The sequence below is a fragment of the Amborella trichopoda genome, chromosome 3 (assembly GCF_054954075.1).
Source record: "Amborella trichopoda isolate Santa Cruz 75 chromosome 3, AtrichopodaSantaCruz75HAP2 v2.0, whole genome shotgun sequence".
NCBI lineage: Eukaryota > Viridiplantae > Streptophyta > Magnoliopsida > Amborellales > Amborellaceae > Amborella > Amborella trichopoda.
The window spans coordinates 10,982,617-11,043,564 of NC_142338.1; the positions used below are offsets into that span (position 1 = coordinate 10,982,617).

Consider the following 60,948-nt stretch of genomic DNA (forward strand, 5'->3'; position numbering starts at 1 on the left):
ATCCCACCATCCTCTTAACCATCTAGTAAATCCACACACTATGGCTTTGGCTACTTCCTGATCATGATTGCCAACCATTTTACAGGCTGAGGCATATATTGTCATATATTTCCTAGTATCTAAGACTTGATTTTCAGACATGCCATCAATATTCCAATTAACTATTGATCTTCAAATTAAATATCAACTGGTGTGGGTCTATGATGGTAAGGTCTGGCTGTGGTTGGTTTCCAACCTTTACCATATGCTATTCTCTGGATATGTGGAGTTTTGGATTCTTTAAAAACTAATGTTTGATGTTCTATAGTATCTTCTATGACTGGTACTTCTTTTTGGAGAGTTAAAGTAGAAGATTCTGGTAATATTTTTGTTTTTCCTTTTAGATCTTTTATATCTAGATTATCTAATTTTGATATAAGTTGATCCATTAAATTCTGATCGGTTTCTCCTATATGAAATTTGTTTTTATTTAATTCAGGAGGAGGTTTAAATAATAAAGTTCTTTTAGGTTCTGGAATAGGATTTGGTCTAATCATATTTTCTATCCTCAGAGTTTGCTTTCTTATAGATCGCATACATAAATTGGTATAGTTATTCTGTTCAATAATATGAGGGATTAATTCAGTTCGATGAACTATTTCCCCAGTTGTCATTTTATAAGGAGTAGCCCTTGTTTCAGAAACAAGTGAACTTTCTCCTTCTTTGTTGGATCCCTTTAATAATAATACTTTTTTTCTGGAAGATGAATACTAGTAATACTAACACCTTCTATTGTTGTATATTGATTTTCTATTGTATTTATTTTCTTTTTTTCAAAGTTTGGAATTGCGACATTTCTTTCTTTTAAAGTATTTCTTAACCATGTAAAAAATCGTATACTACATGTTTTTGTTTTATATAACTTATTATATCATTTACGGAATAGTTCTATTAATCTGGGCTGAAACCTTTTTAAATACCATTCTCTTATATCTTTATTTTCCTCAGCAATATAATCATGTTCTATCCATTGTTTTGATACCCTTTCAGTAAGGGTTAATATATGAAAATCCATTTCTGTATCAAAAAGGTCTGGTTCATATTTTAGTGTGGGTTGATATTGTGGAATGACTATAGTCGTTGGTGCGTAATAGGCTTTGGATTTTTGGATTCATACTACTTGAGGTAGAATGTCTAGATGATTCAATAATGTTATTGGATATATTTTTTGAATATATGCATGTATCCTCCTTTATGACTTGGTTGGGAAATTGAATTTCTATTTTCCCATCTTGATGTTCTATAATTCTGTTAGGAATATTACGATTAGGTGCCTTAAACGGTGATTTTCATTTTCTATATTCCATGATTCAGGTAATTTAATATCTGACCATTGTATGGTTTTAGGAATTATCATATTTGATTTTTTAATGTTAGTTTGGAAGAAAGTAGTTTTTCTTTTAATATCCATTTGGATAGCATTTGGGCATAATGTATTCATTACTTTATAAAATATTCTGTATACAATAGCAATATTCTGGGATCCTGGTAACATGTCAAAACCTTGGGTTTTAAGATTTAATGATAATACTTTTAATATATTATGATCATTTAATGATATTGAATAATCTGGAAAACAATTAAAATAGATTGGTCCACTACATAAACTTGATTCTATCATTCTTAATAGGGAATCAGAAAACTTATTATGTCTAATATCTCTTAAACATATTAAGATGGAAATATTTAATCCTAATCTAGTTAAGGGTTCAATGGCTATTTGGATTAATCCTATATGTAGATAATTATAGTTCTTGTTTTTATGTACCTGTATTATTTTATTTGATAATAATTGGAAGTTTTCTTGATTATTAGTAACTGATAGAGTTTGTTCTACAGTTTTTATAGCATAGCCTACTTTTAATTCAAAGGTTCCTTTCCTATATATATCTGAAATAGGTAATTTAGGTATATTCCAGTTCGTTATTTTTTTTTCGATATTGTCTATTACAACTTCTTCGTTGTTTTTTATTCTTAGAGTATTATTAGTTTATGGTAGTGCTTTACTTGATAGATTCCTAATGAAATTTACCATTATTAGGTTGCGAATAAGTGCTTTTTGGACTACCTCTTATGTCTCTTTCGACCTCAGCGGCTCTCTTGGCCTTAACGGTCTTTTTTGGACTGGGTGTCTAAGCCTCAACTCTCGGCCCAGCTTTCTCTAATGGTAAATATCAGTAGTGTTTTTACCTTGTAGAGTACTATCACTTATTATTAATAATCTTTGAGTAAGAATAAACGTTCGAAGTAACTCAGTTGGAATTTTAGTTAACAGAGTTGGGTTTGATACCATTTACATAGTATTCATAATTTGATTCTCAATTTTGTACATCTTTTTCAAGAATATCTTTAGCAGCTTTGCAATCAGTTCGGATGATAAAATGAGTATTTAAAATATCACTTTGAAATTTAGTAACACAATGTACAATGGCAAGAAGTTCCTTTTTGACAGTAGAGTAATTCTGTTGCGTAGAATTCCATGCTTTAGAAGTATAACGTATTAATTGTTCAGTAGAATTAATACGTTGTTTTAATATACCACCTAGTCCTAATTCAGAGGCATCGCATTATATTATTTTTAAAGTATTAGGATGGGCTAAAGTTAGGCATGGTAATTCCCTGGCTTTTAGTTTGATATTTTTCACGGCTTGAGTATGTTCGTTTGTCCATTTAGGAAGATTCTTTTTTAGTCTATCATACAAGGGTTTAGCATCTCATGCAAGATTTTCATAAAAATCTACAATATAATTTAAGCATTCTAAGAATCTTTGTAATTCAGTTTTGTCTAATTTAATATTTGGAAATTTGTCAGCAAATTGAATATATCTTTCAATTGGAATAATTGTTCCATAATGAATATGATGTCAAAAAAATCTTATTCTAGTTTGGCATAGATTAATCTTTTTAGCAGAGACTACAAGTCCTGCATGTTTGACTGCATTGGTAAAAACATTAATATGTTTGAAGTGTTGATCTATATTTTTAGAAAATACTAAAACATCATCAATGTATACAATCATGAATTTGTAGTATGGATTGAATACTTCATTCATAATTTTTTGAAATTCTAATGGAGCATTTTTTAGTCCAAATGGCATTACATTCCACTCGTATTGTCCGAATGGGACATCGAATGCAGTTTGCTACTTGTCTTCTTCTTTAATCTGTATTTGCCAATATCCTGATTTCAAATCAAATTTAGAAAAGATAGTAGCATTGGCTAATCTATCTAATAGGTCTTTTTTATTTGGAATTGGATATCGTATCTATTGGAAGACTTTATTTAATGGTTTATAATTTATAACTAACCTTGGAACACCTCTTTCTTTTTCAGCAGTTTTATTTACATAAAATGCAGCACAACTCCAAGGAGATGTACTTGGTCTTATTAAATTTTTAGCTAATAATTCTTTTATTTCATTTTGGCAAGTTTCTAATAAAGTGGAATTCATCTGGACAGGTCTTGCCTTAGTTGGTATTTTTGTTTCTTCAAATCCAGGTTCATATGGTAATCCTACTATATGTTTTTTTTTTACCGAGAAAGCATTTGGTATTTCACTACATATTTCTTGTTCAATTTTTTGTTTCATTCTTTCAATTTGATTTGTATTTCTTCTTTTTGTAGTGTATGTTCAGTATTTTTATAGATACTTTCTTCTTTAAATGAATACAAAAATGATTCTTTATTTTTTATAATTGTTTTAATATTATTAATTTCTTTAAGTTTTGGTTTATCTATAAGCTCAAATATTATTTTATTTCCAACAATGGTGGTTTCTATTCATGTGTAAGTGATTAATATTTGATATAATAAAGTAAGGAATGGAACTCCTAATATTGCTGCTTGACTTAGTCCTTTAACCATAATAAAAGGAGTTGGAAAACAATGTCCATTATTACATACTACATCATTAGATAATTTATATTTAATGAATAATCTGCTACCGTCAGTTGTATTTAATATTTGAGTGCTTTTATCAAAGTATTTTGTTGATACTAATCATTCATTAATACAATTTAAATCGGCTCCTGAATCTATGAGCGCTATTGATTGAAAATCGTATTCTTGATTAATAATGAATTTGACAATTAAGAACCATTTCTGAGTTATTATTTTATTTAGTACGTTTACAGATGTATTAGTGTCTATTTCCTCTATTTTTATTCCTGGTGACTCAAGATCATTTTTGGGTGTATTCATTAATTGGGTAAATTCAATTTCATCTGAATCAATTATTTCTCCAGTAACCTCAGTTTGTAATTCCAATACCTTAATTCTATTTTTGAGGTGATTTATTTCTATTTTTATTTTATTGACTTCTTGTTTTAATTCTGCTATCGTTGGTTCTTTTTGGATTATTTTTTTTGACTTATTCTTTTCATTATATCAGAAAAGTTATATTCATTTGGGGGTTTTAGTAAAAGAGTAGATTTATGTTTAGATTTTGTAAGATTAATAAACTGAGTTAATATTGCTCTTTTTTCATCAGGTTCATTTATTCTGTCTATGAGATCTAAAATTAATGAATCTGCCTTCGATAAACAACACATGACTGGTAATTCTCCTAAAGTATAAGCAGCATATTTCTTCTGATAAATCAAATATAATAATTCCTAAAACAATACAATGCTCAGATATTAAATTACCTGAATCATGGAATATAGAAAATGAAAATCACCGTTTAAGAGCACCTAATCGTAATATTCCTGATAGAATTATAGAACATCAAGATCGGAAAATAGAAATTCAATTTCCCAACCAAGTCATAACGGAGGATACAGGCATATATTCAAAAAATATATCCAATAACATTATTGAATCATCTAAACATTCTACCTCAAGTAGTATGAATCCAAAAATCCAAAGCCTATTACGCACCAAAGACAATATAGTCATTCCACAATATCAACCCACACTAAAATATGAACCAGACCTTCCTGATACAGAAATGGATTTTCATATATTAACCCTTACTGAAAGGTAATCAAAACAACAGATAGCACAGGATTATATTGCTGAGGAAAATAAAGATATGAGAGAATGGTATCTAAAAAGGTTTCAGCCCAGATTAATATAACTATTCCATAAATGATATAACAAGTTATATAAAATAAAAACATGTAGTATAGGATTTTTTACATGGTTAAGAAATACTTTACAAGAAAGAAATGTCGCATTTCCAAACTTTGAAAAAAATAAAATAAATACAATAAAAAATCAATATACAACATATCAAAAAATAGAAGGTGTTAGTATTTACTAGTATTCATCCTCCAGAAAAAAGTGTTATTATTAAAGGATCCAGCAAAGAAGGAGAAAGTTCACTTGTTTTTGAAACAAGGGCTACTCTTTATAAAATGACAACCGGGGAAATAGTTCATGGAACTGAATTAATCCATCATATTATTGAACAGAATAACTATACCAATTTATGTATGCAATCAATAGGAAAGCAAACTCTGAGGATAGAAAATATGATTAAACCAAGTTCTATTCCAGAGCCTAAAAAACCATGCCTCAGAAGACCCAAATATCGTAGCCAAATACTACCTGTGCAATAATTTGAACCCCTATAACGGTATGAAAACGCGAGAATGGTTTGAAATGATTTTGCTCAAGATGGGTTCCATATATTTGACGCATTATTATCATAAGAATTCCAGAATAGTGTCATACTCGAAATTACAAATAAGAAAGATATTAAATTTCAGTGAATAGGGATCAAACCCTTCTAGATCAAGGAAATTGCAGTCCCCTGAATTCCCAAATAAGATGTTTTCTTTTCCAGACTATTAACAAGAGTCGATAGCCATCTCGATCATTGGAAAAAAAAAATTATCGTCGGTCTACCATATTTATTTGCTGAAAAAGTCAGAACTAGGTTAAAAAACAAACATGGTGGAATTATTCAATATTCTGTTTAGACTTTAAGAGAATTACCAGCAGAAATATGTGCTGAAGGATTAGCCCTTTGCACGGATATGAAATTAAAGAAACAACTAGATAAACAACACATGACTGGCAAAAAAGAATGAGGAGATTTTTGTCAACAATTCAGTTATAATATAGAACAAAGTAAAGACAAATCTCAAAAACATAAAAAATATAGACCAGATAAGAAGGAAAAAAAATTGTATAAACGGAAGAAAAATGAAAAATATATCAAAAAATTCTTACCAAAAAATCAGTATAACAAAGGAAAGAAAAAGATACCCATCTGCTATAAATGTGGTAAAGTAGGCCACTATATGATTAGACCAAATCCTCTTTCAGAACCTAAAAAAACATTATTATTTAAACCTCCTCCTGAATTAAATAAAAACAAATTTCATATAGGAGAAACCAATCAGAATTTAATGGATCAACTTATATCAAAATCAGCTGATCTAGATATAAAAGATCTAAATGGTAAAACTAAAATATTACCAGAATCTTCTACTTTAACTCTCCAAGAAGAAGTACCAGTCATAGAAGATACTATAGAACATCAAACATTAGCCTTTACAGAATCCAAAACTCCACATATCTAGAAAATAGCATATGGTAAAGGTTGGAAACCAGCCACAGCCAGACCCTACCATCATAGACCCACACCAGTTGATATTCAATTTGAAGAAGATTTAATCTCACATACAACTTCCTACTTAATAAGAGCAATAGTCAATTGGAATATTGATGGCATGTCTGAAAATCAAATCTTAGACACCATGAAACATATGACAATGTATGCCTCAACCTGTAAAATGGTTGGCAATCATGATCAAGAAGTAGCCAAAGCCATAGTGTGTGGATTTACTAGATGGTTAAGAGGATGGTGGGATATCCACCTCCCCGAAACCATTAAAAATCAAATATTAACAAATATTCGCCAATGGTCTGTAAAAAATGAACAAAATCAAGATATCTTATACACCGAAAGTGATGCTGTTAATACCCTCATTTATACGATAACGCTTCACTTTGTGGGGAGTAGAGCCTTAATGGAAGCTCGATCAGAAGATCTACTTTCCAATTTAAGATGCCCAACCTTATCTCATTATAAGTGGTATAAAGATGTTTTCTGTTCCAGACTCTTAACAAGAGAGGATAGCTATCTCGATCATTGGCAAGAAAAATTTATCGCTGGTCTACCATATTTATTTGCTGAAAAAGTCAGAACTAGGTTAAAACACAAACATGGTGGAATTATTCAATATTCTGTTTATACTTTAGGATAATTATCAGCAGAAATACGTGTCGAAGGATTAGCCCTTTACACGGATATGAAATTAAAGAAACAACTAGATAAACAGCACATGACTGGCAAAAAAGAATTAGGAGATTTTTGTCAACAATTCGATTATAATATAGAACAAAGTAAAGACAAATCTAATAAACATAAAAAATATAGACCAGATAAGAAGGAAAGAAAATTGTATAAACGGAAGAAAAAAGAAAAATATATCAAAAAATTCTTACCAAAAAATCAGTATAAAAACGAAAAAAAAAAGATACCCATATGCTATAAATGTGGTAAAGTAGGCCACTATAAAAATACATGTAAAGTTAAGAAAAAACTAGATGCAATCATATTAGATGAAAATATAAGAAATCAAATATATGATATCATCCAATTAAATAATAATGAAGAATCTACATCAAGTTCAAAAAATAATAGTAGTAGTGATATTTCTCTCATAAGACAAATTGAAGCTGAAAATTTTATAATTTCAAACTCTTCTGATATGGAGTGTTCTTGTAATATATTATCAAAAGAAGATTCATTAATTTTAGATCTCATAGACAGAATAAATGAACCTGATGAAAAAAGAGCAATATTAACTCATTTTATTAATCTTACAAAATCTAAACATAAATCTACTCCTTTACTAAAACCCCCAGATGAATATAACTTTTCTGATATAATGAAAAGAATAAGTCAAAAAGAAATAATCCAAAAAGAACCAACTATAGCATAATTAAAACAAGAAGTCAATGAAATAAAAATAGAAATAAATCACCTCAAAAATATAATTAAGGTATTGAAATTACAAAATGAGGTTACTGGAGAAATAATTGATTCAGATGAAATTGAATTTACCCAATTAATGAATACACCAAAAAATGATCCTGAGTCATCAGGAACAAAAATAGAGGAAATAGACACTAATACATCTGTAAACGTACTAAATAAAATAATAACTCGGAAATGAATCGTAATTGTCAAAATCAGTATTAATCAAGAATACGATTTTCAATCAATAGCGCTCATAGATTCAGGAGCCGATTTAAATTGTATTAATGAAGGATTAGTACCAATAAAATACTTTGATAAAACCACTCAAATATTAAATACAGTTGACGGGAGCAAATTATTCATTAAATATAAATTATCTAATGCTGTAGTACGTAATAATGGACATTGTTTTCCCACTCTTTTTATTATGGTTAAAAGGCTAAGTCAAGCAGTAATATTAGGAGTTCCATTCCTTACTTTATTATATCCAATATTAATCACTCACACAGGAATAGAAACCACCATTGCTGGAAATATAATAATATTTGAGTTTATACATAAACCAAAACTTAAAATTAATAATATAAAAACAATTATCAAAAATAAAAAATCATTTTTGTATTCATTAAAAGAAGAAACTCTCTATAAAAATACTGAACATACACTACAAAAAGAAGAAATACAAAACCAAATTGAAAAAATGAAACAAAAAAATGAACAAGAAATATGTAGTTAAATACCGAATGCTTTCTAGGTTAGAAAAAAACATATAGTAGGATTACCATATGAACCTGGATTTGAATAAACAAAAATACCAACTAAGGCAAGACCTGTCCAGATGAATTTCACTTTATTAGAAACTTGCAAAAATGAAATAAAAGAATTATTAGATAAGAATTTAATAAGACCAAGTACATCTCTTTGGAGTTGTGCTGCATTTTATGTAAATAAAACTGTTGAAAAAGAAAAAGGTATTCCAAGGTTAGTTAGAAATTATAAACCATTAAATAAAGTCTTCCAATAGATACGATATCCAATTCCATATACAAAAGACATGTTAGATAGATTAGCCAATGCTACATTCTTTTCTAAATTTGATTTGAAATCAGGATACTGGCAAATACAGATTAAAGAAGAAGACAAGTACAAAACTGCATTCAATGTCCCATTCGGACAATACGAGTGGATTGTAATGCCATTTGGACTAAAAAAAGCCCATCAGAATTTCAAAAGCTTATGAATGAAGTATTTAATCCATATTACAAATTCATGATTGTATACATTGATGATGTTTTAGTATTTTCTGAAAATATAGATCAACACTTCAAACATATTAATGTTTTTACCAATGCAGTCAAACATGCAGGACTTGTAGTCTCTGCTAAAAAGATTAATCTATGCCAAACTAGAATCAGATTTTTTGGACATCATATTCTTTATGGAACAATTATTCCAATTAAAAGATCTATTCAATTTTTTGACAAATTTTCAGATATTATATTAGACAAAACTGAATTATAAAGATTCTTATGATGCTTAAATTATATTGTAGATTTTTATGAAAATCTAGCATTAGATGCTAAACCCTTGTATGATAGACTCAAAAAGAATCCTCCTAAATGGACAAACGAACATACTCAAGCCGTAAAAAAGATCAAACTAAAACCCAAGGAATTACCTTGCGTAACTTTAGCCCATCCTAATACTTTAATAATAGAATGCAATGCCTCTGAATTAGGACTTGGTGGTATAATAAAACAACGTATTAATTCAACTGAACAATTAGTACGTTATACTTCTAAAGCATGGAATTCTACGTAACAGAATTACTCTACTGTTAAAAAGGAACTTCTTGCCATTGTACATTGTGTTACTAAATTCCAAAGTGATATTTTAAATACCCATTTTATCATCCGAACTGATCGTAAAGTTGCTAAAGATATTCTTGAAAAAGATGTGCAAAATTTGGTTTCGAAACAGATCTTTGCCCGCTGGCAGGCCATTTATCTTCTTTCGATTTCGCTATTGAACATTTACGGGGTTCTGCTAACCAGCTTCCTGATTTTCTCACCCGTGAATTTTTACAAGGAGGGCAATACTGATTACTTTGATCCACCAGTACTATCTTTGCCTTGAATATAATTCAATAAGAATAGAATTATTGAGAATCAAATTATGAATACTAATACTACACAATCCAAAAAAAAAGCTCCCATGGAGATATCTTTAGATACTGTTCCTGTACAAACTGCTCAATCTCCAAGCAGAAATCTGACCCCTTATTCTCCTAGTATCCCAAATAGTCCTCTCAACTATTCACAGTATTCTAGCCAACCACCACTTTCTCCTCAAACCCCATTATTCATCCAATCTCCAACAATTAGAAAACCCACAACTACGGATAAATCTCCATACGAAAATATCCATAATTGAAAATATCCAGGCCTCAGAAGACCCAAATACCGTAGCCAAATACTACCTGTGCAATAATTTGAACTCCTCTAACGGCATGAAAACGCGAGAATGGTTTGAAATGATTTTGCTCGAGACGGGTTCCATATATTTGACACATTATTATCATAAGAATTTCAAAATAGTGTCATACTCGAAATTACAAATAAGAAAGATATAAAATTTCAATGAATGAGATTCAGACCCTTCTAAATCAAGGAAATTGCAGTCCCCTAAATTCCCAAATAAGTATTACCGATATTCAGATTATATTGATGCCTAGTACCGAATACTTACCATTCAAAACCAATACAATTCCCATACATGGTTCCTCCAATTCAAAATGCAGTAACCGGACTTTTTTCGAACTGGTTCCAAAATTGGTTCACAATCTGGGGATCTCTTTCCCAAATAATGTCGAATACCTTACAAATATCCCAATCAAAATTTATTGAGCATAATGGAAAAGATCCCAAGATAAATCATCATTTATATTTTGTTGCTCTATATCAAATACCATGGATCCTTAAATGGTCCTTTGCAATATCTGATAATAATATGAACAATTATTAATATATTCCATGTCTTGGAAAACAGATTTCAGTAAAGTGGTGGGACGTTTTTGTCTACCACAATCTTGAACCAAATCATATTATACTTAAACAAATTCCAACTGCTTTTAAACCTTATTTTAACACAAATAATATGTCCGAATATATATCTCACATGAGGAAACAAAATCCTCAAGCCATCAGAGCCGAGCTTGAAAAACAATTATATGAAATCTTCACAGAGGAAGCAGAAACAGCCCAGAATACAGAAGAAACATTAGCAACTGACACCCAAGCTGCTACAGAAGAAGATAAGTCTGCTCATGGCATGTCCCAGAAACAATCATTGTATTAAGCCCATAAACGTAACCCGATAAGCATACACTGACATACTCTGACATGACAGAAGATGCTACCTTTATGCTGATATGACAAGAAGATGCCACCTTTATGTTGATATGACAAGAGATGCTACTTTTATTTGCTGAAATGACAGAAGCCGATAGAAGATGCCTTGCCGACATTCCTTGCCAATATAACCATGCCACCTATCTCGAAATGACAAAAACCAAAAAGCAAAAGATTCTCTTTACCTTTAGCCATCAAGCCGTCCACGAGTTGCAACAAACCTCGAGCGTCCACGTGTTGCAGCAAAGCTCGAGCGAATCTTAAAAAGAAAGTCTACGTGTCCTTGATAAAAGTCTGCTATACATTCCAGTTTATCAAGTTTTGGAGTCTGAGACCTATAAAAAGGAAGAAGCCTTTAACAGATGGGCATCCCCAAGAATCAGCAAGCGAGTAACACCCGAGAGCTCTCTCTCTTCTCCTTTAGGCAATTCCTGCCCTCTTCTCATTCTCTTGTAAAATAATTTTCTAGTATGAAGTTGTGTGATGTGTGATTGTAATTATTCTCATCTGCCAAGTTATTGTCCATCTGAGTGGAAGTCATTTTGCAGTTATTGCATCTATACTCTTAAGCCTTCTTATTTTGCTGCTTATGAATAGTTAGTTGTTATGAATTTTAGTTATTATCTTGTAAAAAGTTGTTGTTATCAGTTGTAATTATTCTGCTGTAATAAAAAATATGTTTTTACTGTAATAAAAGATCTGTTAAGTTGTTCTACTGATCATGTTCTACTATGTTAATCAGAGCTGTATTTAGTATTAAAATTTATCAAAATACGTACTCTACTTGGTTACTTATAGATATATCTCCTTTTTCATTAGTTGTATTAGTCATAATATTAATATACTTAGGATATATATGACTAGACACCCAGCCCAAAAAAGACTGTTAAGGCCAGGAGAGCCGCTGAGGTCGAAACGAGACATAAGAGGTAGTCCAAAAAACACTGATCCGCAACCTAATAATGGCAAATTTCATTAGGAATCTATCAAGTAAAGCACTACCACAAGCTAATAATACTCTAAGAATGAAAAACAAAGAAGAAGTTGTAATAGACAATATGGAAAAACAAATAACCTAAAGTACCTATTTCAGATATATATAGGAAAGGAACCTTTGAATTAAAAGTAGGCTATGCTATAAAAAATGTAGAACAAACTCTATCAGTTACTAGTAATCAAGAAAACTTCAAATTATTATCAGATAAAATAATACAGGTACATAAAAACAAGAACTATAATTATCTACATACAGGATTAATCCAAATAGCCATTAAACCCTTAACTAGATTAGGATTAAATATTTCCATCTTAATATGTTTAAGAGATATTAGACATAATAAGTTTTCTGATTCCCTATTAAGAATGATAGAATCAAGTTTATGTAGTGGACCAAACTATTTTAATTGTTTTCCATATTATTCAATATCATTAAATGATCCTAATATATTAAAAATATTATCATTAAATCTTAAAACCCAAGGTTTTGACATGTTACCAGGATCCCAGAATATTGCTATTGTATACAGAATATAGTATAAAGTAATGAATGTATTATGCCCAAATGCTATCCAAATGGATACTAAAGGAAAAACTACTTTCTTCCAAACTAACATTTAAAAATCAAATATAATAATTCCTAAAACCATACAATGGTCAGATATTAAATTACCCGAATCATGGAATATAGAAAATGAAAATCACTGTTTAAAGGCACCTAATCGTAATATTCCTATATATATATATATATATATATATATATATATATATATATATATATATATATATATATATATATATATAAACAAAATTTACAGCATGAAGCTAGGCATGATTTGCATTTATCAGAACCAAAACTTGCTGGAATAAATATAACGTTAAAACAATATAGAAGATGAAACATGTTCGCTTTGATACCCTTGTTGGTGAAATTTGATGGAACGTGTATAAGACAAAACCCAAGATCAGAGAAAGGGTGCCGTGAGGTTGGTGATCGCAGAGCCCAGATTTTTTTATCCCTTCACTTTAGAGAGAGATATACTTTTTTTTCTTGTTATGCACATCCTCTCTCTGGCTTCTCACTTTATAAGGAGAAGAAGGGTAACCGATATATTTCTCTAACGGGCTACGTTCCTTTGGATATGACTGTTGAATGAAGGGTTACATTTATATAGACATGACCGTTGGATATATGGAATTCCCACAAATGTAGACCAAGACAAGTAAGGCTTTATAGCCATAAGTGTCGACACTCCAAGGACTAGGTGGTGGAATTTAAAAAAATAGAAAAATAAACTCTTTTAGGATAAATTAGTTAAAGAAGTAAAATGAAACCCTGAATATAAGGTGAATGTTATGTAAAATGAGATGACTGACTGTATTAACAAAATGGCGAAAGAAGTTTTACGATAAACTGGAGGGAAAAGAAATTCTGATAAGAAAACTTGATAGTGGAGTGATGAGGTTCAGAAGGCAATAAACAAAAAATTATTATGTTATAAAACTGGACAATGTAATAAATATTATTAAAACTTAAAAGAAAATAAAAATACTAAGAATAACGTTAAGCAAATAGTAAGACTAAACTTAAGGAGTATGATTATCTATACAGTAAACTGAAAATAAAAAAAAAGTGAAAAAGATGTTTTCAAATTAGTAAAAATAAAAAAGTGTAGGGATCTAAACCATATTAACTATATTAATAGTGATAATCAAAGGGTCTTAGTGAAGGATGAAGTGTTCGACCAAAGGTTGAGAGTTTATTTTAAAAAATTATTGAATGACAAAGACAATGGAAACACAACCGTTTTAAAATGAAACTTGCTAACTATGTAACAAACAATAAAACGTAGATAAGGAAGATTAGAAAAAAGTTCATATAAGTGTCAGGTTCTAAACAATCAAATTAAGGTGCAACTTAATAATTGATTAAAAAATGTTGTTTCGAAGCTGAAAAACCTTCAATTTGATTATCTCAACCTCAAGATGTATGAACACGAGAAAAACAAGTTTTCAAGTATTGAAAATATTTTATCTTGTAATTTATTATCTAGACCATCGATTTTCATGATTTTCAAGTGTTCATAGATCTGCTCGATCTATGCTATTTTTTAACTTTAAATTTTATTATTAGATATAAAAATAAATTTTCAAGCCGTCATAAAGATTTGTACTATTAAAACACTATATATAGACACCATTTAAAGGTGTGCCCCATTTTGATTGTTTAGAGCTTCGGCCTTATACAAACCACAAAGACCGGAAGTAAATAAGAGGCCCTCTACTATCCTAGACATGAGGGCGTGGGGCCCATTCCTTTGGCAACAATAGTATGAGGAGCACCTAAGACAAGTAGAATTCACCTTTTCCATGTAAAGGACAATTCACCATTTTACAAAAAACAAGGAACTCGTTACTAATTATTAAAGACTAATTATAAAAAATGGGTGCGGTTTGTATAGAGCTGACGTTCTAAACAATCAAATTCGAGCCCACCTTCAAATAGTATCAAAAAATGTGGTTTCAATATTGGAAATCTTTGTGATAGTCTTAAAATATATTTTCATCTTTACTTATAAAATTTAAAGCTTAAAAAATAGTGTAGATTGAGGCGACCTATGAACACTTGAAAATCTTGAAAAATTGACGGTAAAAAAATGCGTTACACGATACACTATTTCCAAAACTCAAAATCCATTTATTTTTGTCATTTCTATGCATCTTGATGTCGAGATGATCAATTTGAGGATAATTAGGCATCAAAACAACTTCTTCTAGTAAAATTTTTGAGAGGGGCTCCAATTTGATGGTTTAGAGCCTCTATATAAACGTTTCCCATAAAAAATACCCCCATTTTTCTAAATATTTAAAAAATACGCATTCTTGAAAATGTACATCCATGACCATTTTGTCGTAGTTTTTATTTTTTCTTTTTTTGGCCTAAAATACAGTATGCTTTTATCATGGGCGTATCAGGTCTGTTAGAGTTGTAATGCGCTCTTGGTGCATCACAGCTCCTTTAGGGCAGATAGCCCAAGTGCACCACGGGAAAGTGCTCGAGAGTCATGGCTTTGTCGAGCTGTGATGGTTCTTCATGGCTCTTGAGCCTTGATGGTCTTCCTCAGTGCCTTGAAGGACCATCATGGTCTTAATGAATGAGCCCTTTGACAATTACGGTCCTCTTAGGATCGTGATTATCCTTTTACATCTCTATGCACCTAGAAAGATTGGGTTGGCATCACGGACCTATTAGGTCCATGAAGGGCATTTCAGGCTCAAAAAAAAAAAAAAACGGTAATAGAATGCCATGGACCTAGATTTTAAAAAATTGGGTGTTTTTCAAATTTATAGAAAAAAGGAGACATTTTTTATAATTACCCATTATTAAATTTTAATAAGTGCCAAATTTCTTATTTAAAGGTCCATGAGATGCATAGCATCTAGGAACTGCATGACAAAATGCTAGTCTAATGTAGCATTCATCTGCTATGGCGGGTCCTCTTATAACTCTCAAGCACTAACTCTGAATGGTAAAATCTGTTTTAGTATTCCATTCATCCTCTAAATGCCGCTCTGGTGTCGGATATGAGCCATCCACAAAAGGTTTCTTCTTCTATTTCTTAAACTGAAGTCCTTTTCTACATTAACATTTGAAGTGGGCTCTAATGTGTCCCTCATGATTTAATCAAACAAAGGACGGAGGGTTTAGTGGTCCCGCGTTCCAGATAAAGCATGTAAAAGGTTGGAAGTTTGACTCACCCGGTTCACCTCGGAATTTCCGTTGGTTTTGGACCTTTTGGTGATCAGGCCCGTATTTTAAAAACAATTATATAAAATTCAAAAAAATTAGCGATTTATTTGTATTGTATTTTTAAAAAATTTTTGTATTTTTTTGACAAAAATTGGAAAGTGTTTTGATCATGAATATTTATTTTTATATTTTTCTCAATCTTTTTAAAAATTTCAAAAATATCCTTAACCACAAATCAATTTTTTATTTTTTATTTTTTATTTTTTATTTTTACTGCTTTTTCATTTTATTTGGATGTGTTTTATTTAATCATACTTTAAATACACTTTTCATATATTTTTTTGTATTTTTTTCATTTTTTAACGTGTTTTTTACCAACCGAAACTTGTTCGGCTAGGCCAATTGAACCAGCTAGTTTACCGGTTACACATAACCGATCATTGATCGGTTTCCAAAGCTGATCCGATTTTTCAAACACTGATTTGACCTCAAGAGAGGGTAACTTTCAATGATCATGTGCGTTTGACACGAGCAAAATAGCTCTCTAGGGTCCCTTTGTTTCTCATCCCCACAAGCGAACGAAGGTAGGGCTAGAGCGCAGGCTCTCCAAATATATATTATTGCATTACAAAAAAAATGCAGTCCGAGCCCCCTATGAAGCCCCTATAACGACATATGCTACATGAAATGGCGGTCAAACTTATAAAAACGCTTGTAAGTGGGGCAAGAAATGGCCGTGCACACTTAAAAAATAAGGAAAACCATCTACAACCCTTGGCTCTTAATCTTCCCATTAAAAAACCATTGGTAAGACAAGAACTACTAGATAAGCCCCCAGTTAGATTAGACCAATGTTTCGAAATCTGAGAGTTTTTTATCTAGACGGATGGGAATCGGTTGGTATTGAATTGAATATGGGATGGTATGAGTCCAACTTGGTTTCTCCCTAAAACTCCGACTTTTATATTTTTTTCGTTTTTCTTTTCAAGCTTGTCTAGTATTTTCTCAAGTCTCTTTAAATCCCCACTCCATAAACCCATATTTTAATTTTATTATATTTTTTAGTATTTTTTGGATGGCACCCATTTAGATCGCCGATCTAGTGATTTCAATTTCAAGTGTTTATAGACAAGGCAAATTGACACCAGCTTCAAATATTTGTAATCTTTAGCATAAATAAGTTTTCAAGCCAATTCTTGATGCTACGACTACATTTTTCGGACTCAATTTTTGATGTGTGAGTTCAGTTTTAGGGCTAAGTCCTGGGATTTTTTTTATTTTTTTTTAATTTTTTTATTTTTTATTTGGGGGGGGGAGTACAAATCCCGGTCCTCACTTAAAACAAAGTGGCAACCTCCCACTTGAAAGAAAGCACTTCCAAACACAAAACTCCATATACAACACCCCTTCCAATACTTCCCGCAAAGAACCAAAACTCCTCCTCATGGGCCCTGCCCCTGCCCTCTACATATACCAAGGCCCTCCCACAAGCAAACTTGCATCCAACCATGAATCTCCACTACATACCAAATGCTCTATGCTCCCTCTCCTCTCTCATACTCCTCCTTTTCATCTCTTCTATTCCCACCTCCATTGCTCAGCCCCCACAGGTCCTGGTGTGGCCCAAGCCCAGGAACCTCACATGGACTCCCCCCTACTCCTCCATCCTCCTCTCTCCAACCTTCACCATCTCCTACTCCGGCTCCAATCCCTACCTCCAAAACGCCGTCAGCCGCTACCTCCGTCTCATCCTCGCCGAAAAATACACTCCGGTACGCCCCATCCCCTCCAACCTCACCGCCTCCACTCAGCCTCTCCAAACCCTAACCCTCTCTGTCAACGACGAGACCCCCCCGCTGCAACATGGGGTCGACGAATCTTATTCGCTCTCGATTCCCAATGGCACTGCAGTACTGTGGTCGGCCACGGTGTGGGGAGCAATGCGTGGATTGGAGACGGTCTCGCAGTTGGTTTGGGGCGATCCGGCCAGATTACCGGTGGGGCTTGAGATTTGGGATTCCCCTCTGTTTGAGCATAGAGGGGTGATGCTTGATACTTCCAGGAATTACTATGGGATGAGGGAGATATTGAGGACGATCGGGGCGATGAGTGAGAACAAGATGAATTTGTTTCACTGGCACATCACGGATTCGCATTCGTTCCCAATTGTGTTGCCGTCGGTGCCGGAGCTGGCGGAGAAAGGGTCGTATGGGGCGGGGATGCAGTATTCGGCGGAGGAAGTGAGGGGCATCGTGGAGTTTGGGATGAGCCGAGGGGTCAGAGTAGTGCCTGAGATTGACAGTCCGGGTAACCCCTCCACCCCTTTCTTTGCTTTGTGCTTTTCTTTTAAGGGCGAGGGGTTTGTATAAGGGTCGTTTCTTTGCTTTGTGCTTTCCTCTGTAGGGCCGGGGCCGGCGCCGGGGCCGGGGGTTTTTGTATAAGGTGCCCACTTCTTATTTATTTATTTATTTTTTGGGGGCGATGGGATCACTTTTTTTTTTCTTCAACTATATAGGGTTGTCCAAGAGGTTGGAGGTCATTTGGCATTTGGTCCGATGTTTAAAACACTAGACTGCCCTCAAGTTTCACAATTTAATGCCTAAGTATTAGACATCCCCATTTTGGTGGTGTTCCCTTATTTTGGGTTAGTGACGATTTATTTTTTGTTGTTTTCGTTTAAAACCATATCTAATGTTTTTGGGTCAGTGACGATTTATTTTTTGTTGTTTTCGTTTAAAACCATATCTAATGTTTTTGGGTTCGTGACGATTTATTTTTTGTTGTTTTCGTTTAAAACCATATCTAATGTTTCAAACATTAGACTGGCTTTTTTTTTCTTGTCCAATATTTCATACAAGGTTTTTGGCCACAAGAAAAAGTACGAAAAGCTATATTAGACTGTTTAAGAAGTTAAAAAATAAAAATAAAAAAATAATGCTTTATTGTGGTTCAATGTCACAAATATCGGACTGCTTAAAATGTAATAAAAATTTTGAAGTGAGGAGCTGTGCAAAATTTAAGATATCATATTGGACCATTGCAACCTTAATATATAAGTTTAAGGCAATCCGATGTTTCTAATGTCGAAGTGCGAAGATGCCCGATATTTGAGATATTTCTAAAACTCTGGATAGCTCTAAAGTATAACAAAATATAAAAAAAGTAATATGTAATTCACAACCTTCAAATTTTACAAACGTTAATCTTAGACTGAGTTGTAAAAAAGGGATTTATTAACTATATGTAATTTTTTTTTATTTTAGTTATTTTTTTATGATGTATTGCTCATCAGGTAAAAATGTTTGTGTCAATATCATTAAAAGATTTTTGTTTTTTTTTTTTTTTTTTGAGAATTGAAAAGACTAGGTATTTTTATTAAAAAAAGTTGATATAAAGTTGCAACTTTAAAATGTAGAATTAAAGATGTACCTAAAAAGCCCATCGGAAAAGGTTATTTTAATATTGAAAAACCCTCTAATTGATCATCTCGATATCAAGATGTATGATATGAAAAAAAAAAAAAAAAATATTTTGAGTCAAAAAAATAGTGCATCTTGCAATACATTATCTAGACCGCCTATTTTCAAGATTTTCATATATTATAGATCTACTAGATTTTAACTATTTTTGGAGTTTAAAATTTTATAATCAGATATAAAAATAGATTTTCAGATAATCCTAATAATTTTTTACCTCAAAATTACATGTTATGATTAAATTTGAAGGTGCGCCTTAATTGGACTGTTTAAGGTTGCAACATTATAGAAACCACACCCATTTTTATTATTTGTAGGGGTAAAGTAAACTTTTTACTAAAAGACAAGAGTACTCTACAGTTTCAAGATACTAACTTCTAAAATACCATTATACTTTTGTAAAAGTTTCAAATTTATCATTATTTAATGATTAAATTACTTATTTAAATAATTTTTAAATAAAAAATAATGATTTTTTGATAAATACACACATCATAACTCATTCTAACATCAACCTTTACATTTTGACGGATTGTTAACTCTAGAAAACTCAATACAAAAATATCCAACCTGTTCAAAATCTAAAAATATCTTCTTAATGCAAAGGTCAACATATTAAAACAAAAAGAAGTAAAATACAAAAAAAACAAAAGTTTCAGAGTGAGAGCCAGCATAAAGTGAGAGACGTCGATTGTGTCAGAAGAGATTGTTTCGATTTCCAAAAATCTTTAAATTGATTATCTCATTCTCAAGATGTATGAAAATTAGAAAAAAAGAATTTCAAGTTTAGGAAATAGTGCATCTTGTAATGCATCTTTAGGAGCGTCAATTTTCAAGATTATCAAGCGTGTATATATTTTTTTGATCTATACTATTTAAAGTTTATAATTAAAAATGAAAATAAATTTTCAGGCCATCACAAAGATTGCCAATATTGAAACATCTTTCGATGCTATTCTAAGGTATGTCATATTTTGATTGTTTAGGACCTCAGCCTTATACAAACTACATAATTCCTTTTTTGCAAATTTGTTTTAAATTTTAAAACATACAATTTAGATATCTAAATTGGCAAGTTTTAGAATTTCTCACCAAAAGATATCTAAAGTTGGATTTATGTTCTTGGTCAAGAAGTAAATAGGTAACCTCCACAAGTAAGTTTGATGCGTTAATGGTGGGAATGGACGTTAAGTTGAGCCTAGGACAGTCCCAACCCTGTTAGCAAGGGAAGGGCCTTCTAATTGAGGGATGAGCTTCAACCAAAATGCCCCTTCAACTCCATATAGGACACCTTCATCCCTATTTCTTTCACTTCTCCCACTCTCACCTGGCAGATATGCACAAGTAACTGAATTTCCTCAAGAGGGAAACTATAGTCCCCATGACTATTGAAAAGCGCAGGTCACAATTGCCATCATTGTTCACTGTTCAATTGATGGATTTGACCATCACAGGGACCATTCAGTCCTGGATCTCCACCCAAACCATCAATAGATTGTGATGACCCATCCTGACTTTATCATGACCAAGAGAAGATTGTAGAGAACACTTTAACTTAGGGAACATTCGTTTTTGTGGAAGTAATTTTGGGGCCCTGATAAAACTTTCCCCTTTCAGCCTAGGACAGTGGCGTCACACTTGAACAAGTATGAAGCCCCTTTCTCACAAAAGTATATAGAGCAGGGAAGAGCTAGGGAAATACTTTCCTAGTGAATATATTAAGTACTAATTTCCAGAAAACAAATATGGGATAATAGTAGTCCAGTGGGCTTTCGGGAAACAAATATGCCCTTAATGAATTGTCAGATCGAGGTTTCCTTAATCCAACTAAACAAACTCCTCTATGCACAATAATGCCTGACCTCACTACTCATGGACTGCAGGGCATACCGGCTCATGGGCCGCAGCATACCCTGAGATTGTGGCCTGTGCCAACATGTTCTGGTCGCCACCCGGCAAAGACCCACTCGCTGCTGAGCCTGGTACTGGACATCTTAACCCTCTCCACCCTAACACCTATCCTCTCCTCCGCAATGTTCTTCGCGACCTTGCTGCTCTCTTCCCAGACTCCTTCCTCCATGCTGGAGCTGACGAGGTCATCCCTGGCTGCTGGAAGGCTGATCCCAAAATCCAAGCTTTCTTAGCCTCTGGAGGAACTTTGAGCCAACTCCTCGAAACTCATGTTAATGCCACTCAACCTTACATCGAATCTCTCAATCGCACCGCAATTTACTGGGAGGATGTCCTTCTTGACTCCACTATCAATGTGAAGCCTGAGCTACTCTCGAAGGAGACCACAATCTTGCAGTCGTGGAACAATGGACCTAACAACACCAAGCTCATAACATCCATGGGTTATAGAGCAATAGTGTCGTCATCTGCTTTCTACTACTTGGATTGTGGGCATGGTGATTTCTTGGGCAATGACAGTAGCTATGACAAGATGGGTGATGAGGGCAATGGGGGCTCATGGTGCGGTCCTTTCAAAACATGGCAGAGGATTTACGATTATGATATAACTTATGGGTTAACGGCAGAGGAAGCAAAGCTAGTGCTTGGTGGGGAGGTGGCACTGTGGTCGGAGCAAGCTGATGGGACAGTGTTGGATCCTAGACTTTGGCCAAGGACAGCAGCCTTTGCAGAGGCAATGTGGTCAGGGAATCGGGATGAGACAGGGATCAAGAGGTATGCAGAGGCCACTGATCGTCTCAATGAGTGGCGATATCGGATGGTGGCGAGAGGGGTGGGGGCTGAGCCTATCCAGCCACTATGGTGCCTCAAAAACCCCGGGATGTGTAACTTAAGCCAATAGTTTATGGAAGGTGGTGGTGTGTATATTCTCCTTCAATTGATGGGGTGACTTTCGGAGTGTGTACACAGGGCACACCATTTGTGCTGTTTTGAGTTGATTGATGTCTTTATTTAAGATTTGGCTGTGTACGCCCAGTTGCATATAAAATTGTAATGATTTTTATAAAATACTTATATCTCGAATAAACATAAAATTTGTGTTCATTTCCCTTAACTAAACCACAAATGCTATCAGATTTGCTCAAAGGCTTCTTCCGTTTGTTTGGGAGAGAGAAATACTTCCAACATTTCAGCTGATTTATGGAAAGACTTGATTCTCGCTCAGAGAATACATTAGTGGCTGGACTGCCTGCATGCATAGCATGTTATATACTGGGCTTCAACCTACAATTGCTGCTCTTGCCGCAACATCACCCAGTACAACTATCCATGTTCATGTGATCGGTTGCATCGTCTTTCCACTAAGATATATTGCAATTCCTTGAATCAAAAGAGCCTGTAGACTCGCCCAAATTCTATTAGCTTAAGAGCTATGTCTATTCCCAAAAAGATAAATACACTGGCGTTCAGCAAGAGTCTCTTATTGCTGATTGTTGAGCTCAACAGTAACTCATCGTGGATTTTATGTGGGAACGTTGACAAATGATCTATTATTTACTTATTCGGAGACATCTCTCATGTCTGATCCACCAATCCAATATTGATGCAGTACATAATTATCCTAATGTTTATTTAATTTCGAGGGATGTATATTAAATTGTAGTTTTAATTTTTTTTTTAGGGATTAAATAATTCATTTATATTTTTATTTAGTATTAACTAGTTACTATTCATGGATATTGTTTATAGATATTGTTCATGGGTTATTATTCATAGGGGTAAATTTGTTATTATGAATTGTGTTTCCTTTTTGGTAATATCTTTGAATTTTATATTATAATATATAAGAGGTGTGTAAGGCCTTAAGGAGGTCATTCCATGTCATGACCCCGCCCCCTACTGTACTTGGTGGAGGGCGACAGAGTGCGGAATCACGACCAGAGGTCACGAACGTCACTCTAGTGGGAGTGGCTCAATGAATTAAGAAATGCAGAATCAAAGCAAACTACGAAATAAAATAAAAACTGCACAAAATAAAACCATTATATACAATTTCAAGATGTTCTTTACAGTTCTGTCAAAGGCACTACTGGCCTGACAACAAAATGTCAATATTACATCAAAATCACATTGTGGCACTGCCACCAGACCGCTACTATCAAAAGTTCCTTGCCAAATCCTGAACTTCAGCCACCTGCCCACTCTCAAGAATCGGAGGTTATCACTCTACATAGGGAAGAAAAATAAGAGGAATGAGCTAAAGCCCAGTAGATCAGTGCCCTTGCATTCCTACCTACATGCACACTTATAAAAAAATGTAGTCCGCAGATCATCACAGTTCATGCAAGTCATAGAGTAAAATCATGCATAACAATTCATTAGTAGTGTAAAACGGAATATGATTCAAATATCAAGGCAGTACATATTGTATGAGCTAACAATTATTTTACCTCTTATCACAGTAACAGGTCAATACCTAAAAAGAACACACAAAGCAAAGTCTAGAGTTGACTACTCCCGACGTAGAAGTCACATCGATCAGGCCAAGCCAATCCTAAACTTGGAACTTCTACCCTCATTCAGGAGGGAGGACAATGACAAATTGAAGCCCCATTTCGTAATGTCCTCAATCACAGACAATCCCCAACGCGCTTTGGGGTTTTCGATAGGCAGTGGCCTTGCAAGACACGACCTTCTACTTATGCCTTCAAGCGAGAGGATGTTGCACTACCATTGGAGGACCCAATGCGTAGTGCCCATAATAATATGGGGGGCGCGACCCTCCATGTTATTTACAGCCACCTCTCGACTCCATTCTTATCATTGGAGTCGAGGCACTGTCTATCCAACGACTAATGGAAGACCCATTGCGTAGTGGTCATGTCACATATATCAGTCTCAATATAACATAATCACAATATCCAACTACCAATGGAGGACCAATTGCGTAGTGGTCATGTCACATATATTAGTCTCAATATAGCAGAATCACAATATCCAACTACCAATAGAGGACCCATTGCGTAGTGGTCATGTCATGTATATCAGTCTCAATATAACAGAATCACAATATCCAACTACCATCCATTGGTAGTTGGATATTGTGATTCTGTTATATTGAGACTGATATACGTGACATGACCACTACGCAATGGGTCCTCCATTGGTAGTTGGATAGACAATGCCTCGACTCCAATGATAAGAATGGAGTCGAGAGGTGACTGTAAATAACATGGAGGGTTGCGCCCCCCACATTATTATGGGCACTATGCATTGGGTCCTCTAATGGTAGTGTAACGCCCTATCGTCTGAAGGCATAAGGAGAGGGTCGTGTCTTGCAAGGCTACCACCTATCGAAAGCCCCAAAGCGCGCTGGGGATTGTGTGTGTGAGTAAGAACATTACGAAATGGCGCATCCGTTTGTCATTATCCTCCCTCCTGAATGAGGGTAGAAGTTACAAATTCAGGACTGGCTTGGCTTGATCGATGTGACTTCTACTTCGGGAGTAGTCAACTCTAGACTTTGTTTTGTGTGTTTTTTTTAGGTACTGACCTGTTACTGTGATAAGAGGTGAAATAATTGTTAGCTCATACAATATGTACTGCCTGGATATCTGAATCATACTCCGTTTTACACTACTAATGAACTGTGATGCATGACTTTACTCTGTGACTTGCATGAACTGTGATGATCTGCGGACCACATTATTTTATAAGTGTGCATGTGTACTTACTGGGCTTTAGTTCATTCCTCTCTTTTTTTTTCCCTGTGTAGAGTGATAACCTCCGATTCTTGAGAGTGGGCAGCTGGACAATTGTGGCAGGTGGCTGAAGTTCAAGATCTGACAAGGAACTTTTGATATATGTGTATGGTGGCGGTGCCACAATATGATTTTGATGTAATATTGACATTTTATTGTCAGGCCAGTAGTGCCTTGGAAAGAACGATAAAGAACCTTTGGACTTGTATATAATGGTTTTATTTTGTGCAGTTTTTATTTTATTTTGTAGTTTGCTTTGATTCTACATTTCTTAACGCGTTGAGCCACTCCCACCTGAGTGACGTTCGCGACCTCTGGTCGTAATCCAGCACTCTGTCGCCTTTCGGCAAATACGATAGGGGTCAAGGGACGGGGTCGTGACATTCCACATGTTTTTTAGAAATTGAAAGAGAGAAAAACTTAGGCTTTTGGAACCCAAGCTTAGGGTATGGAGAAGAAACCATAGTTTTTTTTATTTGTGCTTGTATTTAGCTTGTTTCTTACTAATTTTACTGCTTCCTTCAATTTTTCATGCATCAAATATCCACAAACAAGTCATCTCCACAAACAAGTCATCTCAATGCTAGCGAACTATGCCAAAGCAGTTACATTCGTTCATAATCTAACAACACAAACTTTTGATGAACCAAATTTGAGCAGTGCCTCAAATTTATCCCATAATCAAATATCTTGAAGATTTAATGGGAATAACTATGTCTGTGGCACAATCAATTACAAGGGACCTCACTCGGTTTGCATGAATGAATACATTATGATGATCATGTCCATCACTAGCCATTCGCCTGATTTTAGAACTACATGATCCTTTGACATCCTAGTATAAAAAAATGGGAAGATTATCAAAATGCACCTAATTTGTCAACTATTTAACATTTTGTATTTTTTAAACGATTCTAACTCATTGTCGTGTGTATTTTGATTGGCATTTTGAAATTAAATCAAAATGCAAGACATTAAATAGTTCATTTGTTTAACATCCGATGATAAACTATATCCAACGATATAAACCGTCACAAGGGTGGGTAATGCATCATCCAAGATGTACCTGCCTTTACTACATCCCTAGAACTACAACATATCAATGTATACTAGTAGTCATGTTTCTCGTACATTTCATGATGTTTTGAGGAACCCTAAGTCATTGAGAACCTAATTTATACTGTCTTTATAATTTTCATCAAAAAATTAGGTTCTAGGGACCATGAGGGGTTTCTAGGGTCTCTTGGGTCCTTGCTTTACTACTCAATCCTAGCAGAAGCACCCCAAAAGAATATTGGGCATGGTATAAGGTAGTAACCTTAAACAGTCTAAGTAGCACCTTTAAACCCTAACAGAAGACGTAGTTTCAGTGTCTAAATCCCTACTATAGCTTGTAAATCTATTTTTATCCCTAATTATGAAATTTAAAGCTCCAATAGTAATGCACTATTGAAAATAGATAATTATTATAAGATGGACAAATTTAGGACTTGAGATCCCCTTTTTTATGTTTATCCATCTATACATCGAGATGATCAACTAATAAGTATGGATATTTGCATAAAGAGATGGCAGAGAATGGGAGAAATTAATAAGTGTCCAAGAACTAGGTGGGGAATTTAAAAATAGTAAAATAGACTTATTTAGGATAAATTAGTTAAAGAAGGAAAATGGAACTCTGAACATGAGGTCAATGTTGTGTGGAATGAGATAAATGACTGTATTACGAAAATGGCAAAAGAAGTTTTAACAGAAACTAGAGGGAAAAGAAATCTTGATAAGGAATTTGCTGGTGGAGTGATGAGGTTCAAAAGGGCATTAACGAAAAACGATCATGCTATAAAACTTGACAATGTAATAAAAATTATCAAAACTTAGACGAATATATAAATGCTAAGAACAATGTTAAGCAAAAAGTAAGTAAGTCGCTAAACTTAAGGTATATGATAGTCCATACGATAAATTGGGAATAAGAAAAAGTGAAAAAGGTATCATCAAATTAGTAAAAAATAAGAAAGAAAATGTAGGGATCTAGACCATATTAAATGCATTAAAAGTGAGAATCAAAGGGTCTCGGTGAAGAATGAAGATGTCAATGAAATAAATGTGGAGAGTTTATTTTAAAAATTATTAAATAACGAACACAATGGAAACACAACGGTAGAAGGAACTATTAGCATAAATGAAGGCAGAGGTCATAAATACATTCGTAGGATTAGGATATCAGAAGTGAAAGGCTTTACGACCAGATAGTATCCCAATTGATGTTTGGAAGTGCATAGGGGAGGTCAACAATGACTAACTAACTAAGATGTTCAACAAGATGTTGAGAACAAAGAAAATGTCAGACAAATGGAGGAAAAGTATTGTGATACCTATTTACAAGAACAAATGAAACATACAAAACTATGCGAACTATCAAGGGATCAAACTTATGAACCTTACGATAAAGCAATGAGAGAGAGAGTGATTGAGCAACAATTAAGGCATAAAACGAGTGTATCAGAAAATCAATTCGGTTTTGTGCTAAGAAGGTCAACAATTGAAGCTATTTTCCTACTCAAGCAACTGATTGAAAAGTTTAGGGCGACGGGAAAAGACTTCTACATAGTTTTTATTGATATAAAGAAATAAAGATGTTGCACATAGAATTAGAGCTGGTTGGAAGATGTGGAGATGTACAACCAGAGTTTTATGTGATCGCTGCATACTAATGAAGCTGAAAGGAGAGCTCTATAAAACAAATGTGAGACTAACTTTGCTTTATGTGGTAGAATGTTGGGCGGTCAAGAAACATACCTACAAGATGAGTGTATGTGAGATGAGGATATTGAGATGGATAAGTGGCACGACAAGACGGGATAGAATTTAAAATGACTGAATTCGAGATAACTTAGGTGTGGTTCTAATAGGTGATACGATAAAATGATGAGAGAGAACATGAATGTATGTGAGATGAGAATATTGAGATGGACAAGTGGAAAGACAAGAAGGGATAGAATTTAAAATGAATGCATTCGAGAGAACTTAGGTGTAGCTCCAATAGGTGATAAGATGAAAGAGTAGACTTAGGTGAGCTAGCCATATGCAGCGCAGACCCAGTACAACACCTATTAGAAAGTACAAGTTGGTTCAAGTGAAAGGCTCAAAAGAGAAAGAGTAGGCCCAAAAAGACATGGTTGTAAGTAGTAAAAAAAGATATAGCGACTTATGGCCTCGGACAATCTTGTCCTTCACACACCTGCCTAAGAGGTGTGCCACGTGACCACTGGCTAGTGCGTCACCTACAAGACCCCAATTCATGGGACACTTGTTTTTATTATGTCCTATGTGTTTCCAATTTCTCTTTGAATTGACCTTTCTACAAAATAAAAAAATTTCAGAAGAACTTTTTTATTCCTAAAATACTCATGCTCTGAAAATATAAGTCATACACAAAAATGTAGTGATTAGTTAGAAAACTAAATCATATTTAGTTTTCTTGAAACCCTTGAAAAAGCCACATAGAAACCCTTGGAAGTTTATGCTAGCAATGGAACAGAAATCTAACTAGGTATTTCCTAACTACCCATGACTACACTCTTAACCTTAAATTAACTAAAAAAATGCATGTACTCATGATTGGCCTGTCATAGCTAGTCAAGGCATTGAGGAATCACTATATTGCCATAGATCCCAAGTAAACTCCACAGGAACAAGTTAGTGGTTACAAAGACGTGGGGAGTCCTCTCTTAAGAGCATGCTGCTCATCGACCACAGAGACCAAAAACCCTCAAGGATCACAAAGACCCCAAGGCAATGAGCAGCACGTATACTATGTGGATACCATGTCGAGGTTTTCAGGTACTTATGCTCACAAGCCACCATCCTACACCATAGAAGCCTATTTCATGGTTTCTCTTGTCCCACTTCACTCAGAAGTGTCCTAGTTACTCTTGGCTCAACATCCATTAATGGGCTAATAGAAACCTCAACAATGTACTTGCAAACCCTCTTTGATGATGTGCATTATATGGACTAAGTTTTATCTAGCCCAGGGTGCGGGTCCATTCCATCCAGCAAGGGCCCCTTTACATGCCATGGCAGGTGCATTGGAACCCACTATTTCCCAAATGGAACTGGCTCCAACCAGCTCTAATGGCCTCTTTTGTCAATGTAGAGCTGTGCTCTAATGGCTTCTTTCATCCAAGTAGAGCCTACTCATGCCCGCTGTAATGGTCTCTTTCATCCAAGTAGAGCCTTGCTTTATTGATCTGTTCCATCCAAGTAAGTCCAACACTTACATGGCCACTTTCATCAATGGAGTGGAAGAATCCCACTAATCCCGGGAGTAATCATAAAGCATGAGTATAAAATCACCCTGCTTTGATTAATACAAATCTTCATTGGTCCATAAACCCACTCTCCCACTCAATACTGGGCAGTGCCATATGTCATGAAAACTCTACATGAGGGAAAACTTGGAGCTAAGGCCTTTAAAGGCCATAAAACCCAACAATTTGATCAAATCATTAAGACAACAAATCATTTGGCTCAAGAATGATGATGGAGTCAGTATTAGTGTTTTTTGGCCTTTTAGTTTTGAACTGAATTTAGGATAATTAGAAAATATGCAATTAAAAATTATGGGTTTTCCTAGAGTTGAGTTTAGGATAATTAGGAAATATTAAATTAAAAATTAAGAGTTGTCCTATACTTAGTTTCAATGAATTTCATTTTAGAAGATTAGATCTTTTGGTTTCCATGGATTTTGTACCTCCAGAATGCCTTTTGAGGGTATCTCGGCATCTTTAGGATTTAGTAATGGATGGGGGGATAAGGTTTGGGATCTCTGGAAGCGTTTAAAAAAATTGTTGGAGTTGGTATAAGGATTTATATGTGGATAAAACAATTAGTAATGAATTTTGATTAATAAAAGTAAGTCTCAACAGAGGCTATTTTAAGTGTTTAGTCCTGCAGGGCAATCCCTCTTGTGTGATTTATTAAGTTGCATGCATTGTAGTTCCATGTAGATCAAACAGCAAGATACTTTAGGTATGTATACACCATATGCTGGGGCAGAACAGTAAATAGAGGTATGATAAGAATCTTCGGCCTTCACTGATGGACAACAATGTTCTTGAGAATCCTCACGATAAATAGGTTTTAGAAATGGTAGAAGCTCAAGTCTGAGACTGAAGAAGTCTGTGACTTCACGAATTTTCAAATTGCTTGGCTGTTATAAAATTTAATTGTGTGTGTTCATGTTTCCAACTCCAATATTTGTTGGAAAAATAGGACAAGCTTTCTGATGGGTAGGAAATGGGATAGTAGATATTATTTGTAAAGGTGTCGGTTCATGGAACCAAGTAGTGACCACGAACAACATGAAGATGACGAGCGAGATCACAAAGGAGAGATTTTGGCTGCCGATCACTTGGAATAAGATGAGATTGCTCAATGTAAATGATATGGAAATCAGGATTAATATTTTTCATTTTTAATATTTATAGAAATTGATAGTTGGCCTCATGAGTTGTAACTTTGTGGAATAAGTTTTTCAGTGATTCTGATTTCTAGGAATTTAAAATAGCAGATGCATAGATAAAGGGTGTCACATGTGTGATTCAATTTAATTTGAAGTTCCTTCATAAATAAATAGTTCAGTAGATTAGAGATTCAAAAAAAGATTAATGTGTGTCCACTATTTAGTTCTGTATCTTTCCATTTTCAGACACATTATTTAACCTATTAAGTGATCCAATTCAAAAACCCGGGTATGATTCCCTCTGCCGACCTGACCAAAGAAAAGCCATCCAATCCTTCATCGTGATTTTTGGTTTTGACGGTCTATTGTTTCATATGATTAGTGCAGCTATGCTGGAATTCAGTTTTCAAATTATGGAATGCAGGGAACAATATTTCATGATTCCTTATTATTAGTGCATGAAGTGTCCTAGGATATGTTTCCAGCTTTCAAATTCAATGAGTAAAGCACATCTAGCAGAAAGGATCATGGTAAGAGGTACTGCACTCGAGGCACACTTGAATGGAAAGTAAGTCTCCTATGGACCATAAACTTTCATTTAGTGGTCCATGGGACCAAATTGCACATTTGCTTTGGTATCCTAAAGGGGATTTCCTTTCACAGATTCCCTGAACCAGCTATTCATCTCTAAGATCAATTTAGAATATGATTTGGAGTTCAAATACATGCTCTAACTCAATTACCCTCAAAGTATGAACGTAGACTGCTCATTTGATGGAAAGTTCAAATCTAGGGTTGAAAGAGCTCATCGGTTTCATTCAAAATTGACCACAAGATGAATTGATGATCAGCACCATATATGCATAGGCTGTTGCTTCCCAAAAGCATCAAATGCAAGTTGGGTTAAGGTATATCAAAAGGTCATCTCAAACCTAAAATTCCATACTTCGTGATAAAGTAGAAGGCAGTAAATGCCACAAATTCCCCGGAAAATATGTAAGAGGTTTTGCACATATACTTTCTAACATCTGTCTCTTAATACTTGGACATAAATTGTCAGTTTACCTAAGTCATGTTGTAGACCTCTTAAACAAGTAGACAAGTGAAGGTTTGTGAATAACATACTTCATAGAATGAACACTTAAAGAAAAATTTACTACATATTATTAATATTCTATTTTAAGATAAATATGTACCTAATGTTCTTTTCATTATTTATATATGCAATGACTTAGGTGAAGGATGACGTCTGGTACATTGGTCTTATTAGGTCAAGTACCTAAATGAACATAGCAAACTGCATTAGGTAAAACAAAGCTAACCAAAGGAATGTATTTCCTACATGTGAAGGTGATTGTACAGCTAAGCAAAACAGTCAAATTACCTCCTAAAATTGGCCAGTTTCCTTGTTGAAGACATGGTGTGGACTATCTATGAAAAGGAAGTACATTTTTCATATAACCCAATCATACTACCTCATTGTTACAAGAGCAAAGAGCTGAAACATTAAGTTATTGAAGCAATGTATATACATTGAAATCAAGTAGTTCTGGAAAGTAAATTAGCACTCTCTCTAGCATGGCGAGCCACGAAAGCCTCAACCAATGGGTTTACAAGATCTGGTGCTTCATCCTACAAGAATAGAAAAAACAGCAATTCATATAGTATAAGTACACAGAACAGTTTCAGTTTTCATAAACTAGGTTCCAGCTGGTGACATTAGCCAAACCTGAGGGCAATGTCCAACATTTGGAAGAATAACGAAGTCCTCAACAGCTTCAAAAGCTCCATATGCTTTCCCCAGTTCAATAGGTTCCCATGGATCTTTGTCGCCCCATCCCACCAAAACTGGACACTACAAATACAAAGGAAGACCCCAATTATTTCAATTCAAAAAGACCCTCAGTAAGAATAAAGAATTGGTTTCAGAGGATATTCAGCAGAGGAAATGTTCCAACCTTCACTAGGGGTAGCAATTCCTCTGGAAGAGGACCATCTGAGTAACAAATAAATTCAAGAAACACATCACTAGCTCCAGGCTCAAGTCCTGGTTGTAGAATCTTTTGAACTAGCTCCTCAGTAACCTTGCTCTTGTCATAATAACACTAACAAACAGCAGAGAGAGGTCACAAATATTACATGCATATAGGTAGCTATCTCAAATTGACAATAGCTATAACAAAACAAACCGACATGGTACATATATACTTTCTAGTTTCCAAATGACAGGGATGTTTGATGAGAATTCAGTTAAACTTACTTCGTCATTCAAATGGAAAGAAAGACAATTAAACTAGACTGAGCTTATATATATATATATATATATAGGTAAGGTTTTTGATGGTCTCATAGGACCACCAAAAGACCTATAAACCATCAACTCATCTACCATCAGTTTGAACAAACAATGAAGGTTGGGGTGGGCACCCGATTTCAGAAAACCTAACCAGTTAACAACCCTTAAGAGACCAATCCCTCAAAACCTTTCCTGCAACCTCATGGGGCCACCCAATTTAACCCAAAACCTGAAAGCCGCTCTCACCACCCAAAAACTGCTCTCATACTGTCCATCTCGGAAGCCCAACCTTCCACAACCCCTGCTCCACCAAAACCCTCTTGGAGAAACTTCGAACCATGTGAAAGGCCCCAGCTCTCTCCCTCTAGAAAAGCTAAGGCCCTCACTCAAGTAACTCTCCCTCTTCCTCTCTCATATGAAAAGATAAAGGATGCAGGATAAATGAACTATATAAATCACAGTTGTTGGGATCAAGAGCGGAATTGGAAGCAAGGAATTGTGAAGGCAAGAAGATCCTTATGGTTGGGAACACTGTCAGTTCCATGCATATGCTAGTGATCGAAATCCCCAAATCTTTAAGATATTGACCCCAACCTTTCGGGATCTCGATCTTTGATCTTTTGGCATCTCAATTCTAACCTTTTGGGGATCTTGCTCCCAATCTTAAAGAGTATATATCGAGTAATATACTCTTTAAAGTAGGTACCTCATTATTTATAGTTAGCAGACAATGTCATTATATTAAAAGATAGCTGGCTATAAATAAAGAAAATCTGGTTTGGCCGTTATCTTGGTCTTTAAGGTGTAGATAGAGATGCCTAACAATTGGGATCGAGATCCTAAAATTTAAAAATCAAGATCCCTTGATCATCCCTTTCTAGTAGTCCTAGAGCAAGATTATGAAACGGGATCACAACCTAGGTTTGTATATCCCCGCCACTATAATATAAACTCTCCTCTGTCTAGAACAGAAATAAGTTCTCTCTCTACTGAACCCCCAACTATTAAAAAACTACTTTAAGCTTCCACTCAAGGGCCCTGGACTCAGGCCCTAGAATTTGAGGTAAGTATCCAAATTGATGCCCCAATTCTTATGGTGCTGTGAAATGCTAGGGAATGCAAAGTAACCAATCGGCTTTCCAAAACTCAAACAAAATTTGATCCAGGGGAAACACAAATGAGGTTTCATAATTTAAGTATGAATTCAAATTGCTGTAACGTAAAATAGAAGACAGGTTTTTTCTCAAAAAAAAATAAAATAGGAGACATAGGTGCACTCCTCTTGCAACAAAACCCCATACCCTCACACACCCCTCTACAACATCTCCTAGTTCCACCTCCATTGAAACATGGCTGGGCTTTAGGGATTCCCCAATTGCTAGGAATGGGTTTGAGAGAGCTACGAAGTTAGGTGGAACAACACAGCCATGGCATTAAAACTACAATTACAAGGTTTCAAAGGATTGATCCATTAAGAGTTGAGAGAGCAAAAGGAACTGCACTAGGTTCCAAAGTGTTTTGGGGGTTCAGAGACAATTCGGTGAACTGTTTACTATAAAGGGACTCACCCACTGCAATCTCTTCTATCCAATGGATCATGGATTTGGTGATGATAAAAAGATTTTTGGTGGTCTTACAGGCCCACCAATACCTTTTTTTTGTGTGTTTTTGTGTATGTGTGTGTGCTGTGTTGTGTCCATAACTATGCTGGTAAAATTTTGCATGTTAAATCTAGAAGACACATTAAATCATTAAAAAAAGTGTACCTGACAAAGGACACTTCGAACAGAATTTGGTGTAGCGACAGCCTTAAAAAATAGCTTCCCTAGATTAGTAGTTCTGTCATTTCCATTAGTGACAAGTTCAAACACCCAAGGCATCAATATTGGATAACTTTAGCATTGAGTGAAAGAGTGCTGAGTTATGGTTACCTTAATAAATTCTGAAATGATTTGACGAAAAGTCTTGCATACCAAGGTTGCTTCTTGATATGAAGCATACGAAGTGAAATGTTCAGAAGGACCAGGCCTCTAGAGATACGAGGCTCATTGACAGCTGCCTGAAGTCCAACTACCCCTAAGAAGCCAAATAACTGATACATGAGTGATGAGGGAGTCCATAATTTCTAGGCACTACATTCTACTATGGATCCAGGTCTTAAAATTATAAATGACTGATATTCATAAATCAACATGAGCATAGGAAGAAAGAGCACTAGTAAACCAGGGATCTATTTGAAAATAATGTCCCCAAGTAACTTTTGCAGATGAGAATTTAACACCTTATTGTAATTTCTTAATTGCACGAGTCAATGGCACTATCTTCCACACCATGACAACAATGTGGTGCATTAAGAGCATTTTTGCATTTATGACAGGCCACGAGATTCCCATTTCTTAATTTTTTAACTTATCATCTATCTTGCACACCATAACAACAATGTGATACATTAAGAAGATTTTTGCATTTATGACTGGACACCTGATTCCCATTTCTAATTTTTTTAACCAGTCATATTTCCTCTATCTCCAGCTTTCAGCTCTAACATATTTGATCATTTCTCTCATTGAGTTAAAATTGGTTTTGAGATTATGCCTCTACAATTTTTTGGTTTTTCTTTTTTATTTGAGTAGGTCAGCATTGCTAGTGAAACTCGGGTGCAGTGTTACAATTGTCAACTCCATACATCGAGTCAAGTGCATATTTTTCTGTTTAGTACTGTATCAAGTCTCCAAGATGCCTTTATTAGTGGCTTATCAATTTTGTGATTTGCTAGGGTCTTGAATGTTGCTATAAGCAATACTAGCAGACCATAGATTCAGATGTCAGTAGGCCAATGATTCATAGAGGTGAATTTAGATAAATAATAACACAGTTGAAGTCCGTTCCAAATGTCAGTCTCAGAAGAGTACAAATGAAGCATTTTGATCCTGATCATGACACTAGTAATTGGAGTGAAGCTATATGTCCTGAAATGATCTGCCATATGTTGAGTTGCTATATAAGTTTACTCGCTCACTATCAACAACAGGTAAATTAACAAGCCCAGTCTAATGCTCAAGCCACATATGCCATCAAACAGGGTTGAACTACTAATCGTCGCATCTGGCCAAGGAAAAATATCATTAATGAAGGTGAGGTTCTCCTGTTTACCACTTTTAGATGCATCGGCATCTTTCTAGGAAAGGACCCTTTTGACACCAAGCCCTTCATAGGATCTGAAAAAGAAGGAAACATTCCAATTTGCAAGCCACAAATTCCTACGTCTTTGAAAAAACTGCACAAATGGTAAATGAAGCCATTCTTCATGCTGGGTTGAATTGGCTTTTGAAGATACGGTTAAGTAGAAACTTCATCTAAACTACTATAATTTACATTAACATTAATCAAAAAGGAATTTTGATTATATACCACTTAATCTAAACTTGGTCTCCCTATTAGAAATAATAGATAACACCAAATCAACATTATAATACTGAACATGGGATAGAGATTTTTACATATACAAGAAATAAAATCCAATAATAAACTATAATGAAGCAATAATGAATAATTCAATAGTGTTATATGTGGCTATAAGAAATTACCTCCAATGGAGTTGCAAATAAAGAAAGCACCTTCTTTGACAACATCATTGCAAAAGTCATTCAACTGACTTGACCATGTCTCAAAGGTGTAAAATGAGTTGGGCACAAAGTCACGAGGATTGGGTTTGTCTGAATATCCATAACCAACAAGATCAATTGAATAAACTTTATGTGATTTTGCAAGGAAAGGGAGATTGTTCCTCCAATGATCACTGCAAAGAAACAGTTTAAAATAAGTCAATGCTATCATTAGTATTTGCTTTAATTCATAATTAAAATGGAATACAAGATGAAACTAAAGAAACAGGTGACATGCTATTGAAACTAATTGGCAGTAGCAATAAAAAAATTGTCGACTTTATAAAATTCCATGCTGCCATAGTGCTTTGATGTTCCCATCTTGAAAATTTTGAATTTTCCTTCATAATGAGTAGGAATATAAAACTAGATGTTAGGAAGAACAAATAGTTTGAGATATTCAAGTACAAACACCATGATTATTGGTGGTGGTAGTGGGGGACGAGAGATTGTCCCCTGCCAAAAGGTCCTACCTCAGGAGCGCATGTGATTCTTGTTTGGGAGCGCTGCTAGAGAGAGAGAGAGAGAGAGAGAGAGAGAGAGGGTTTTGTTAGGCTATTCCCTCAGAGTATTCAGAGAGAGAGAGAGAGAGGGTTTTGTTAGGCTATTCCCTCAGAGTTTTCTGAGAGAGAGAGAGAGAGAGAGAGAGAGAGAGTGGTCTTAACCTACTCAATGTATTTGGCAACTTACTACCCTTATTCCTCACTATAGTGAATTTTTTGCATAGGGATATTTGGCAACTCCTCCATGGCCTGTCCCAAGCCGGTCATACCGGTCCCATGCCCGAGTATAGGAGGAGGGCTGTGTTAGGAAGAGCAACTGACCAAAAACTTTGCCACATCTTTCATGAATCTTAAACCTAAGTTATATGATGAATCAAAGGGTAGAATGTTTTGGTAAAAAGAATTATTAACTATGGTAAAAAATGACATCACTCACATAAAGATGTGACGTCCCCACATGGGGTGTGATATGACTGACAAGAAGCATTAATTGTTTTCTAATAATTAATAAAATGACATTGTCTGCTTCTAAAAATATGTATTCTTTCTATTCCTCACTAATGACAAAAAATGCCCTTGCTCAAAAAACGTTTGAATTAAAAAGCATGGGTAACGAGTTTCCAATGTATGAGTATGTTAAGGAATACTCTATACAAGAACTCCTCAAGATAAAAATGCTAAGATTAGAATGGGGTTGTGATGTGTGTTTTTACAACAATCATTTCTTTTTTTGGTAAAAAGCTACTTTTTTAAAGGTAGCTTAATCATTGAGTAAAGATAAATTTCAATTTTTCAAAAAAATACAATAACATTTTGAAAGCATCCCGTATATAAGTAGGAATAGCCCTGTCATGTCATGAAAATTTCAACAATATCCTCATGAAATACGACAAAATTACCCCTTGACTTTTGGTAATGAAAATATATGTAACTTTATTTGAGGAAAAAAAACGAAACTTTGCTTGAGAAACAAGTTATACATAAAACTGTTCTTTTTTTAAGCTGGAAACTGCAAACAAGCTGTTTGAACCTTAACTTCTAATATGGTAACTTCTCCAAAGAACCTCAATAGAGAAAGATACTTATACATAGAGAAAAGAGAAAATTTAGTAAAGGAGATGACTACAGTATCAAGCAACAATATATTGTACACTATAGATTTTAAAACCTGGCAGCAAATGAGGCAAGTTACACGTGGAATAATCCTGGTTACGCTGAACATAAATCAAAACTATCTCACCCTATCAAAATCGGCTGGCATCTAATGAATCAAGAGATGTCAACATTAGACCTGTTTGCACCGAAACCATGAATGAGAACTAATGATGGGCCACTACTTCCAGCATATTGATAACGAATACGGTAACCTTGCCAATTCCAGAATCTGCGACAAAACAAAATCAACCTTTGACAAAAGCAACAGGAGAAATTTCCGCAATATAAAAAACTGGAACGACAATGGATTTTTTTAAAAAGTGCACATACCAAGTATATCGAATGGTACAATTACAAGTTTACAACAAAGCAAATGTGATTAAGGTCCATAATCAACTGAAAAGTGTTTAAAAACAGCGCATTTCAGAAAGTATAAATTAGGAACAAAGCATTTTGAACAAAAAAGCCAAGAGACTATCAAGTATAAAAATGGAGCTGAAAGGACACTCAAATAATTAATAACCAAGTAATGGGTTCAACAGAACATAAACATATGACATAGTTTTGCACAGTGTTAAAAAATTCGGTGATCCGATCTGGGATCGGGTGATCCAGAACGGGTATCATCCAACCCATCCCAAATCTGAGTATTAAACGGCATTCGGTTGTAGAATCGTTGCTGACTTCATGGATCGTATGCTGGCGTCATGAATCGATGTCATGACGTCAAAAATGGGACACATCACCGATCCTTTTCTTTTTTTGTCATTAAACTGGATATTTTTTATATAAACCAAATATTTTTTTTACAAACTGGATTTGTAGCTTTAGGGTTTCATTTAAAAAACACGTGGCCCATGTCACATCAACTTCAAAAACTGGCAGGCCCTACTTACTTGGGCAGAACTCACCTGCCTCCCACGTGAGCGTCTTACTTTGCAAGGTTATAGCCTTGACAATTTATACCCCCACATCCTCCCACCATCCAACGATGTGGGATATTTTCTTTAAGCTTTTCCATCACACTCTCTCTCTTGGGATATTTTCTTTAAGCATCTCCATCACACTCTCTCTTATACAAATAAAGTAATGTCCTTTATACAAGGAACCACCAACGTCACACTACAATGGTCTACAAAATAGAATTTATTTATTTTAGATTAATTATATCCAGTTTTCTTTTCTATAATCTACAAAAAATAAAAGCATATCTAATTAAATTTTAATTACATATAATTACAAATAAGAAATTATATACAATAAATTTACAAGAATTACTTACCAAACTAAAAAATTTATAAGAATTAATAGAATTATATGCAATTGTTGTTGTTCATTTATGTTAATAAAAATTAAAATAATTATGTTAAATTTATGTCAATATAATTACGTGAATATAATCGCATAAAAATTATGTCATATTAAATGAGCCTCAACCCGTCAACACAGTTTTTAATTAATGAAATGAAATAATTAGCGTGACATATTAAAAAGCTGCAATATAAATTTTTTGCTATTTATTAGAAAAATAACTTTATCGGTAAGTTTTGTTGCGATATTATTATTATTATTTTCTTGTAGCTCTAAACGTGTTGATATCTTTAATTTCCATTTTTTGGGGTAAAACTATTTTTTTGAATTTTTGAATTTTTGAATATCATAACATTGAAATTTATAGGGGATTTTATTTTTATTTTTTATCATATGAAATGGAAGCGTTTTCTAATAATTTTTTAATTTCAGTATATAATATTATAGGTAGTTAGGTTGTAATAATTTTGGATGAGTAAAGCGAATTAATAAATATTTGATACTTTGATGTGATACTAATTTCACTTCATATAAAAATTTATTTTTTAATTTTATAATATGGAAGTATTTTGTAATATCTTTTAATTACTATTTTGATATGATATTATAATACTCCATTATAATTAATAAATATACAGACATCCAGGCAGGAAAAAAGCGTCTCAGTATTCACTTATTTTTACAAAGTAATGAAAGTACAAAATGCACCACTCCTAATTTCTTTTAGAAACTAAAAGAACACTATTTTTAGAGATTTATAGTGATTTTTTAAAAACAATTGGGGACAAAAATTGTCAATTCGGCCAATTCTCCGATCCGACACGGGTATGGGAGAGACCGATTCGAGTCACCGATCCATTTTTTTAAACCTTGGTTTTGCAAGCTGATGAGCGTAACTGGATGAAAACTTATGGTTTTAGAAATAAGGATAATGTAACACGATTACAGTGTGTAAGTATCCATTTGCCAAGCATTTTTTCTTAAAAGTGGTAATATTTCATAAAAAACAAAGGCATGGTGGGAAGTGGGTATTATTTTTAGCAATAACATCAATGAAAACTTCCAATTTTAGAAGGAAAGATATCACAATAACATGAACACTCACAACTCTCCATTTTGTGGAACATGAATTTTTAAAGATCATGGTATGTGAGAAATTTTAGGAGCATTGGAAAATAACATAAGGGAAACGGATCTCTCTAAAGCATCTTTAGATTTGACAACATAATTCAAGTAACATGTGGCCTGCTAGCATAATGTTTTGTAACACTTCAGATTCAAAATTTCCAGCCAGGTGAAAGCCCAAGACCATAGATTTGTAGAAAGCATTAAATCAGCACTCCAATTGCATTATCAATTATCTTGTTGTGCTCTTCCGAGCCTCAAATTCCTTCCAAAAAAAGGACAGCAGGGCAGGATAGGACAAAGAAGAAGATGTGGAAGACAAACATCTAAAAATAATAGTCATATTTCTTAAATTTAACAAAAACTGCTACTAAATGTCCAAGACAAAGGCTTCAGCACTCAGAATTCAGGACTCGACATAGAATTTATTCTTTATATCACCACCATATCTCAGTAGAAATAAGATCTGCAAGCAGGAGTTCATATCATCGTTCATGCCTTTTTAGATGAAATTCCACAGTTAAGAATATAATTGATTGGTATTTCAAGTTACTGCAAATGATTATGCATATTAGTAAGGACTAAGGAACTCTAGTTAGACATTTCCAGTAGTCCAATGTTGAATATTACTATGAGTTTTCTTATCAAGCCTGGAGAATGAGTTCTGATAAGCCCAATACGAAGAGTCCTCGCAAACCATAACTGGCAGGGCAAAGAAATTATCAAATGACATCTGCTTCAGTCATCTAGAAAATAATAGCTATTTAATGGTCATATCAGTTGCACCGAACAACCCAAAGCCAGAGACATGAAATGCTCATGAATTGCGTCTTCTGCAATACATCAGTTACTATTTTTCTTTTCTTATCTTTTCTTTTCTTTTCTTTTCTTTTCTTTTTGTGTGTGCGCTTAAACATTTAACAGCCTTTCATTGTAGCAAATATGTGTACAGTCATACGTTAAGTATAGGAAGGCAGAAATATGTATTGTTGAGGGAAAAAAGAGAACCAAAGAAGATGAAAATGAAAAAAGAAAAAAAGCATGCTAACTTCTACAAAAATTTCTAATGATGTGGTCCTATGAAACTCCTTGTTCGGCCAGCAGGCCTGCTTTGCTGTTTGCTTCCCTAAAGGTCTGTCAAAAAAATATATCTCATATGCTAACTAAGTGCAAGATATCCTTAAAATGGTCTGCCACTCTTCACAAGTAATGTTTCTCCCCATTGCTCATGTTATCATGTCAAGAGGATCCCCTTCTACAACAATTGGCCCCTAAAATTGAGGAGATATCTCCCTATGGTTAACTTTATGGAGAGTTTTTGCTAAGTTGATAACTATTTACAGAAGGTTTTGGCCGCCATACGTTACGAAGCAATGACAGACCTTTTCTTCTAAGATCACTCAGATCCAAATCTCATGGAAGGTTTTAACTAAACTACTCTTTAGAGGTCTATGGTGTATGTAGCTCCCTCTCGTAGATGCTTGCAAAGAAGCAGGAATCTGGTGTAATAAAAGGGAAGTGAAGGTTTAAGACTCTGCAGGCAGAGGGGAAGTGATTAAGAACAGTACAACACACCCCTTTCTAATGGTTCTAACAGAAAAGTGTAAACATAATAGTCTGTGACACATACAATTGCATTTGGCCGCAACCCCCGCCCCAAAACAACCCACAAATGTTTTTTAAAAAAAAAAGGTAAAAAAAAGAGAAAAGAAGAAAAAGAAAAAACGAAAAACCACTTGGGTAAATATCTTGGTTAGAATTAAATCATTGTTTCTTCATTTTAATCATCATTCTGTAAATGAAAACTATAGCAAAAAGGATTTTGACAGTTCAATATTTGAATGGCCTCAGAGAATATTCAATATCTTCAAAGTTGGTTAAAGCAACGTTTGAATCAGCCATTGGCAAAGACCTCTTTTAAGGTAGAAGCGATAAGCATGGCATTGTCTAACATGGAAGCTTCAAACCAAATCACACTATCATTGCGAACTTGTACATTCAAAGGCGCATCAGCGTTGAACTCTAGGAGTAAAAAGAGTACTATGATTTCTTGTTTTCCAAGTAGCACAACCTAGAAACTGAAAATCATAATATGCAAGCAGAGAATTTACAGTTTTGAGATGCAAAAGACTGATTTAATTGTTAGAAATAATTTGGTGAACACTGAAGTGGCATTTAAATCGCTCGATCCCCTATTGACTAGGCTTTAAGATGAATGAAACATGCCAGTGTTGTTAGATATGGTAATATCCAAAATTATTACCATATCACCCAAAATAAGGAAATCTCATATTATGTGGGATTGTGATGGATATTGAAATTGACATTGATAAGTTTCCTAAAAGAAATAGAATCCAAAAAGATTAGGACTTGGTTATATCTCTTAATTTTTGAGATATAATATATATATATATATATATATATATATATATATATATATATATATATATATATATATATATATATATATATATATATATATATATAAAATAAGAGAGGAAAGAGTATGTGTGCCCTATTTGGGTCACTATATAGGAAAGGTGGCTTCCTCTAGATAGTGAGAGGCAGGGCCTCCAATGCATGAGAGGCAAGGCTTCCCATTAAAGAGCAAAGAGCTTCTTATAGAGAGAAACGATTGGTTTCTCTTTTAAAGAGAAGAGAGCTTCTTATAGAGAAAAACACTTGGTTTCTCTTTTAAAAAGAAGAGAGCATCCTATAGAGAGAAACGCTTGGTTTCTACTTAAAGACAAGAGAGCCTCTTATAGAGAAAAACACTTGGTTTCTTATAGAGAAACGACTTGGAGACTTTGGATGATTTACATAAAACACGCTTGGTTTCTTCTAGAGAAACAGTTCCCTTGGAGAGTTTGGATGATTTAGATTTTGGGTGGTTTCCCCTTTTAGTGAGAGAAAGTCTCAGTTGCTCTCAAGGTTTTCTTCTTGAACAGTGGTTTTGCTGTAAAAAAGAGATGGGTCTCTTCCTGGTTTAGCTTATAGAAATGAGGATATCGGCAGGTGGTACCGGTTAGGAGAGATGGTCTAAAAGGGTTTACTCGATTGGATTTTGTGGAGGGTTAAAGAGGTAACTCTATGTCCTAAAATTTATGATGTAACTTTTATTGGTATAGTGGGTTTCAATTTTTCATGCCCGTGGATGTAGTCCTTTTGGGGTGAACCACGTAAATCTTTGTGTTCTTGTGGCGTGCATGTTTAATGCTTTATTTCTCATAATATAACTCGTACTCTCGCCTATTTTGTTTTTAGCTGGATAAGTACATATTTCTGGTGGAATCCAACTTTTTTGAATTCTTGTTTTCGCATCTCAGATGACCCTTAAATTATAAAAAGTGGTATCAAAGTACATGGTTCAGTACAAGGCTAGTGTTTGTGTATTTTATTTGAGGTGGAGAAATATGATGGCAAGCACAATATTTCCAGCAAGAATGATGACGGAATTTATTTGGCAAAAGATGAAGAATTAATAAACCTATCCAATAGATGTTGGCATGGTGAGTCAGTGATTTTGATGTCAAGGTGGAGATTGTTGAATATGGTGATATCCAAAATCAGGAAATCCAATATTATGTGGGATTGTGATTGATATTGAAATTGATATCGATACGTTTTCCAAAGGAAATAGAAATCCAAAAAGATTAGGACTCTCGATTTTTTAGATATATGCAACATTTATGGGAAGTTTCCTATTTAGTGGGGATTCCTAATCCTATATGTACAAAATAAGAGAAGAAAGAGCATGTGTGCCCTATTCGAGGTCACCATTTGGGAAAGGTGGCTTCCGCTAGAGAATGAGAGGCAGGGGTCTCCTGTGCATGAGAGGTAAGGCTCCTCCTTAAAGAGAAGGGAGCTTCCTATAGAGAGAAACGTTGCGATGATGCTTCCTATAGAGAAAAACGTCGCGAAGATACCTCCTGTAGACTGAGAGGTTGGTTTGCTCTCAAAGTTCTCCTTTTGGAGATTGGCTTAGCTGTGAGGAAAGGTTAGGTTGGTTTGCTCTTAAGGTTCTCCTTTCCGTCATTGGTTTAGCTATGAGGAAAGGTTGCGATGATACCTCCTGTAGACTAAGAGGTTCGTTTGCTCTTAAGGTTCTCCTTTTTGACATTGGTTTAGCTATGAGAAAAGGTTGCGATGATACCTCCTATAGACTGAGAGGTTGGTTTGCTCTCAAGGTTCTACATTTGGATATTCGTTTAGCTGCGAATGAGAGGTTGGTTTGCTCTCAAGGTTCTACATTTGGACATTGGTTTAGCTGTGAAAAAGAAATGGGTCTCTTCTTAGACAGTGGTTTAGCTATGGAATGGAATAGATAAGAGACATCGGCAGGTGGTGCCGGTTGGGAGAGTCAGGAGAGCGGGTCTAAAAGGGTTTACTCGTTGCCATGCCCATGGATGTATTTCTTGATGAAGTCCTTTGGGGAGAACAACGTAAATCTTTGTTTTCTTGTGGCGTCCGTGTTTTAAGTTTTATTTCTTTTAATATGACCCATACTCTCGCCTATTTGTTTCTAGCTGATGCTTTATTTCTCTTAATATGACTCGTACTCTCGCCTATTTATTTCTAGCTGATGCTTTATTTCTCTTAATATGACTCGTACTCTGGCCTATTTGTTTCTGGATAAATAGACGTTCCTATGGAATCCAGCTTTTTGGGATTTCTGCTTTTGCATCTAAGAGGGCCCTTAAATCCTAAGGACTGTAATATGGTTAAACTGAAAGTAAGCAGTATAAGATTGAACACTAGGATCTCCAGTGGGGTCAATCACATGCATTTTAAGGTGTTACTTTCATTAATTATCAAGCTTCATACAGCAAAATCTTCTTTACCCCAAAACTTTTATTGCACTTAGAGCATTTCCTGGCTACACAAGGACAGATTGCCGAAAGAGTCCATTAAAGAGCCTTAGGAAATCAACTGAAAAATGCTCCAAACATTAATATTAATCATTACCATAGCCAATTCAGAGAGAGAGAGTACCTGGTGAAAACTTGGAATTCTGAATTGGACCCGCTCGACGATGGCAGTTGGAGATCAGTTTCTTGGGTTGAATTGATGTAACCAGCAGGTAAACAAGCTGTGAATCGAGAAGAACGCGCAGTAATTTTCACAGAAGGGAAGGACCCCTTGTGAAGTATTATGGGGACCCTAGTTTTAGAAGGTCTGGTATCAGAGAGATAGACAGCAAGGCTTGCAATAGAGTGAGAATTAGAAGTCGCTCCCGCCATCACTAATGGCTTAGAGCAAGAGGAGAGCAACAATTCAAAGTTCAAACATTGAAATTCCACTGCAATCACAGTAGCAGACCGTACTTTTCTTGTTCCCCTTATTTCAAGTTTTCGACGCCTCTCGTTTGATGCCCTCTCTCTCGAGCTTGTGTGGCTGGGAGGGCGGGCTTGCTTACTCAAGCTTCAAAAAAAGATGCGGGCTCTTAAAATTTGTAGCTCAAAAGAACACTCGAAAATGGACGGCTTAGATAATGTGATACGATATACACTATTTTTAGGGTTTGAAACACATAATTTTTTTTTTCTACTAATATCTTGATGATTGAATTGAAACTTTTTTATGCTGAAACTGTAATTTTTTGTGAGATTTGAGTTATGACTTTCTTTTTGTTTTTCCTTCAGAAGTACCACGGTCTTATTTTAATCTTTTTCCAAAAAGTGGAAATTACGATTGTTTTTTTTTTTTTTTTGTAAGCCGTGATCGAATTTTTTGTTTTTTTTTTTTTTTGTAACCATGATAGAATTTTTTGTAATCCATGATAAAAATTTTTGTAATCCATGATCGAAATGTTTGTTTTTTTTTCTTGTAATCCATGATCGAATTTTTTGTTTTTTTTTTTTTTTTTGTAACCCATGATAGAATTTTTTGTAATCCATGATCGAATGTTTTGTAATCCATGATCGAAATGTTTGTTTTTTTTTTTGTAATCCATGATCGAAATGTTTGTTTTTTTTTTTGTAATCCATGATCGAATTTTTTGTTTTTTGTTTTTTTTGTAACCCTTGATAGAGTTTTTTGTAATCCATGATTGAATTTTTTGTAATCCATGATCGAATTGTTTTTTTATTTTTTTGTAATCCACGATTGAATTTTTGTTTTTTTTTTTTTGTTTTTTTTTGTAATCCATGATCGAATTTTATGTAATCCATGATCAAATTTTATGTAATCCATGATCGAATTTTTTGTAATCCATGATTGAATTTTTTGAAAATTTGTGATTTTTTTTTTTAATCCATGATCGATTTTTTTTTTGTAATCCATGATAGAATTTTTTAAAAATTTATGATTTTTTTTTTTTAATCCATGATCGATTTTTTTGAAAATTTGTTTTTTTTTTTTTTTATCCATATTATTCAAAGAGAAAATGAGAGAGATGATGATTCTGAGGCCACCCTATCCCAGCCATATTATTCACATATCGAGTCCCAACAGCAACAGTGTAGGGATGAGCACGACAGTGCAGGTGAGCATGAAGGATGAACAATCTTCGGGGATTTTAGATTGGGAACACAACAAAACACTAACACTCAGGGATTTGGGAATAGTCAGACGCCTGCTAATATCGATGATTCATTTTTAGATCGAATCAATGAATTGTTAAACGAATTCAATCAATGGCACCAACGTGACCAAGAAGAACAATAACGTCGTCTATCATTTTATTTTTAGATCATATGTTACTAATTTTATGCTTTATTGTAGTCCATATATGTTGATATACTTATTCGATGATAATTCTATGTTTATCCTTTTGTGTGATGTAAATTAAATGCTGAATGGCAGTTCATATTCGCATATTCATTCAAAAACATGAAAATTCTTAATGGAGTACCATCATTTCTTATTGAATTCTTAAAAAACAATATTTATAATGGATTTTAATAATTTTTTCTGATTTTTTTTAAGCTTTATTTTGACCGATTCACCCGATTCTAGATCCAGATCGCCGATTCGCCCATCCGAATCGGCTTTTTGGGAACCCGATCCAAGTCACCGATCCGTTTTTTAAACCATTGCGATAATACCTTTAGCGATGCCATTGCAATTCGGAGCGTACATTTCGTAACCCCTTGGGTAAAATCCAATCTAATAGTATTGGTAGAACTTTAAATTTTGGAGATGTAACACATTCAGTTCATAGTCTAGTCTCAATATAAAAAGGAAATTTTATTAAAATGCCCAAAACATATGAACTATTTAATAATGGGAGCAGTTTGTATAGAGCCGACGCTCTAAACAATCAAAGGAAAGCCCACCTTCAAAATATGTCAATAAATGTGATTTCAATATTGGAAATATTTATGATTGCCTTAAAATATATTTTTATTTTTAATTATAAAATTTAAAACTTCAAAAATAGTGTAGATCAAGCAGATTTATAAAAACATGAAAATCTTGAAAATTGACACTCCAAAAATACCTTAAACGATGCATATACACCAAAACTCGAAATCCTTTTTTTTTTCATGCTCATGCATCTTGATAACGGGATGATCAATTTGAGGATATTTGGGCATCAAAACAACCTCTTCTAATGAAATTTTTAATGTAAGATCTAATTTGATTGTTTAGAGCCTAGGCTCTATATAAATTTTTCCTTATTTGGAACTATTCCATCAGAGGACTAGGTGTTATTTTTATTGGTATTTTGAATTACATCAAAACATATAGATAAAGTGGTATATTTTTAATATTTCATGATAATTTAATGAATTTTCTTAAGAAAATTACCAAATCACACTCCCTATGCACTTGAAAAAATAATTTATACAAGATTGAACGAAGACCATCTAATATTCTTTGGCGAGATTCAAGTACTGTAATTCAATTTTATTTTATTTTACTTAGATGATCATCTATGATTCTTAGGTGCTTCCTAAATTTTCAGATCGAAAAAATCCTCCAAACTAGTCAGCTGCCTGACGGAGTAGGTGTACAGTATACTACCACGGAAGTATTAATACACACGCCGATATCTTTATTTTACAAATGTTCACCCATTTTACATGAATCTAAAAATAAAAGAAACCCCACTTTGGAAATTCAACTAGTTCATAAAGTATTCAGTGTATAACTTAAAACTTTGAATCGATTGCCTTGTCATGAGACCAAAACTTCAAATTCCGAACTCACCTCACCACTTAAAAAAGAAAAAAAAGAAGAAAAAAGTCTAGAAATTAAATTTTTGAACCGGTTATTTGGCTGGAAAACCAATTCAAAACTTCAGAACCTTGTACGTTATAAGTTAGCCAGTTTGGATCTTGAAATTCAGAGTAGACAATTCAAGAAAAAATAAACATGTGAATTTACGACTCGAAGCCGGATAACAAGTATTTTGAGAATATAAAGGCTAGAAAAGGAACATGAGAGTAAAATATGTAAAATGGAGGGCATTTTTTTAATATAGGAAAATACAAATGACAATAAAAGTTAATCCATTCAATTTTTTCTCTAGCATGAGCAAAATGGGAAATCCAGCCAAAATTACTATTACAATTTCGATATTTGAAAAATGTTCGATGTATTTTTCTATTTTATGCTTCTCATTTTTTTGTGCTTTTTATCCCCAAATTACTCCGATTCAAATGGACTGAATTGGGTCTTCTTCTTTCTTTCTTTTTAGTGAAATACCCATTTGGATGATTCGACATCGAATGTTCTAAATTATCTTTGCTCATAAAAAGGTGATCATGTTCAAATATTGAATGTCTGATCCCACTCACTTACTTATGTTTAATTTTTTTGACTGTAAGCTGAGGTCGCACAGAGCCCTTATTTAACGACAGACAAGCTGGTGAATTTGGACCCCGGATGTCCAAACCCACTCACTTGTCATTTTTCTAAGTGAAAGACCGGTTTAGACATTAGATACTTGAGTACTAGTTCTAACATCCTAGTCCAAATTAGTAGAATGTACAAACCATAGACAATTTAGTACTAAAAAAAAATTAAAAGTAAGGCATGAGTGTAAAATAAAAACTATACATAATAGTTTTAGGTATAGAAATATAAGGGGTTTTTTTTTATAATTTTTTCAAAAGAAAATCATGGAGAGACTCTTCCTACTTTCTTCGCATGGCCAAAACAATGTTATATTTGTTTTCCCAGAGCTTTCTCCTTTGAACCAAAACGTTAAATGAAGATCTTTCCTTTTAATGGAATCGAACTATACAGGAAATGCCATTAAGATGATCATACCACTTCAAAAAATTATTAATCAGTCAAATTAATTATTTTATCAATAAAGTGGTTAATTTAATAAGATTAGGAAAATTTACCAAAATACCAATGAAACAACTCTACCAACTAATGATCATACGTATTTTTAGGACGTGGTTAGCATGCAGCCAAGCCCGTACACGTAGAAATGCGGGCCCCTTAACAAATTTATTTTTGAAATAAAATTCGATCCTAATTTTTAGAGAATATATAATCTTTAACATGGAGATCATGAATATGAAAAAATAAATAAATTTTGAAAATTGGAATAATAAGTCTATTAAGAAACATTTGGATTGTTAGTTTCAATTGTTTTTAAATGGACCATGTATTTTCATCCATCTTTAAGATGGATGCTTTATACCTTTGGACCGCATATTATACAAACTGGAGTCCAACCCGCATGAAACAATTGTTCGTATTTTTATGGGTCTTTAAAATATAAGTAAAATGTTAAATAGTACATTTCTCATGAATACTGATAAGATTATTTTGCTAAGTACCTCATCAAGTACTTCATTAAAAAGAACTCAGGATACTCCTATTCAGGTTTAGAAACCTCAAAAAGCAAGGAGATTTTGATAATTTGACACATGATAAAAGTGGAGTCAGATTACAATCTACCACTTCTTCTAGGTTCCAAACTCAAAATTAGATTCTAGTCGGATATTGTTTACCCTTGAAATCCACTCCCTGCCAGTCTTGAGCATGGGTCAGAGGAAGAGGTGATTTTAAAGATAAATAAATAAAAGAAAATTATACAATAAGATATTTTATCTTTGTTACAAGGTGGTCACAATTAATCTTGATTATTGGATGTAAAATTAGCCGGTTGCATTTATTCTATTGACCAAGCTCAAAGTTCAAAAGAATTTTTCTCGAACTTTATGATACTTCCAAACTATCAAATTTCACATTAGACAGTTATAAATAATTGTGACCACCTTATACTAAAAACAATGATTTCATTGTTTCCAGTCACAAATAAAAGTTTCAAAAACTAAACTCAATACATAATGACGTTCCACCATAGTATGTAACACAACTCATCACCTAAATAGTGGTTAACATATCACTTAAGAACACATCACCTAAGTACTGATTAACAAATCAAGTCGGTTTTTTAAAATTAATTAAGCAATAAATGAATTAATAAAATAAAAGTAAAGGAAAGATGTTCCCAGAGGAAAAGATGGATGAGAATTGGATAGAAAAAGAAATACATATAGGGTGCGGTTTGTATAGAGCAGAAGATCTACACAATCAAAGCAAGGCTCATTTTCAAATAGTGTCGAGAAATGTAGTTTCAATACTAGAAATCTTTGTAATAGATTTAAAATAAATTTTCCTTTTTAATTATAAACTTTAAATCTTCAAAAATAGCGTACATCGAGCAGATCTATGAAAACTTCAAAATCTTGAAAATTGAAGGTCAAAAAATGCGTTACAAGATGCACTATTTCCAAAACTTGAAATGCAGTTTTTCTCATGTTCATACATCTTGAAGTCAAGATGATCAATTTGAGGATATTTGGGCATCAAAACAACTTCTTTTAATGAAATTTTTGAGGTGAGCTCTAATTTGATTGTTTAGAACCTCGACTATATATAAACTTTTTCCATACATGTAATATCTCAAATGTGAGGCACATCCCCAAATTGAGATTATATCTATATGAGTTTAATGAAAGTAAGGTCGTAGTGTTAGAGAATGGAATAGACGGATCTAGGCATGTACATAGTGGATAAAAAGTTGTAGGTAGATCTAGGATCTCGAGGCAATGGGAAGCTTGATCCAAGGTTCCTATGATTATAATTACTCGGATATGAAGTTTAGAAGTTAGACCTGGTCCAAGGGATTTATTTTTCATGCCTCGAAAGCGGAGGTGGATTTGGCCATCGAGCTCAATTGTTTCTTTTTACAGTTCGAGAGTGATTTTTCATTATTAGGTAATGTAATACATAATCGATTCAAAGCTCCTTGAGCACTCAATATTGTTTATGCCAATTACTGCTATAATCTTTCGAATCGTGTTTGGTTTCTAGATCATAGCTTTCGTGAGGCAAATATAGTGGCTCGCACATTCGCTAAAAAAGCCATAATTTTTTCAAAAAAAATTGTTTCATGCAGGCTGGACCACATAACTATATCCGCAGTTCAAAAAGTGTAAAGCATCCATCTTAAAGATAGATGCAAGTAGGTGTTTCGTCTAAAGACAATGGAAACTAACGGTTCAAATGTTTTCTTACTAGAATTATTATTTCTAGTTTTTAAAATTTATTTATTTTTTCATATTCATGATCTGCATGTTAGAGATTGCATGTCTTTAAAAATCTAGTCCAAATATAAAAAATAGATTTATTAATAGGCCCATAGTTCTACGTATGCGGGCTTCGCCGTATTGAAACCTGGTCTTTTTTTCAAAAGCTACAATTTGACAATCTAGACCACTTGAATTTTATTCTATTACACTACTTTATGATGTGGCACAAATGCCCTATTCTACGGTTATATATTTTATAAGTTTTTTTTTTTTTTTTAGTTATTAATAAAAAATCGGGTAAAGAGCCTTTTCCCCACTTAAAAATATCTGGTCCAAAGGAATTGAGAAATTCTTAACTACACATTGGGCAATGGAGTGTAGCATTTACCGCACTAAATCCGATGCCAGGATCTCCATTCGTAGGTGTTGACCTAAAACGTTATGATGTCCTAGGGTTGTGATGAGAAAATGGGTAGGAAAAAGCTAGGGTTTCTGGAGAGAGTTTTTCCCTTAGTCTGTTTCTCAAGCTTTTGATCTTTAAGCTCTCGTAAGATTGAGTTGGGAGGGGATATTGATATGTGAAGGTTTGGGGTTCAGGAGTTTGATCGACAGACCAGGAATCGCATGATTCCATCTCCAAATTGTAATTTATTGATCTAAACATATTATGGAAGTGATTTACCCAAAAAAAAAACATATTATGGAAGTTTTAAACACGTATCTTACAAATCAACATTTCGGCCATACATGACACATTTTATAGCGTGTCCGACACAAGGGATTCTTCTCTCGTGTCGGACAATGCGATTGGTGTACTAAGCCTAGAGATTCAATGATCAACGACAAGTAGAACTCAAATCTATATTGAATCAAGGCTTACTACATGATTTTATCATGCTCTAACCTTGATTTTAGTGATTCACCGCGTTTTGGCGTATCCTCATCCAAACCAACGTTAAACATGCATTTATTATTATTATTATTATTATTATTATTATTATTATTATTATTATTATTATTATTATTATTATTATTATTATTATTATTATTATTATTATTATTATTATTATTATTATTATTATTATTATTGCAACATATGTCCATCCCTTAACTGCGACTTAATAATTTAATATATAGAAAAAATCTAAAAAACGCCTATAGATGAATTGTTATAATGTTTCGCCCCACCACAGACATGCTACGTCCGGTTTATTGAACGGAGCCACAACGGACGGCGCATGGTCCGTAGTGGTTTCGCATGTTTTTTGACTGTCACGGACTTGCTATGTCCATGACGGTTTGACCGCTATGGACATGCTAGGTCCGTGGCGGTCTTTAATCCTTACCGTCCGAAAAAATCGGACGGCGTTGAGCCTATAGACGAAAACATTGTTGCGTAGTGGTTTTTTAATATATAATATAGAGATAAAACTACCGAGTGGCCTTCAAATTTATGTTCATAAGAATTTCCTTCATTAGGAGAAGTGTAGGAAGTTTCCTATTTTAATGTAAGGAGTTTAATTTGGCATTTATATTCAATTCCTCTTAGTTTCCCATCCCTCCTCTCTCTCTAGAAAGGTTATCTCTTCATATCAACATCTCTCGTTTCTTTAACTAGCCAAAAAAATCTCCCTTTCCTTATTTATTTATTTTTTACCAATGTTACTTTATTAAAATCCGAAGGACACAAGAATGACCATAAAAGACAATTATTACATTGATAGTATCTCCCTTTCTATTCCCTATCACGTAAAACTATTCATACTTTATTTACTACACCTGTTATTCTTTTCTCCTTTTCACACGCATCTTTCATTCCTCATTTTTCACAAGTTTCATTCTCCAATTTGCCATCCTACATCACCTACTTTACCCACAATTTTGAACAAGTGAATGTCTTCAATGTTATGATACAAATATTAGGACTACCTCCCTCTCTACCCTCTTTGAATATGAGCATTAAAATAAGATCACGTGGTATTGTAGAAATGCGGCCTTGGCAATAAATATATTTTTTAAATATAATTTGATCTTAATTTTTGAAAGATATATAATCTTTAGCATGCAGATCATGAATATAATTTTTTTTTAAAAAAAAACTAAAAATAATAATTATATTAAAAAAAACATTCGAACCGTTAATTACAATTGTTTTTAGATGGACCACCTATTTGCATCCGTCTTTAAGATGTATGCTTTATACCTTTGTGCAGAAATGCGGTCCAGCCCGCATGAAACTATTTTTCTTAAAATAATTGACTAAACCTTCAAAAGAACATCATACTCTAAAAATAAAAAGGATATTAATGAAAAATTGACCCTAGCTTTTACTAGTTGGAAACCGATGAGGATTATGGTTACCCCAATCCTAAGAATTAAGAAGACTTCCACCCAAATTCACTTTTTTGTGATTGGCTTCAAACCCAAAGTTGAGAAATGGTAGTCCGTAGCGTGCGTCCCTCTCTCTCCCTCTTGTTAATACAAGTGCTTAAAAAATTACCTATTCGGATCGGATCGGGAATTAGATTTTGGATTAGGATAGGTGGAGGACCGACGGAGTTCCTTACACAATGGGAAATCAATCAGATTTAAAAGAATTTTCCCGATTCTATTAGAGAACCAAACGATTTTGTCAGGGAACTAGGGAATTTGTATTGACCCACTCGCTCGGTGTCCAATTTACTTCATTTAATATTTTTGTGAAGAATTTAAAATACAAGCATACTATTTTAAATATCCTTCAAATCGGGCCGATTCGGGTATAATAACTGGTCGGTGCACCCTGAAAATCGGGGTTTTAGAGCAATGGGTCAAAGTGTGAAGGGCAATAGGCCAACAATCATTCGTCACCATTCAAAAGCATTTACTCCTCTTACCACATTCTTGGAGCCGTCCTCAACCCACTGAAATATCATAGCGTCACGAAAAGAGTCCATTGAAATTCATAAACCTTTCCTTATGCGAAAGGTTCCCGAAATTTCGGGGAAGAACAAACCAGCAAGAAATCCAAAAATTGATGCCCCCACAATATTCATTGCTTTATGCCCCCATAATATTCATTGCTTTAAATGCGTATCACATTAAAAAGCAAAGACTTTACGGTAGAACTCTCTCACGCTCTCATCTCTCCTCTCTCTCTCTCTATTGTAGAACTTGCTCTCTCTCTCTCCCTCACTCATCTCTCCTCTCTCTTCTCCTTTTAGGGTTGAATTTACTCTCTCTCCTCTCTCCTCTATCCTCTCTCTAAGGTTGAATTTCCTTTCTCTCTCCTTTCTCTCAGGGTAGAACTTGCTCTCTCTCATCTCTCCTCACTTTGTAAGATAGAACTTGCTCTCTCTCTCCTCTCTCTAGGGTAGAACTTGCTCTCTCTCTTTCTCTAGGGTAGAACTTGCACTCTCTCTCTCTCTCGCTTAAATGATATGCTTTAAATAGATAGACCCATATCCATTTGTTGTGTGAACAAAACAAAGAAGGTGAAGTTTGAGATGGGGAATCGCCTCCCTCGCCCTCAACCAGCCGTGAAGCTGATGCCTGTAGACACTCCATTTAAATTGCCTTCCACTCTTCCATCTTGGCCACCAGGTACCTCTCTCTCTCTCGACATAAATAGACATGCATCAATATGCATGGAATGCTTCTTAAAGGCCGGGTTAGTTAATGGGTGCTAATCAAACACGACTCCATATAAATGCAGCTCTAGTGCCGGAGACCCTGCGATAGCTTGAAAATCTATTTTTTCTGTGATTATAAGATTTGTAGCTTCAAATGTGGTGCCGATCATATAGATCCATAAATACTTAAAAATAGACGGTCTAGATAACTTGCTTAAGAGATATGTTGTTTTTATAATTTTTTTTTTTTTTTTTTTCATATCCATAATTATTGAGGTCCAGATGATCAATTTGATTCTTTTCAATACTAGAACTGCATTTCCCGGCAAGGTATTTAAGTCTTGATCGGCTTTTTAATGTAAATCTAAGGCTTTTATGTAGAAATCTTCTCTTTTTTGTTTCATTTTTTAAAACACTCATTGAATTATGTTCACCTACCATTGTTTTCCCTCCTTCAAGTCTAGTACATGGACCTTCAAATGTAAGAGTTATTTGCTTCTGGATAAAGCACTCTCAAGGAAAAAAAAAAGGAAAATGGTAGGGAAAAAAATTGAGGAATGAATGAAAAAAAGAAAAGGAAATTACGGGAAAAAACTTTTCTAAAAACTATTATCTAATCTTTTAAAAGATTTAGATAAGATTAACCTTCTTTCAAGCTTAGGATGTTCTATATAGAAGGCATTATGCCATTTTTTGCAACGTTAAATACTCTAGGACGATATCAGTAAGGCAACGTAAAACCCGTTATGTTAAGAAAAGAACCTCTCAATAGATAACGCAGTTAGATACCGTTACAGGTGGAACTAAAGCTGTTAGATCGGCCAAACTATTGGCGTGATGTTGAAGCGGGATTTGTACCATCAATGGGTTTGTGTGATTGAGATTTAGAGAGAGAGAGAGAGGGGCCCGGGGATGAATATTTGGGTCATACTCCAACGGGAGTATAGTGTTCATTTACTCCCTCGGGTAAAGCCCCGAATTTTGGGATATAAACTTTCAACCCGTTGACTAACCTTGATAAAAAAAAAAAAAGGAAATTTTTTTTTTAAAAAAAATTACACTCTTTATGCACTTGAAAAAATAATGTTCAATATTGTCCAATTTTTTAAGGGTAACGTCTAACTGTCCAATTTTTTCTTTTGAAAATAATAATGGAGTGATTCTTCCCAAACTTCTAGATTAAAAAAAAGAATCCCAAGTACATCATCTGATGAGGGAGTAACTGTACAATATGCTACCACAGGAGCATAGTACATGCGCTTATGAGAGGAAGCATTGCGTTTACTAGATAATGCGCGCGCAGTCTAGTTTATGGTAATTTTCAAATTTTCAGTCAGAAATAATTACTTTATTTTTAAATAATTCAGCCCATAATAAGTTATTTGGATTTTTAAATAATTGGATTTCTAGCTATTTTTAAGAATTCTTTAAACATCAAACATCTAATGTAAGTTATTTTTTTATTTTCAAATTATGAGTACTTATCGTTTTAAAAATAATTCATGCCTGTTTAAAAATAAGAGATTTCGAAATGAAAGGAAATGATTTTGTGATAATTTTAATTTCCATATTTATTTATTTTAACTAATTCATGCCATAATAAAACAATTGGATTCTTCAACTATTATTAAAAATATTCTTATTTATGACGTCTATCTATAACAATTTTCACATTACTTTTTAAATTATGAATACTCAATGTTTTGAAAATAATTAGTCTGAATTTGAAATAAGAGGTCTGAATTTAGTAAGACATGAAATGAAAACCTATTTTCCTATACTTTTGATATAGGAACAGATGGCCAATTTTTTTATTTTTTATTTTTTTTAAAAAAAAAGAAGGGCAAAAAAAAAAATGCGGTCTAATGTTTCAACGGACATGTAATTATAAGATTTAAATATAGTACAGCTGTAAATTTTCCTTTTAAAAGACTGTATAGATCTAAGGCCATGCATTTTTGTTAGAAATAAACATGTTTTCCCTGACGGTCTCTTCACACTATTCACGAACTGGGTAAAGAGCTAATCAACCTTGGAGGAGGACCTTGTCAAGTGTGGTAGTTAGGAAAGGCCAAAAGTCCCAAAACAATAACCCCAAAGCAACCTTATCTTTCAAAGCAGTTGTTTGTTTCACACACTTTGGGCAGGAAAATGTGCCTTTATTTCATAAAATACTCACTCTTTTCTAAAACCAACCAATGTTAGAGATCTTTATCTGAAAATTCGTTTCAAAAATAGCTCCTCACCTCATCTGAAGCTTCTGTCGGACGTTTGTATGTTTGTGTGAGTGCATCTGCATGGTAGTTTTTTTTTCTCACTTTCCGTCCGGTGTTTGACTACTCGGGTGAGCCAACCCGGACTCGCTCAAGTAATTCGGGTTCACCACCTTGGTGGTCCCAAGTATCCCAAGTTTTGCTGTCAAGGTCGGAATCTTAAAAAGAGAATTTAAGAAAGAAACAACTAAATATTTTAAAAAATAAGAAAGTTATTTGTAGTATGTCCTTTGTATTTTGTACCATTTTTGACAAAGTTTGACAAGTATTTTAGCCATGAGTGCTTGCTTTCCCTTCTTTTTAGTTTATTTCTAAAGTATCTCCACTCACAAATTGATTTTTTCAAAATCTATTTTTTCACTACTTTTGAAACCTCATTTAGATGTATTTTGTTTAAGTTTACTTTAAACACATTTTCACATCTTTGTTGGAAATTTTTTGTATTTTTTTAACACTCTTTGGCCTGGCCATGATGTACCCGACTCGAGCCGAGTCCGGGTCATGCTTTCCTATACTTCCTTCATCTCAACTTGTACGTTTATGAGTGTGAAAAAATGTGCTTGGTAGTTTTATTCTCCCTTATTTTTATGTAAATTTGTCCTCAGGCTCAGGATTTGGAACTGGGACCATCGCATTAGGAGGCTTAGAGCTACGGCAAGTGTCGACTTTTTCGAAGGTGTGGGCATCCCATGAGGGAGGCCCCAATAACACAGGGGCCACATTTTTCACGCCTTCTTCCATTCCATCTGGTTTTTATGCCTTAGGAGCCTACAGCCAACCCAATAACCAACCACTCTTTGGGTGGGTCCTAGTCGCGAAGGATAACGATGGTTCTATCCTCGCGAAACCTCTCAATTTTTCTCTCATTTCTAAAAGGGTCCAAGACAACAATTCTGCTTATTTCTGGCGTCCTGTACCACCCGAGGGCTACAAAGCCATCGGTCACTTAGTCACCAACACTGCAGACAAACCCTCTACCGATAGTATGAGATGCGTACGTACAGACCTTACAGATGTGTGTGAAACTGATAGCTTGGTGTGGAGCACACGAAAGGCCTTACAGATGTGTGTGAAACTGATAGCTTGGTGTGGAGCACACGAAAGGCCGCCAATAACAATGGGCTCAGTGTCTATAGTTTAAGGCCTAAAGAAAGAGGGAGCAATGCTTTAGGGATATGTGTTGGCACATTCGTTGCGACTGTTGCGAGTACCCCAGATGCTGATGTTGCTTCTTTAGCTTGTTTGAAGAATAAGGGCTATGTGCTAGACTCCATGCCAAACCATGCCCAAATTGAGTCGCTACTGAAGGCCTACTCCCCATTCATGTTCTTCCATCCTGATGAAATGTACCTCCCTTCTAGTGTCCCTTGGCTCTTCACAAATGGAGCCCTTTTATACAAGAAAGGTGACCCAAACCCTATCCAGATTGATCCGAATGGATCCAACCTTCCCCAAGACGGTTCCAATGATGGCTCTTATTGGATAGACCTTCCGACCAATAACGATGCTGCAGATAAGGTCAAGAGGGGGGATTTAGGGAGTGCAGAGTCATACTTGCATGTGAAGCCTATGCTGGGGGCAACGTTCACCGACATTGCGATATGGGTGGTCTACCCATTCAATGGCCCGGTAAAGTTAAAGGTGCAACTGATAAATGTTCCACTGGGGAAGATAGGGGAGCATGTAGGGTATTGGGAGCATCTGACCCTGAGGATAAGTAATTTTACTGGTGAATTGTGGAGAGTTTACTATGCTGAGCACAGTGGGGGTCAGTGGATGAATGCTTCAGAACTGGAGTTTCAACAAGGAAACAAGGCCACGGTCTACTCATCCTTGCATGGACATGCCTCATATTCTAAGGCAGGGCTTGTCCTACAAGGCAATACCAAATTAGACATAGGAATAAGGAATGACAGTGCTAAGAGCAAGTTTGTAATGGATACAGGCGCGAAATTCACCATTATCGCAGCCGAATACCTCGATTCGATCGCACAACCTCCCTGGTTGAACTATACCAGAGAATGGGGACCCAAAGTTAGCTTTGACACAACAAATGAGCTAAAGAAAGTGGAGAAATTTCTTCTTAAAAAATTGAGAAATGCAGTGGAAGACATAGTTAGAAGTCTACCCAAAGAGGTGCTAGGAGAGGAAGGTCCTACTGGTCCTAAAATGAAGAACAACTGGACAACTGATGAAGTTTGAACTGTGACACAAATCAATTTCCATCCTCCAATTTGACAATTTGTAATTTATGAGAAATTAGTACTCCTAGTTAGGTGCAGTGTCCATATGGTCCCTGTTTTTGACAATCACATTAAATGGTCCCTTGATAAGGTCACATAAGCAGCATGTGGCCTACTTCTTGTGTATCTTCTCCATATATCATCTAAAGATCATTAAAAGAAAGGATATCACTCTTTTTTTTTCTTTTGGTAATTAGGATATCACTGCCTCTATACCTTTGGATCACCAATTCACCCTATTTTTACTGTAACTTCAGTAAATCTAAATCATGTAGGATTCTTCCCAAATAGATTGAATCACCATTTCTTGTCTCGCCCGAGTTGACTCCAAGTCGAGCGAGTTATGCGGACTCGCCCAAGGGGAAATAACGAGTACGCCCACTTTCATTCAAATAACACACAAATGACATGTTGGCTAGCATGTACACTAGTGTGCCAATTAAGCCTTGTTGTT

At 34.4% G+C, this 60,948-nt stretch overlaps 3 protein-coding genes across 13 annotated transcripts; 2 read left to right on the forward strand and 1 right to left on the reverse strand.

Moving 5' to 3' along the window:
* Positions 1–17,246: 17,246 nt before the first annotated feature.
* Positions 17,247–22,684, forward strand: LOC18448862 (beta-hexosaminidase 2). The gene is made up of 2 exons (XM_006858917.4): positions 17,247–18,500; positions 21,553–22,684. Exons 1-2 carry the CDS (start codon positions 17,702–17,704, stop codon positions 22,479–22,481), a joined length of 1,728 nt encoding a protein of 575 aa, XP_006858979.1. The 5' UTR covers positions 17,247–17,701; the 3' UTR covers positions 22,482–22,684.
* A 9,558-nt stretch (positions 22,685–32,242) lies between these two features.
* Positions 32,243–46,322, reverse strand: LOC18448863 (uncharacterized). Of its 10 annotated transcripts, none has more exons than XR_016053021.1 (8): positions 45,856–46,322; positions 38,564–38,656; positions 36,692–36,903; positions 35,036–35,180; positions 34,871–34,912; positions 32,767–32,913; positions 32,538–32,663; positions 32,243–32,440 (listed from the first exon to the last, which is right to left on the reverse strand). XR_016053021.1 is itself a non-coding variant. In XM_006858918.4 (8 exons), exons 1-8 carry the CDS (start codon positions 46,101–46,103, stop codon positions 32,348–32,350), a joined length of 1,137 nt encoding a protein of 378 aa, XP_006858980.1. In that variant the 5' UTR covers positions 46,104–46,322; the 3' UTR covers positions 32,243–32,347. The 10 variants fall into 10 exon arrangements, 6 of the variants coding, with proteins under 6 accessions (XP_006858980.1, XP_088719461.1, XP_088719463.1 ...); XR_016053022.1 differs by having other exon boundaries at positions 34,871–34,929; XR_016053024.1 differs by having other exon boundaries at positions 35,036–35,196.
* Positions 46,323–55,820: 9,498 nt separating this feature from the next.
* Positions 55,821–60,657, forward strand: LOC18448864 (hypothetical protein At1g04090). 2 transcript variants are annotated; one of them, XM_020676408.2, is made up of 3 exons: positions 55,821–55,949; positions 58,857–59,305; positions 59,356–60,657. In XM_020676408.2, exons 1-3 carry the CDS (start codon positions 55,853–55,855, stop codon positions 60,451–60,453), a joined length of 1,644 nt encoding a protein of 547 aa, XP_020532067.1. In that variant the 5' UTR covers positions 55,821–55,852; the 3' UTR covers positions 60,454–60,657. The 2 variants fall into 2 exon arrangements, with proteins under 2 accessions (XP_020532067.1, XP_088719464.1); XM_088863338.1 differs by having other exon boundaries at positions 58,857–59,257; positions 59,308–60,657.
* The last annotated feature ends 291 nt before the right edge of the window (positions 60,658–60,948 follow it).

What these genes read in the sequence shown, in the direction of transcription:
- LOC18448864 (XM_020676408.2), top strand. Translation starts at nt 55,853, where the DNA reads ATGGGGAATCGCCTCCCTCGCCCTCAACCAGCCGTGAAGCTGATGCCT. An exon ending in TCTTCCATCTTGGCCACCAG is followed by an intron (nt 55,950 to 58,856) that starts GTACCTCTCTCT and finishes ATTTGTCCTCAG; the next exon opens with GCTCAGGATTTGGAACTGGG. An exon ending in TGGTGTGGAGCACACGAAAG is followed by an intron (nt 59,306 to 59,355) that starts GCCTTACAGATG and finishes AGCACACGAAAG; the next exon opens with GCCGCCAATAACAATGGGCT.
- LOC18448863 (XM_006858918.4), bottom strand. Translation starts at nt 46,103, where the DNA reads ATGGCGGGAGCGACTTCTAATTCTCACTCTATTGCAAGCCTTGCTGTC. An exon ending in TCATTTCAGAATTTATTAAG is followed by an intron (nt 34,944 to 35,035) that starts GTAACCATAACT and finishes TGGAAATGACAG; the next exon opens with AACTACTAATCTAGGGAAGC. An exon ending in ATGTTGGACATTGCCCTCAG is followed by an intron (nt 32,441 to 32,537) that starts GTTTGGCTAATG and finishes CTATTCTTGTAG; the next exon opens with GATGAAGCACCAGATCTTGT.
- LOC18448862 (XM_006858917.4), top strand. Translation starts at nt 17,702, where the DNA reads ATGAATCTCCACTACATACCAAATGCTCTATGCTCCCTCTCCTCTCTC. An exon ending in GCCTGAGATTGACAGTCCGG is followed by an intron (nt 18,501 to 21,552) that starts GTAACCCCTCCA and finishes CATGGACTGCAG; the next exon opens with GGCATACCGGCTCATGGGCC.